At 49.3% G+C, this 72089-nt stretch overlaps 1 protein-coding gene across 1 annotated transcript; it reads right to left on the bottom strand.

Moving 5' to 3' along the window:
* Positions 1–26752: 26752 nt before the first annotated feature.
* LOC146072312 (uncharacterized) lies at positions 26753–63399 on the bottom strand. The gene is made up of 4 exons (XM_083179612.1): positions 63295–63399; positions 32044–32335; positions 29852–29984; positions 26753–27623 (listed from the first exon to the last, which is right to left on the bottom strand). Exons 2-4 carry the CDS (start codon positions 32327–32329, stop codon positions 27464–27466), a joined length of 579 nt encoding a protein of 192 aa, XP_083035738.1. The 5' UTR covers positions 32330–32335; positions 63295–63399; the 3' UTR covers positions 26753–27463.
* Between the last annotated feature and the right edge of the window lie 8690 nt (positions 63400–72089).

Here is a 72089-nt window from a genome sequence, read left to right as displayed (position 1 = left end):
TTCGGGCTCGGTGGCTCGCTACGCTCGCCACAGGTTTATATCCAACTCCATGCCCACTTGGATAGTAGGGGTATGAAAAGGACCCCTTTTTCCCATTGAATTCCATGTTAAAATGGACTCAGTCCATTTTAACATTGATTCCTATGGAAAAATCGGGTCATCGCATCGCATCGCATCCGATGGTCGCATGCGATGCGATGCGATGTGCCCGATCCAACCCGATTTAGAAATCGGGCGCCCGGATAACTCATAAGTACCCTATTTTTTTACAAATTTCCTTTAGTAAATTTCCCCCTTAATCTCCGTTGGAATATCTGTACCTTTGGTCTGGATCAATGCTTCTGGAGCAAAGGGATAAAAAATGGCCCGTTCCAACATAATGTCTGTATAATGTGGATTTATTTAAAATCCAATCACTAATGTATCTGAAGAATACCGCCGAACAATATTTATATAAATCAGGGAGACCAATCGGAAGAAACACTGACGACCAGCTCACGATGTGCATCGTGAGTGGGTCGTCCTGGTGTGTACCCCGCATTAGACCAATCCAAATGAGTCAATGAGATGCAGTAGGGCTGGTATGGAATGTAAGGGGTTTGAGATAAATATCAGAGTATCGTCAGCAAATAATGCTATTTTTAGTTCTTCAGAGTTAATTTTTGGTTAACGTATGAATTAAATCAAAAGATTCAAGTAGTTCCAGTGAAATAAGCAGAGATGTTATTCATCTAACGAACATGTTTATTAAAATCTTCCAAATGTGTGTATAAGATATACTGGATGATCCAACCCAATCAAGGGTATAAAACAGAAGATATCCCTACTGTATATGCAGTATATATATAATGATTGTAATTATTTATATTTCAAATAAAAAAAACAGTTTTGCAAAATTATAATCTGTTTTAAGGCGCATAAACAACGGGCAAATTTAGCCTCATTTCTATGGTCCCCCACACTGTATAATATAATACAACGTAGAAGGGTCATAAGTGCAGGTATAGGGTCTGATTTAGCATACCCAGCCAACAGAGTTTACATAGTTGAGTGATTACTAGCAACAGCACAGGAAATGTTGAAAACCCGTTTTAGTGTATGTCTAACCCAGATGGTATAACACAGGGGAGGGGAAACTTTTTTGTGCCAAGGGCCATTTGTATGGGGAAAAAAGCCTTCGGGGGCCATATGTAAAAATTTCTCTTACAAATTGGAGTTCTCATGAGATTCCTCTTAATCAACAGCAGCCGGAGACAGTCAGTCCTATTCAGCGGCAGCCGCCGGAGCGTGGGGCGGCTGCAGCAGGACAATTTGTAAGAGAAATTCCCCTGTACTTGACTTCCAGCAAAGCCGCTGGGCGGGTGGGAGGGCCAATCAGACCGGCTATGAGGGCCGCATCTGGCCCCCGGGCCTGAGGTTCCCCACCCCTGGTATAACAGATGGGGTGGCAAAGTGATGGGCGTTTATGGGTGGTGGCCTGCAGTGAACACAAAAAAGTTAATCTCCTGTGTGAGTTATAGGGGTTTACTTACTAAGATGGGAGTTCTATTGTAGATGGGACAACCAATTAGATTTATCTATTATCTTTTAGAAAGGTCTAACTAAACAAAAACGTAGTTTCGAATTGATTGCCCATAGCAACATCCTGGGCAGTTGTATCAGTGAAAGCTGCTGCATTCCGAGATGCACAAGCACTTTCAGTGGCCACAGTCAGACTGCACCTGCCATTGGGCTCCAGTGTCCACAGTGCATTCAATAATGCTCCACTGGTGAAGTGTCAAGAATCAGTTGCTGTATTAGAGAGGGTTAGATTTAGGAAATGTCAGTATGAGGGAGAAGTGGAATCAGTGCATGTTATGTGCACTGATACCATTTCTCACCCATGTATGAATGCGGAGAGTTGTGCTCAATGACAAGGGCGATATTCTCCCTTCTCCATATTGGCACTGCTATAAACAAGATAGCACGCTAATCTGTTGGGCACTGCATGAATGGTCAGCAGCTGCTGACTCTGGGATGCACAGGATAACTCACAATAATAGATCTCACACATGTCCAATGGAGCTGATGGGGGTGAGACACAACACATACCTCCCAACTTTTTACGTCCCTAAATCGGGACAAGCTGCACCTTTGGTGTGGCTGGTCCAAAAGGGGGCAGGATTAAGGGGGGGGGTTGATGATTTTTGGTGGAGCGCCCAGCACTCCTTTAGCGACGGGGAAGTCCCTGGCTTCATTCACTCACTCTTTCCCTCATTCCCTCGCTGCACTGAAGAGGTGTTGTGTGTTTGTGCACTGCATCTTTTCAGTGATCACTGCTGCACTGCAGAGCAGAGGTGGTCTCTGGCTTCTCCCAACTGCCCCCACCTCCCCCTCACACACACACACCAGACATTGCCACCTGCAGGAGGGACAGCGGAACAGACTCTAAATAGCATGACCGACCTGCTGTAATTGACAATGGTGAATTTAGGGGCCAGGCCGCCCCAGGCACAACTTTTTTTGCCCCCCTTCCCCCCCATCCCATACACACACACACATATATATATATATATATATATATATATAGTGAGAGCGAGAGAGGTGGAAGTGCCTACTACCTCCCATTTTGCGTGACATCGCTATTGAAGCTACACCATTTATATGACATTATGCTTTGATATCGTTTAAATTGACCATACTGTACCTCTCTTTTTAATCATCTGAAAGAACTAGTTGTTTATCCAATTGATCCTTGGTTACCCCTGAAGAAGTCACTACGGGATGAAACGCGTAGGGTTATTTCAGGCAAATATTGGCCAAAGGTTGGATCAAGTATCAAAATCCTATGTGAAACCACCTATTAGGAAAAATCATTTTTATACTACTGGTCAGAATAAATATATTTTATTTTTTGCAATTGTGTATATTTCTCTGGTGAAACACCTTCTAGTGTAAACCCTTTTTTTACTTTTCATATCTACACTCACTAAATTAACTGATTTTAATAAATAGTGGAGATTTAGTTCATGAATTGATCAATGCATTTAAGCCTGCAGCCCCCTTCACGGGACCCCACTTTTCTGCAGGTCCTAACACTATTGCTCAAAATGGCTACAATACACAAAGCTATCACATTAATGTTTGATTCAAGGCATGCTATCTGGTCTAAAGCTCACAGCAGACTATGGGGCAGATGTATGAAAGATTGTTAGGGGAAGAAGGGGTATCAGCGCTCGTTATGTGCACTGATGCCGCTTCTCCCCCATGTATGATGGAGCCAGTGTGCGCCCCTGTCCATATCGGCGCTGCTATCTAAATGATAGCAGGCCGAATGTATGAACGGTCAGCATCGCTGACCGTTCCGCATGATGTCATTTTTGGCTTTGTCAGCAGCAGGCTGGAGAAGCCCTATCTAAACAGCAGGGACAGCGCAGTCCCTGCTGTTAGCTCTGGGCTGCACTGGGGATCTCACGTGAGTAGCGAGATCCCGCACATGCCCAGTCCGGCCAGCTGGGGGAAAGGAGACAGCACATCAGTGTAAACTGATGTTAATACATCTTGTCAGTCTCCCCTCCTGCTTCGCCTCGCTAATGAGGTGAAACAGGAAGTGTTATAGCGGCGCAATAAGCACCGCTATAATACATCTGCCCCTGTGCTTTTAAAGGTGAGCAGTTAACAACACACCTGTCACTAAACATCTAAGTGGTTAACATAAGCTATGAAGTATAGGTTAAAACAGGTTGCATGAGAGAATGTGACCACAATAAGTCTAATTTAAAAAATGATCTAATAAACAATATATACACTAAACATCGGCACTCACCTTTCCTAGTTTTGGAGTGCCCTATGGCTATGGCTTGTGACCACATAGTTTAAACAGAAATTTCTCTGTACAATTAAATATTACTTGCTGTCATGCCTTCCTTTGGACATGGCGGTCCAGACATCCAGAGGAGATACACACCGGCGGCACTCCAACAGACTTTTTCAGCAAAGTAACAAAACTTTATTCACGGTCCTACGACGTTACGAGGAGTCTTCCTCGTCATCAGGGACACCAATAACGAGGAAGACTTCCCGTAACGGCGTAGGACCGTGAATAAAGTTTTGTTACTTTGCTGAAAAAGTCTGTTGGAGTGCCGCCGGTGTGTATCTTCTCTCTCTCTCTCTCTCTCTCTCTATAGGTCATATAAGACACAGTTTTTCAATAATGGGTAATACAGATGTAACTCTTCAGTTGTGGTGCACGGTCCTGTATTGTAGAAGTATAATCGCACTCACCCTCCTTGCACAAAGATTGAAGAATCGGCACACACTGTAGTAGTCCAACGTAGTTTTATTTAAGGCATAGAAAGGTATACACACACAGCCCAACAGCCGTTTCAAATGTTATTCACAGTTTTCCTCAGGGGCTAAGACTGACTAGCAGTGCCAGATATAAATAGACTTGAGAAATTGTGCCAAAATGGTTTCAAATGACATAAGCAGCACTGATTGGTTAATGTTAATCAGTGTCAACTGTAAAGGAACACGCCCCTAATGGGGTAAATAATTTATGCACTACAGTAGCCTCTGATAGGACAGGGCACCACTCAGTCAGCGTGTTAGTATACATTAAACATCATCTTCAGTAAGATAACACACCACGCAAGTGTACAACAATTATCAATGAAGTAAGGAAAAGTGAGTTTTGGCAACAATGTCTTCATAGAGCATTATCAAATACAATGTAACCACTGTCATGTCAGATTTGCTGTAAGCAAAAGGTTTATATATTCCCCAATAGTGGTACAACGCCAATCAGTTATGTTAGTCCATGTTATCCAAGGTCTTTCAATGAAGCAAATGAGAGGAATCTTCCAAATGCATTTCGTCTAATATATATATTATACACATATATTATGGCCAGGGGGATAGGCTAAACAAACACTCACCACAGAGTATTGGGCTCCGGGATGGCAGACCTGGCACTCTCCCCCAATGCCACGCACCGCACAGCTGCTTGTCTTGAGGAGGCAGGTGAAGGGAGCCGTGAGTGAAGGACCATGGGAGGAGCTGCATGTGCAGCAGCCGTCCCGTGGCCATTTTGGTCTGGGACAAAACGCCACCGACTGTGACGACTGTCGGCGATGTGTGGGGTGAGCCGCCGGGTCCAGCAGCTGCCGCACGTAGCAGGTGCCGCCCCTAGGCCCGTGCCTCACGGAAATCTGTCCCTGGTAATAGGGACAGTTGGGAGGTATGCATCAGCACTAGGCTGATGTGCTGTGGTGACAAAGCAGGGGTCACCAGAGGGCATCCGAGATGATTATACATCTCGGTGCTACTGCTTAATGCTTCACCTTGGCAAATAGGCAAAGCATACCTGTGCAATACCTTCGGCTATACACTTCCCCAAGTGCAGACATGCTGAAAGTAGACACCCCAGTGCTTGCGAGATACAGTCATTGGGTCTACAGCAAGTTGGTCGACAAGCATTGGGTCGACACAGTTAGGTCGACATGGGGATAGTTCAAAATGGCTCTAGGTCAACATGGGTCAAGGTCAACATGGGTTTAGGTCGACAAGTCATTAGGTCGAGGTCGACATGGGTTTTTTTCACAGTTTTTTGAGCCGACATGTGCCGACAGGCGGTATTTCATGCCCTACCATACACTAGGGCGTGGTGGGAGAATAAACTAGTGTGCCCAGTGCACCGTGCCTAAAGCATCGCGAGCGATGTGAGGGGATGCGGTGCACTGGAAACTGTGTCCATGTCGACTGTGCCGACGTTCGGGTAAAAAAAACAGCGAAAAACCCATGTGGACCTTTTGACTGTCGACCTAGACCCTGTCGACCTAATGCTTGTGTCGACTTATTAACCTGTCAACCTAAACCCAAGGTCGACCAATTTGCTGTAGACCCAACGATCCCAACCCGTACTTGCACAGTCAGGTATAGGCATCTATGCTAGAGAGGCTGATACAGGTTGAGTATCCCTTATCCGAAATGCTCGGGACCACCAGCATTCCGGATAAGGGATTTTTCCGGATTTTGGAATACATTTTTTTAGGCATACTACTTACCTGTCAACTGGTGGTGCCCAATGGACCCTCGGCTCCCACGTTGTCCCCCGGCGTCCACAGCAAGCCTTCACCACCATCTCCGGCGTCTCCATAGGTCCCAGGAGTGCAATGCGAGAGTTCTCAGGCGCGCCGGTGACGTCACCGGCGTGCACTCGCGCAATGCACTCCTGGGACCACTGGAGACGCTGGAGAGGATGCTGAAGGCCTGCTGTGGACTCTGGGGGACTTGGTAAGTATAAAAAAAGGGTGGTGGGGGGGGAACAAACAGGCCATGGATATGGGATACTGTACCTGTACTAGCATTTCATATTATTGCTGCCTTGACTGCAGGAACAGATGCATGTAGGGATGCATCTGTTGCATATTTATGTTGTTTTTCTAATTATAAAACAATATATCATACTGAAATGTTGTAACTGCAAATTGGTAAATGTGGTAAATTTGTGAGGATTTTTGTTTTGTTTTTTGCTTCAGTGCACTTAATTACAAGCATCCGACTTGCCTTTGTATTGCTGGGACTGATTACTCAAACATTAGCATAATATCTGTCATAGGCTGCCTGTGCTAATAACTATGCTATTTACATAAATGGAATACAGATGGGGTACACTGAAAAGGAAAACGTCTAAAGCAAGTTCAGTGGAGTCACTCTCCAAACAAAGTGATATCTTCATGTTCCTTGGTACAGGGGTGTCTATAATGTGCAGTCAGTATATAGATGTATATATGGATGGGTGGGCATATGTACAGTATGTATGTGGTAAGCAGTTAATGGACGGATTTATGTATGTATGTATTTATGTATGTATGTTATAGGCAGGGTGGGTATGGGCTTGTGTATGTATTGTAGAGGAAGTGTATGGACATATTTATGTATGTATATGGACGTGTGTATATAAAAGGCAGTGAATGGATGTACAGTATGTATGTATGTATGTATGTATGTATGTATGAGGGAGGGCAGTGTATGGATTTATGTACGTATGTTAGAGGCTACGTATGTATGTGGGAGGCAGTGTATGGATATAGAAATAGATGTATATATGAGTGTAGAGGGGTATGAAAGAGGTTATATATATATATATATATATATATATATATAAATATATATATATGCCGCAGTGTATGGATGTATATACATATTACTGTATGAGAGACATGAGAATGAGTAAGACCGAGAGCGAGGGAGAAAGAAAGAATGCATATATAAGAGAGATTAGATAAATACTTAGTCCTACCCCTCTGCAACTGACAGAAGCACAGTAAGTGAACCATGCAGTCCAGGTGACCCCAATCTCCCCACCCTGCCTGCCACTGTTCAGGACTGATTTCATAAAGAGTATTGTGAAAAAAAGTACTCATGGAGAAGTGGGTTGCTTGCTGGGTCAACGTAAAAACGATAGGCAACACCATACCTCCTATACGGCTCTAGACATGCCAACTCTACAGAAGACATGAGTTGGGGGGGGGGGGGGTGTTAAATTTGTTTTGCTATGGGGCCCACAAAGTTCTTGTTACGCCCCTGTAGAGAAGCACAGGGTTTTAGGGAGAAGATAGCTAGATTCAGTGTGGTATGTAGGGGATATTGAGATGCAGGGTGATAGGGAGGGGGATAGTGAGAGACAGGGTGGTAGGTAGGGGATAGAGAGACTCAAGGCGATAGGGAGGGGGTAGTGAGACAAAGGGCAATAGGGAGGGCATAGTGGTATGCAGAGCAGTAGAGAGGGAGGGCATAGTGAGACGGAGGGCAGTAGGGAGGGCATAGTAAGACGCAGAGCGAGAGGGAGGGCATAGTGAGACACAGAGCAAGAGGGAGGGCATAGTGAGACGCAGAGTGAGTGGGAGGGCATAGTGAGACGCAGAGCGAGAGGGAGGGCATAGTGGTATGCAGGGCAGTAGAAAGGGAGGGCATAGTGAGATGCAGAGCGAGAGGGAGGGCATAGTGAGACGGAGGGCAGTAGGGAGGGCATAGTAAGACGCAGAGCGAGAGGGAGGGCATAGTGAGACGCAGAGCGAGAGGGAGGGGATAGTGAGACGCAGAGCGAGAGGGAGGGCATAGTGAGACGGAGGGCAGTAGGGAGGGCATAGTAAGACGCAGAGCGAGAGGGAGGGCATAGTGAGACGCAGAGCGAGAGGGAGGGGATAGTGAGACGCAGAGCGAGAGGGAGGGCATAGTGAGACGCAGAGCGAGAGGGAGGGCATAGTGAGACGCAGAGCGAGAGGGAGGGCATAGTGAGATGCAGAGCGAGAGGGAGGGCATAGTGAGACGCAGAGTCAGAGGGAGGGCATAGTGAGATGCAGGGCAGTAGGGAGGGCATAGTGAGATCACACAGACACAGGGGCTGAGATCACTGTATAACCTGTACTTGCAGCATCATGTCCATCACAGCCAGACATCCCTTCTGTTTCTGTGCTTCCACCAGTCCAGGTGGTCTGTGATGTCCCACTACCATGAGTAAAGTAATGATAGGGGAGGGATCGATGTCGGTGGTTGGAGGGAAGTGCTGTACTAGGGCGGTGCTTGCGCTCCCCCTGACTGCTCATCTCCTCCCGTGTTGCAGGCGCTGCCATGGTGCAGTGATCCTAACAAAGAAGCATTTTACAGGAGGGATCACTGGCATGCTGCGGTTCCCCTGTGTTCCTGGACATGGGGCCCTATTCAGACCTGTTCAATAGGCAGTGTATGTTCGCAGCCTAGTGAATGTGATTGCCTCCCACTGGCCGAACGCCGGTCGCTGTCTATCCAATGATTTTTCCTTCGTTCCTGGATAAAAGTAAGTCTATACTTTCTTTTATCCTGGCCGGAGATGGCCAAAAATGAGGTGGGCACTGACGTCAGCCGCCCACCCCACGCAGGCAACGACATGCCAGCGATCACAGGGGAACACCCAGCGATTTTATGGGGCCGCCCATAAAATGCTGGGCATTTCCCTGCTACTGCCCTCTGCCCTCCCCAGCCAGTCTGAATGCCTCGGCGAGTGTGATACTCACCGAAGGCATTTGCACAGGGATTTGCAAATGTGCATATTCGCGCATGCGCAGATCCCCATCAGAAACGGGGCCAAATTCGTCCCCATTGGATCAGGTCTGAATCAGGCCCATGCTACAGTAGCATACCTCCCAACAGTCCCGATTTTAGCGGAACAGTCCCGATTATCAGGGCCTGTCCCGCTGTCCCACCCGCGGGCGGCAGTGTCCCGCGGTGTGGGGGGGGGGGCTGTTGGGAGTCCCCCCTGTCAACTGCTAAGCTGCGGGGAATAAACGCTGTGCGCATGCGCACAGCATCTATTCCAGCAGCCAGGGGGCTGGGGGCATGGCTAGAGGCTCACAGAGCCTCTGGGTCATGCCCCCATAGCGGCAAAATGGGGAGCCACGAGTATAGGCCACGCCCACAAATTAGGCCACGCCCCCGAAAATTATGTTGGGAGGTATGCAGTAGTGACGTCTGTAACACCTTCATGGTGGTCCTGGGAGCAGGGGAGCTACAGTCACTTACACACACACACACACACACACACACACACACTGATACATACTGTACACACACATATACACTGACACATACACACACATATACACTGGCACATACACATACGCTGACAATCCTAACCAGTGGCGTAACTATAAATTCTGCTCCCCCCTGCCAAAAAATGTATTGCGCCCCCCCCCCCCCCCACACTGCCCATACACGTCTCGATTCTGGGCTAAAATAGCAGTGCATCGCATTGCGTGTGCATGCAATGCGATGCGATGCGATAAAAAGCAAGTACAAAAAGTATGTGCAGCACATACTTTTTGTACTGTGCAATGAGATGTCGCAGGAGCGCGCATCTCAAAGCACACATCACGGCGCTGGGATCGGGATGTGTATGGGCAGCCATAGATTCATTAGCACTTCTTTAAGCCTCTACTTAGTTCTATGCTAAATTAGTGAATTACAAGAAAAAAAAACCACCAACCCCAAAACAAGCTACTGGAAAATATTAGAATAATCCCAAAAACAAGCAACCCTAAAAAAAATAAGCAACTCACAAAAATAACAAGCACAAATCCGCTTGTTATAAACTGACTATATGGGTGAAGGAGTGAGCGCAGTGTTCCTACCTTTATTCTATCTGGATTCATGTGGAACTAATGCCTGCGTGCTCACTGCTCACCTTCCCAATCCCGGCTCCTCTCCAGCGTGGCCTCTGTTCCCAGCGTGTGACGTCTGACGTGATGACGTCACACGCACGCATAGGCGAATGAAGCAGCCCGTGTAACCAGCAGTCACTGCTACTTTTCTGTCACTACGTGACAGGCCACGCCCACACGCCCGCCCGCTCATTCGACAGCAGCCGCAGCCCGCACGCCTAACCTTCCACCCATTGGTCAGCCGCCCGCCCATCAAGAAGAAATGTGACAGTCTGACAGTGAGTCTGTCAGACTGTCATGGCTGCGCCCATGCCGCTGCCGACTAGCCTGTGCGGTAGCGGCAGGCGGCGCGACAGGCAGCAGCACATAAAGTAATAAGTGCTCATTGCGCCGGGCGGGAGCAGGCGCCCACGCAGCCCCCGCTCCCCCAAGCGGTGGCGGGGGCTGCCTTACGCATTCTACGCCACTGATCCTAACCTTCCACTTCTGGCTGGCATACTTTGCTCCATCTTGATGACTCCCTCCATCATGACAGGGGTCCATGTTATGGCTGCAGAGCCACCTGCAGCAGCCAGTCATAGGGGAGCAGCAGAGGTAGAGCTGCACCAGGTCCAGGCAAAGAGGAGGCGTGGCCTAATCACGGACCCTCGTGGCCACGCCCCCCTTTGGAAAAAACCCTCCCGTGCACCGTACACACATCAAGCCGGCTGGGAGAGGACACTGACAGGGGAAGCAGCGGCGCAGGACCTGACAGGTGCAGACTCAGAGGAGTCAGCGCAAAACTTTCACTCAGTGCCCCTGTCACGGTGAGCCGGCCCTAGGCTAGGTATGTATGCCCCTAGGCATGCCAGATGCCCTAGGCATTTCCCTAGTCTGCATATGCCTAGGGCCGGCTCTGCAGTCTACACTGTGGCTGGTTTCACACACTCCGGCTCCTGCCGGACGGCTAAAACCCCTACGGCCAGGGAGCCGTGCAGCACACACTAGTTTATCATGGAGAAGATGGCCACAGCCCGGCAGCCGTCCCTTCCAGTGGTGGGATCCGGCTGCAGCCGTGCGGCCGGGCTGTGGCCGTCCCGTGTGAATGGACACAATAGTGTCCATTCACAACTAATGTGTGCGGCTCGGCTCCCTGCCCGTGTGGGATTTCACCGTCCGGCAGGAGCCGGAGTATGTGAAACCGGCCAAAGTGGCTGGTTTCACACACTACGGCTCCTGCCGGACGGCGAAAACCCACACGGCCAGGGAGCCGTGCCGCACTCAGCAGATTACAATGGTGGGGATGGCCACAGCCCGGCAGCCGTCCCTTCCAGTGATGGGATCCGGCTGCAGCCGTGCGGCAGGGCCGTGGCCGTCCCGTGTGAATGGACACAATAGTGTCCATTCACAACTAATGTGTGCGGCACGGCTTCCTGGCCGTGCGGGATTTCACCCTCCGGCAGCAGCCGGAGTGTGTGAAACCAGCCTGTGAGTAGACTAGTGCGCCGCTGTCTCAGGTTCTCAGAGGAGAACAGCGGGTGGGAGGAGGCGGGGGCCGGCCACTATGTCTGAGGTGAGCTGCCGGCCGCCTGCTTGTAGTGCAGGCCCACCTCTGCTCAGCTGTATATTTATGCTCTGTGCTGCCCCAGCTGCCTAATTCGGCCTCAGTAGCAGCGGCCTCACGGGAAAGTTCCTGGTAAATAGAATGGCCAATTCGCCCCTGTCCAAGCTTTGAGGATGGCTTGCATAGGCAAATGCAGGGGGGGGGGGGTGTTATGTTTCTGGTATCCCAGAAACCCCCCCTCCACTTTACAAGTGCCTTAAATTAATACAACAATGGCACTGGTATATTATATGATAAATAGAGCTGCCACCACATCACGCAGTGTAAGGGACAGAGCAGAGCTGCTGCACATGCCCAGTGTACCAGCTTCTTCTGCCACATTTACTGTATGTGTGGATCTGAGCCCTCAAACACATGGACCAGAGAGCAGCTGCCAGGAGGAAGAGACAGGAGCCTTAAGGTGCGTACGTCTGATCTATCTGGTGGGAACAAAAATCTGGAACTGTATGGGAGCAACTGACAATCAAAAAAATTTTCCCCAAAAACTTGAAAACAGACATTGATCAGTCAGACAAATTGTATAAATCATTCTGATATAACAGATTTATCAAAGCATATTTTTTTTCTGTTTTCCTGCATTTGGGTGGAAATTTTTTATTGTCATATGCTCAAATACATTTCCAGGTTTTTGTTCCCACCAGATAGATCAGACAGAAAATCTGTACGTGTGTACGCACCTTTACCATGAAGTGGGAGATTGTGAGATTAGAAAGTGCAGTACTGGTTCTATTATGTTTTGTGTATTTATTTATTATGATATGTTTAACCTTTTCCTGACCAATTTAATTGTTTGAAACAGCCTTTAATATAGAGCATCGGTACTGTTAAATACTGTATTCCATGCAGTATCCAGTGTATAAAAATACCAATATTCAGGGCTGTTATCAACATTCCCCCAGACTCCCGTACTTACTCCAATGCCCTGCAGAGTGCTGCAGAGACTCCCCTCTAAAAATCCTGCGTTTGCCACTGGCTTGGTAGAATAAAATAGCATGCCAAGCGTAGCGAGTCACAGTGCCCGAAGCATGGGCACGTCTATTCTGCTTTTTAGCCCGCAGCACTGCCAGGAAACGCACACAAGCCGTCGCAGAAACAGTGATGTCATTATTATCGCTAGGCAGTCTGAGGGGTACAATTACTAAAGAGAAAGGGGCGCATTTATCAAGATCGCATTTTACAATGCGATCTGGGCGGAATATTACCACCCAGGATTGCATTGTAAAATGCGATCATATCGGGGCAATGTATCATTTTTAAGGGCGCAGGGACAGGGCTCCGGTAGGAGCCCGTCCCTGTGAAGCCCTAACCCGGAAGCCGGGGGGGGGGGGGCAGCGCATGTGCGGTTATGCGCTGACCCCCGCCGACCCCTCTTACCGCACTGCCCTGCTCGGGCAGTGCGAAGTGTAGCCATAGGCTACAATGGGCTATCGCCACATTACAATGGTAATAGCCCAGGGCTGCGATGCCGGGCTTCGCATCCCCCATAGAAACCTATGGGGGATGTGGCCGGCGGCGGTGCAGGGGGGATCACAGCAGGGATCGGAGATCCCTGCTGCGGTCCCCCTTTGATACATTTAGGAGATAGTTAATATTTGCGGCTAAACCCCGAAAACGTGCATTTTCGGGGATTTAGCCGCAAATATAGTTTGATAAATGGGCCCCTGAGTCTTTAGATGTGACAGATGTCGCCCCTAGCAACTAATCCGATTATTTTAATCATTAATCTAACGCCTTCTAGGAAATGGTATCCAGTCGACAGTGATTAGGTCGACACCAAAAAAAATAGTCGACATACACTAGGTCAACACAAGCAGTCGACATGAGAATAGTCAACACTATGAACTGAATTGTTCTTACACGATCCATATGTGGGGCATAGAGTTATATTATAATAATGAGGGCGGCGAGCCATGCGAGGGGACGCGGCACACTTATACAGTGTCCCTGTCAACATATGTCGACCATGATCATGTCACCTTTTGTTTGTGTTGACCTTCTGTCATTGTTGACCTAGTGAATGTCGACCATTTTTAGGTGTACAACATAATCACTGTCGAACAATAGTGACCGGCCATATATACCATATATACCATAGCTCAGTGTGTACGCACCAATTGGGAGTTTTGCAAACAGAACGCTTGTACAGCATCGGCGTACTAAGCACTCACCGGTGTCACTGTAGGTGCGTCGGGGGGTCCATCAGGTCCTCTGACAGGAGGGCTCCAGCGTCTGACAAGCTATGATGATCCTGTGCAGGCTTCCCAGCGACGCCTGTGCATACTAGTCTCCAAACTGCAGCACCTGCCTAAGCTGCCCACACAGGTGCACAGAATCCTGATTGCAGCATCTTGTAAGAGCAGTGATTATATGCCTTTAGAATGATACCCCTTTCAGACAGAAAAGTCTGAAAATCCCGGCAAATACACAGCATTTCAAATGCCGTGTCAATTTGCCGGGAGCAGCCTAACCCCCATTCACACAGAACAACAAATTACCGGGTTGAAAATTTCTACCCGGTAATTTGCTGAATAACACGGGTATTTCTTCTGTGTGAAAGGGTCAACACGGGTCATAAATCCCGTGTCCTCGACCCTGGTCAATTCCCTTGTTGGAGACACGGGATTTACGACACGGGTGTGCCCTTTCACACAGAAAAAGGACCCGTGTATTTAATGAAATTCCCGGGTGGAACTGCTTCACCCGGGTATTTCATTTTCTGTGTGAAAGGGGTATCACACTGTCAATAGTGCTGTGTACACACGGGGGAGATATATTGCTCAGCCATATATGGCTGAGCAATATATTGCTCAGTTTCTCCTGTTCATCAGCGACCAGAGATGGTCGCTGATGAAAAAGAAACTGCCGGGGGGAGCCTGGCAGTGGAAATCAGCTGGTTGCAGGAGCATGTTCCTGCGACCAGCGATCACCACAGGGGCAAAAACGGGAGCGCGCACCCGGCGATATATTGCCGGTACACACTCCCATTGCGGGCAATATGGTCGCTCAGCAACCATATTTCCTGCCATTTTGCACTAAATCGCCCCCGTGTGTACCTTAGGTCTATTCAAAGTAAACAAGAAAGGGGTTGAAGATCCGCACAGACTGAAAATCTGTATAGTAGTTTGAAAACCAACATGAAAAACTACACGTCTTGATAAATTCTGGTAGTTTGAGGGGTTGGTGGTGCGCCCAGCGTTTAAATATCAATGATTGGACACTGGGTTTTTATTTGTCAGGACAGAGAAATCCGACAAAAAAAGAAAGAAAAACGCTTTTTGGGCGCACTCTTTTATAATTGAATTAAATTAGATAATTAATACATAACTTTTATTGAGACTTTATTTAAAATAGGATGGCACAAAGGGTTAATTTAGGATTGGAGATATTAAAATGTAGTGTGATCCTTGTACTAGTTTAGTTCAAGGAAAATTCGCAGATTGGTCACACCTTTTAATCTGTCATTTAAGCACTGTTTTTATCAGAGGTACAGTTACCAATGGTAGTAGGCAGTGAAATGATTAGGTTCTCCTCAAATGTACAACACTTGATGCTTAATAGCGTAGGTAATGTACCTAAATTGGTGGTATGAGGAGAAAAAAGTTACACAGCCTCAATATGTAAATCTAAATATAATTTTTAACAATAAACACTCACTCCGGCAGTCATGGTTGCAGGTATTTTATTTGATGCGGCGGCCCCTACCCCTGATTTCGATGGCAACATCGAAATCAGGGGTAGAGGCCGCCGCATCAAATAAAATACCTGCAACCATGACTGCCGGAGTGAGTGTTTATTGTTAAAAATTATATTTAGATTTACATATTGAGGCTGTGTAACTTTTTTCTCCTCATACCACCAATTTAGGTACATTACCTACGCTATTAAGCATCAAGTGTTGTACATTTGAGGAGAACCTAATCATTTCACTGCCTACTACCATTGGTAACTGTACCTCTGATAAAAACAGTGCTTAAATGACAGATTAAAAGGTGTGACCAATCTGCTAATTTTCCTTGAACTAAACTAGTACAAGGATCACACTACATTTTAATATCTCCAATCCTAAATTAACCCTTTGTGCCATCCTATTTTAAATAAAGTCTCAATAAAAGTTATGTATTAATTATCTAATTTAATTCAATTATAAAAGAGTGCGCCCAAAAAGCGTTTTTCTTTCTTTTTTTGTCGGATTTCTCTGTCCTGACAAATAAAAACCCAGTGTCTATTCAAAGTAGCAACTGTGTGTATTACTGTGGTTAACTGTCTGCACAGAGAGACAGCGTGTCCCGCTGTGAAAACACTGGGTTATACATACACGCTGCAAGCTCATTTGAATGTGCAGTACAGGAGTACCAGCGAACTAACAGAGATATACTGACTAAGAAGGAAGGAAATATACTGTCATTCCTTGCCTATTAATGAGTGTGTGTGTATATATCCCAATAACCCAATGCAGGCACATGGTTGCCAGAGCTTTGTGGAAACTTACATAATAAGCACACTGATCTGACATATATAATAAATATTACTTACCTGTCGAAGTGAAATAAAACACACAGACAACGTGCCACTTTTATAGGCATAACTTAGTTCCTCAGTCGATTAACAACTGGAAAATATCAGTGTTATATGCATACTTGCCTACCCTCCCGCATTTTGCGGGAGGCTCCCGACTTTTGCATCTGCCTCCCGCTGTCCCGCAATCCACCTCCTTCCTCCCGTTTTTTTATAATCCTCCATTAAATTTTGGACTGCGCATGCGCGCATACTGAATTGGCGGGGGCGGGGCCTGTACGGGAAGTCACAGTGCAGTGGTCTGCGCACAACCCCGCGGTGGCCGAGCTGCTGTGTGCGCAGACCGGCACTTTGTGTATTGGGAGAAGTTGGGAAGGAGAGCCAGCTGCCGGGGCTTCACTGAGGCTGGCCCCACCCACCAGACTGAGGCTCCGTGTGTCAGATTCAGCCCTGCTCGCTCCTCTGCCTGTGCTGTGCAGTGTGCTGACTTCCTGCAAGTCCTGGCCTGAAATGAAGAACACAGCCAGGTGAGTGCTGCTGTGGGTACTGAGGGAATGGGATCTGTGTATAATGTGTGTATGTCATACCTCCCAACATTTGGCTTGAAGAAATCGGGACACTCGCGCGGCGAAGCCGCGCGAGCGCCCGAAAAGGGGGCGGGGCGTATGCAAATGAGGGCGCGGCTAATGCTAATTAGCCGCAACCTCATTTTCATACGAGAATAGACGCTGTGCGCATGCGCACAGCGTCTATTCTACTAGATTGGGGGGTCTCCCAACTGCCACCCCCCGCAGCGGGACAATGCCTGCCGCGGGTGGGACAGAGGGACAGGACCCGAAAATCGGGACTGTCCCTCTAAAATCGTGACAGTTGGGAGGTATGGTATGTGTGTGTACTTACTGGTTTTAATAATGGGGGGGGGGGGTCTGTGTATAATTTACTATTGTGCTGTGTGTATTGAGTGTAATATAGGGGGGGGGGGCTGTTGTAGTTATGTTGTGTGTGTGTGTGTGTGTGTGTGAATGTACTCAGTGCAATATGGGGGGGTTGTATAATTTACTGTTGTGTGCTGTGTATTATAATGTACTATGGTGTTGTGTAATATGTGGGGCAGACTTGCCTTCCCTCCTGCTTTTAGCCAAAGTCCCCCCCCCCCCCTTGCCTTGCAATTTGAAGCACAGCACCAGTATTCCCCAAGCAGTGTGTCACCCTGCCCCAAGCAGTGTGTCACCCCGCCTCAAGCAGTGTGTCACCCCATCCCAAGTAGTGTGTCACCCCGCCCCAAGTAGTGTGTTGATCACCATGCTTACAGACAGCCCTCTCTTGCTCACATCCCCCTCCCCCATCCAAGGCTTCCCTGACCCCCCTCCCTCACACGTATCCCTCTTCTGCTCACTCTCCTCACATCCCCCCATCCATGGCACACCTGACCACCTCCCCACCCCACACATATACCCCTCTTCTGCTCACTTTCTCCTCACATCCCCCCATCCATGGCACACCTGACCACCTCCCAACCCCACACATATACCCCTCTCCTGCTCACTTTCTCCTCACATCCCCCCATCCATGGCACACCTGACCACCTCCCAACCCCACACATATACCCCTCTCCTGCTCACTTTCTCCTCATATCCCCCCATCCATGGCACACCTGACCACCTCCCCACCCCACACATATACCCCTCTCCTGCTCACTTTCTCCTCACATCCCCCCATCCATGACACCCCTGACCACCTCCCAACCCCACACTTATACCCCTCTCCTGCTCACTTTCTCCTCACATCCCCCCCATCCATGGCACACCTGACCACCTCCCAACCCCACACATATACCCCTCTCCTGCTCACTTTCTCCTCACATCCCCCCATCCATGGCACCCCTGACCACCTCCCAACCCCACACATATACCCCTCTCCTGCTCACATCCCCCCATCCATGGCACCCCTGACCACCTCCCCACCCCACACATATACCCCTCTCCTGCTCACTTTCTCCTCACATCCCCCCATCCATGGCACCCCTGACCACCTCCCAACCCCACACTTATACCCCTCTCCTGCTCACTTTCTCCTCACATCCCCCATCCATGGCACACCTGACCACCTCCCCACCACACACATGTACCCCTCTCCTGCTCACTTTCTCCTCACATCCCCCCATCCATGGCACCCCTGACCACCTCCCCACCACACATATGTACCCCTCTCCTGCTCACTCTCCTCACATCCCCCCATCCATGGCACCCCTGACCACCTCCCTACCCATGTACCCCTCTCCTGCTCACTCTCCTCACATCCCCCTTTTCCAAAGGCACTGAGGTTAGAGCCTGTGGTTGGAGTATTGTAGATGTACATTCTTCATTGCTGTCTCCTCTCCCAGGGCATGAATCCAGCATGAGCTAGACCTGGCTGCTGATATCTGACATCGGCCGGTCCCCCACAGTCACCTGCATGATACCTGGTTAGTGCTCTCTTCTGCAGCTGCTTTCTGATACCTCTCTCTCTCCCTGACACCCTCTCTCTCACCCCTTCTCTATCTTCCCACTATCACTGACACCTTCTGTCTTTCTCACCCCCTTCTCTCTCCCCCTCTCTCAGTGCTTCTCTCTATTGATGACACCCTCTCTCTATATATTGTACCCTTTCTCACTTCCCCCTCTCTATCCCGGACACCATCTCTTTCTTACTGCCTCTCTTTATCCCCGACACCATATCTCTCACCCCCTTTCTCTTTCCTCTCTCTCTATCCCTGGCATCTTTTTTTATCTTCCCTCTCTCTATCCCTGACACCCTCTCTCAGTCCTTTCTGTCTTTTCTCTCTTGCCTCCTACTCTCATCCCTTTTTCATCCCCTCTCTATCCCCATATCCCTTCTCACTCTCACCCCCCTCTCTATCCCTGAGACCCTCTCTCTAGTCCCTTTCTCTCTCTCAATTCCCCCATTTCTCTATCCATGACACCCTCTCTTTCTCACCCCCTTCTCTCTCTCTTACCCCTCTATATGTTACACCTTCTCTCTCACCCACTCTCTATCTGTGACACCTCTCACTCCTCTCTCAATCCCTGACATTATCCCACCCCCTTTCTTTTCTCTCACAGCCCCTCTCTCTATACATAAAATCATCTGTCACCCCCTTTTTCTCATGCCCTCTCTCTGACACCCTCTATCTCCCCATTTCTCTCTTTCCTCTCTATCAGCCCCTCTCTCTATCCATGACATCATCTGTCACCCTCTTTTTCTCATGCCCTCTCTCTCTGACACCCTTTATTTCCCCATTTCTCACTACCCTCTCTCTCTCAGACCCTGTCTGTGACACACTCTCTCTCTTTCACCACATCTATTGCTCATCTCCCGCAACTCTCTCTATCCTGGGCACTCTCTCTCACCCTATCCCTATCCTTGACACTTTCTCCCTCTTTCTGTCATTCTCTCGCTTTTCCTTACATCAACTTTCTTTCTCTATCTCTCACACACCCTGACACTCTCATTCTCCTCCTGCCCCCCCCTGACATTCTCTCACACACATAAACTTTCTCTCTTTCACTGCTCTCTCTTTGTCCCTTTCTCTCATTCTAAAAGGATGGGACCTGCAGAGGAAACCCAGTCACTGGCACATGTGCTAACACACTGCGGGACAGCTGTATTAAGCTTCAAAAAATTATAAAAACACAATGAGATAAAGTACCAGCCAATCAGCTCACTGTCATTTTTCAACTATAAGCATGTAAACCTGTAGCAGAGCAGTTAGGAGCTGATTGGCTGGTACTTTATCACTTTTCATTTTATCACTTTTTTGAAGGCTAGTACATCTGGCCCTGAATGTCATGGAGAGGCTGTTTGTTGGCAGCGGTGGCCTCAAACCCCCCAAGGTGCCCTATTTAAAAAAGAAAATTAAGAACTTTAAAATATATATACTTTAAAGTTGTAGTTCCCACCAGCGCCGGATTCAAGTATGTCAAATGTATAATATGTCACATATACTCTATGTGTATAATGATGTATGTGTCAGTATTATGCTCTGCTGTGTAATGTCAGTACTGTATGTAGCCCTCCTGTGTTATGTAAATGTGTAGCCCTGCTATGTGATGTCATGCTGTGTAATGTAGCTGTGATGTCAGGGAGTAACCCTTCTGTGTAATGTAGCTGAGAAATCAGTGTGTAGCCAGTACTGTGCTTTGTACTTTAGTTTTTACCTGCCACTGCAGGACACACCCCTGAGTGACAGTAGACACGCCCATATGTGGAGATAGACACACCCCTTAGGTAGATTGTGCGGTACTTATGTAGTATCTGGGCTGCCGATTTTGTGATTGTATGCCTTACCTTAAGGCATACAATCAGATGCGATGCGATGCGATTCGATGCGATTTTGCATAGAATTCAATGTTAAGAAGGTCCTGTTCATTTCCCCACTAACCAAGTGGGCATAGAGTTGATTTTATATAGCGTGGCGAGCGCAGCGAGCCACCGAGCCCGAAGCGTGACGAGCGAAGCGAGCCCCGCGAGGGGACGCATATTTTTTAAAAAGTATTCCGTGTCCCCTCGCGGGGCTCGCTACGCTCGCCACGCTTCGGGCTCGGTGGCTCGCTACGCTCGCCACAGGTTTATATCCAACTCCATGCCCACTTGGATAGTGGGGAAAGGAAAAGGACCCCTTTTTCCCATTGAATTCTATGTTAAAATGGACTCAGACCATTTTAACATTGAATCCTATGGAAAAATCTTGACCATCGCATCGCATACGATTTGGTCGCATGCGATGCGATGCAATCCGATCCGATTTCTAAATCGGACGCCCAGATACTACATAAGTACCGATTGTGCTACACCCCCTCAAGAGTGCTCCGCGCGATGCCTTTACGGTGCAATCTATAATCTCCCTGAAACTACTTTTCAAAAGTAGGCAAGTATGGTTATACTAGGTGATTCATCGCGCCCTACGGGCGCTCTTCACACCGTCGTAAGGGGCTGCGCCCCCTTAATTTGTGAACATTTGTATATGAGAAATATGGTTAGAATTGTATGAAAGATGCCCTTTATTGCAACTTAGGTGTCCGCGAATCGCGGGAGGGGGGGTCGCGGAGGGTGCCGCGAATTGCAGGAGGGGGGGTCGCGGGGGGTGCCGCGAATTGCAGAAGGGGGGGTTGTGGGGGGGTGGATGCTGCGAATCGCGGGAGGGGAGGGATTGCAGAGAATCGCGGGAGGGGGTTCGCGGGGTGGGTTGCCGCAAATCGCGGGAGGGGGGTTACGGGGGCGGGGGTTGCGGCGAATCATGGTAGGGGGGGTCGCGGGGGGGTGTGCCATGAATCACGGGAGGGGGGGTCACGGGGTGGGGTGCCGAGAATCGCGGGGGTTTTTTGTGTGCCGTGAATCGCGGGAGTGGGGGTTGCGGGGGGGGTGGGGGGGGGTGTGACGCGAATCGCCACAAGAAAAAATCAACACAGAAAGGTCAACACATGTAAATGTTGACATAAGTGTGGCACTTCATTGGTGTCCATGTCGACACATGAGAATGAATATGAAAACATTCAAAAAATGAAAAAAAAAAACTTCAAAAACTCATGTCAACCTTTTTCATTGTCGACCATAGCCATGTCAGTGTTTTCCATGTGCAATTTAATTCTGGAGCTGCCGCGAATCGTGGGGGGTGCCGCGAATTGCGGGAGAGGGGGTCGCGGGGGTGGGTGCCGCGAATCGCGGGAGGGGGGGTTACGGGGCGGGGGTTGCGGCGTATCATGGGAGGGGGGGTCGCGGGGGTGTGCCATGAATCACGGGAGGGGGGGTCACGGGGTGGGGTGCCGAGAATCGCGGGGGAGGTGTGTGTGTGTGTGTGCGCCGTGAATCACGGGAGTGGGGGTTGTGGGGGGGGGTGTGTGTGACGCAAATCGCCACAAGAAAAAATCAACACAGAAAGGTCAACACATGTAAATGTTGACACAAGTGTGGCACTTCATTGGTGTCCATGTCGACACACATGAGAATGAATATGAAAACATTCAAAAAATGAAAAAAAAAAGCTTCAAAAACTCATGTCAACCTTTTTCATTGTCGACCATAGCCATGTCAGTGTTTTCCATGTGCAAGTTAATACTGGAGCTGCCGCGAATCACGGGGGGTGCCGCGAATGCGGGAGGGGGGGGGTCGCAGGGTTGGGTGCCGCGAATCGCGGGAGGGCGGGGTTCACAGGGGTTCCGGTGGGGGGTTGCCGCGAATTGCGGGAGGTGGGGGGTCACGGGGGGTGCCGCGAATTGCGGGAGGGGGGGTTGCGGGGGGGTGTGACGCGAATCGCCACAAGAAAAAATCAACACAGAAAGGTCAACACATGTAAATGTTGACATAAGTGTGCCACTTCATTGGTGTCCATGTTGACACATGACAATGAATATGAAAACATTCAAAAAATGAAATAAATCTTCAAAAACTCATGTCAACCTTTTTCATTGTCGACCATAGCCGTGCCAGTGTTTTGCATGTGCCATTTAATCCTGGGGCTGCCGCGAATAGCGGGGGGTGCCGCGATTTGCGGGAGGGGGGGGTTGCGGGGGATGGGTGCCGCGAATCGCGGGAGAGCGGGGTTCATGGGGGTTCCGGTGGGGGGTTGTCGCGAATTGCGGGAGGGGGGTCGCGGGGGGTGCCGCGAATCGCCGGAGGGGGGGTTGCGGGGGGTGTGACGCGAATCGCCACAAGAAAAAAATCAACACAGAAAGGTCAACACATGTAAATGTTGACATAAGTGTGCCACTTTATTGGTGTCCATGTCGACACATGACAATGAATATGAAAAAATTTAAAAAATTAAAAATAAATCTTCAAAAACTCATGTCAACCTTTTTCATTGTCGACCATAGCCATGTCAGTGTTTTGCATGTGCCATTTAATCCTGGGGCTGCTGCGAATTGCGGGGGGGGGGTGCCGCGAATCGCGGGAGGGGGGTCGCAGGGGGGGTGCCGCCAATCATGCAAGGGGGGGTCGCGGGGGGGTTCTTTTTGCCGCGAATCGCTGGAGGGAGGTCGCGGGGGTGTGTGTTTTTTCCGCAAAACGGGGGGGGTGTGTGTCACGGGGGAGGGTTTGCCGCGATTCGCGGGAGGGGGGGGGTCGCGGGGTGGTGGTTATGCCGCGAATTGCGGGAGGGGTCGTGGGGGGGTTCTTTTTGCAGCGAATCGCGGGAGGGGGGGTCGCGGGGGTGTTTTTGCAGCGAATCGCGGTAGGGGGGGTCGCGGGGAGCGGGTGTTTTTGCCGCGAATCGCGGGAGGGGCGCGCGGGGGGGGGAGGTTTTGCCGCAAATCGCGGGAGGGGGGCGCTCACCTGGTGGCTGTGGAGTAGCAGTGCTGGGCAACATGGGAAGGCAGTGGGTGTCTGGCACTGTCTGTGGGCTCACTGGGCTGGTTCACTGTCACATACCTCCCAACATGACCCTCTCCAGGAGGGACACAATGCTCTGTTTCTAGACTTCCCCTTAATGTATGATTGCCATCACCTGTTTTAAACAGGTTAATTTCTCAGAAAGGTGTTCAGCACAGATGAAGGCAATCACACATTAAGAGGAAAGTCCAGGAACAGAGCGTTATAGACACAGACACCCACTTTGAGTGACAGATGTAGCCAAATATATAGGAGATGTAGTATATATGTATATGAGAACACACATTAATATTTTCACTGCTAAGGCATATGAATCTCATCACATTATAATTATTTTTGTGTATCCACCATCTTGCCGAGAGGCATACAATTGTGAGATTGAATAAGATTTGGATACCAAAATACCTGGTTGCCCTGCATGCCTCACATACCCGCAGACAGCCAGTGACCCCGGGAGGGATGAGCCTGTGTAGCTGCAGGTGCAGGGACCTGTAAGCAGCAGTACCGGGTCACCGTCACACAGCTCGGAGTCAGAAGCCACTGCTCCACTAAAGGCACAACAGGAGCGCTGCACAGCAGACACGCTGTCGCAGCGCACACACAGCCTGGTTCCCTCACAGAATGGAGTGGGGCTGCTGTACACCTCCCTGCTGCTGCTGCCGGCTGTCCGGGGGGTGGACTCTATTAGCATGACCTTTGCTTTCCTGATATAAGTGTTTCCAGGACAGAGGGTCATTACTCCGGATGGTGGAATAGCTGCCCAGGTGATACACCAGGGTGTGGACTATGGTAGGGACCACTGAAGCATTCTGAAGAGTTTGTACTATGGTGTGACACCTGTATGCTGCAATGCTGTAACCACCCTTGCTTATGCTACCTGCTACATCCTGAAGACCAAAACTTCATCTTATCCAGTGTATGTGATTCCTTGTAACAATGAATCAAACTTTTAGTTGGAATAACTGTATAATGGCAAAAAAAGGATGGTCAGGAATTAGCACAGCCCATCAATACACTAACCAACACCACAATACATTTAGTGTGGATGGAGACTAGCCCATGGGTGCCTTCCACACAACCCAGGGTGTCCAACATACCTTATAACATATATAGTCAGTCTGGTAGGGTGGTGCTGCTGAGAATGGTTCAGATTTTAAATTATGGTGAATAACGAACCCAACAAACTGTGCCCGGCTGATGAACTTGTGTCCCCCAAGGCAAGGTTCTGCTTACAGAACTGTTGCACGGCCACCATACACTCATACACTCATGTAAGACACTTGAGCTAAACACCTAAAATTATTCCCAAAGAATAAACATACAGATGGAGCGCCTCTTGTTCAGCACCAGCTCTCGCCAAGTCTACTCCGCTGGCGCGAGCTGGCAGATAGACGCTCCATCTGACGGGGATGTGCAAGCATCTCACATGCACCCATGTCCCTGTTTCTCAGCGGCGGGGAGCGAAATCCCTGTCTGTCTCCACTTCAGAGAGACGGGCAGGGTTAGGGGTAGTGAGGGTGGATGTGGCACTGATGTGGGAGCGGCGGGTAGGCAGCAGAGGGCGGTGGTGGGCTCCGACAGAACGGGCGTGCAAGCGTCTCATGCGCGCGCCCCCTTCTGTCTAATGGCGGGTCCTGGGAATTGGCAATGGAATCACCAGGACCCGCTTTAATGAGAGGCGCTCCATCTGTAGACCATCCCCTGATAAATGTTGCCATCGGAATAGTACAAATGCTGATCTCTGAAAATATCAATGGGTGTTTAACTACGGCACCCCCATTGGATAGATTACATTTACAACCACAAGGTTACTCTTCTGCCTACCAATGTCCACAGCTGCAAAATCTACATCATTATCCCAAAACGATTGAGGCTAAGGGGGATATTCAATCAACGGTGAGCATCTCCCATCAGGGAAATGCCCGCCGAGCCCTATTCAATGCTGTCTTCCCTGACAGCATTGAGCAGGGTATCTCGGCAAAACGAGCCTGATAGCACAAGCTGTTGTGGCAGCACAGCCTCTCTCCCCAGCTCAGCAAAAGCTGCTCAGTTCCTTGTGCTGGGCTGGGGAGACAGGCAGCTGCAGGGGCAGACTGTCATCTCTCTCCCTCTGCTGGTAGAGTGCGTTCGCACACAGGAGGCCACGCTCCTTCTGCTTACCGGTGCCAGGCTGACCTGTCGGCGTCCCTGTTTGGTAGCCCAGGCGAGCTTGTTCCAACTTCTATGAATACAACAATGTCCCAACCAGAGGTGTAACTACGTATTTTGCGCCCCCCGCCGCAAATTTTTGGGTGCCCCACTCCCCCTCCCCTCGCCGCCCTCCGCTGCTGTCTCTGCCTGTACCTGCCTGCCGTGCCCGGTGCTGTCACAGTCCCGTCTCTCCCAGCGCTGGCTAGTGGCTCCTGCTGCTATAATGAAAAGTCTCTTAGAAAATGGCTGCCCCCATACTGCAGACAGAAAACTGTCTGCAGTATGGGGGCAGCCATTTTCTAAGTGTCCGTTTTCATTATAGCAGCAGGAGCTACTAGCCAGCGCTGGGAGAGACGGGAGTCAGAACCGTGAAGACACCTGGCCTGGCAGGCAGGTACCGACAGAGACAGCAGCGGGTAACTATAGCCCCGCAGACCCCCGGCGCCCAAACTTTCTCTGCGCCTCCCCGCCACCGCGGGGGCTGCGGAGCTATAGTTACGCCACTGGTCCCAACCACCTTATCCTACCGGTTCCAGAAAATAACCCTCCTACCAGTTATAGAAGCCACCTTCACCTCCCCCAAAAAATGTAAATTACCCATAATCGGGACAGATTAAAACCATCTTAAGGGGTGGTAAATGATTAAATAATTCCAAAAAGTGTTTAATCTTAATATAGCCTAGAATGAAAACAAAAGAATTGTTGTGTATGAAAAATGCAGTTATTACATATGTCTCCAGTTTCTAGTTGGCTCCCAACTCCATAAACATGTAAAAATTCTAATAACTTAACACTACAATAATGACACGGAGACATCGGCTGGCATTAAAAAGTCAGAAATTTATTGATCAAATAATAATGCCAAAAAAGTGTTTGGTTTTAGTGTAGACAAGAGCACGGACAAAACAAATGACACATAAGGAATGACTGAGGGAAAGGAGGTGGAAGGGGAGGGAGGGAAAGCCAGGGAAACACAAGATTACTCGGCAAGAGGTAAAACCATAAAACCTGCTGAGGGACTTATTATATCCGAATTGTGTCCAAATTATGTCCGAATTATGTCCAAATTATGTCCGAATTATGTCCATCTAGTCAGGCAAAAAATAGAAAATCCCTCAAGACCCCCACTGTTGAAAGTGGCGAGTGGCCGAAGCCCCGAGTAGGATAGACAGGGGAAGACAAAACAGACTAACAGGGAGAGACAGCATAAAACAATGGCAGCATCAATGCAGCACAAGATTCACCATTTGGCAAATGGTGACACCTTTGTGCGCTCCGCTGCTTGTAAGTACATTCCTCAATTAATTAGCAATATAATATCACTCTCCTAAACGATCAATACCGGCAAGCAGTAAACTGTAAGTTACTATATATAGTAATAAAATGATTAAATGATAACAAATCAAGTTAAATCCCCAAGTAGTAATTTGCTAAGTTTCCCATTTAACAATTCTATTCCCTTTGATCTCAATGTAAATCAACATATTTCGAACAAATAAATCAAGATGTCAAAATCAAACCCTTATTAGGTCATATAAAGGATACTCCTAGAGCCGGATGGAGCGCTCAATGGGCAGCCTGCAGCCAGGAATAACCTGGAGATGTTACCTGGTCACTGAGGTAGAGGGCCGGGGTGCTGTGATGGAGGCTGATGTCCCGTGCCTGCAGGAGGAGGTCTTTCATACACAGGGCAGACTTCCTCGTATGGTGGCGGGTCAGGGTTCCACGCAGATCTTACCCAGGGCGGGAATCTGGGTGTTGTGTCTACAGAACTGAAAATACACAAATACAGGCGTCATAGGTTATCACATGTACACGTCACACTGATATCTCTAGTGTGCTCCTTGTCCTCACAGTGTAAGCAGCATGAGGACAGTGGTCACCGGATAATGGATAGCCTGCAGTTGTGAGATTTGGTTCATCTCCCAGCTGGCGCCTGATTGGATGCATGCAGCAGGGTCACAGCTCTGTGCTAATGTATCTGTCAGCTACACGTGGAAGCCGGCACCTCCCTCTATTTATCTGCGGGTTAGGGTTAGTCTGCCAGGGGGATTACCTCAGTCCAAATGCCACGTTGGTGTTCTGAACGCCGACATACCATCTATATGTATCCCCCCAATGCTGGGCGTAAATGGTGCATTAGATACAAGTGCCCAATTTCTGTATACAAGGAAGTCAGGCTATACCACACAGCATGCCCATCACACAGATCTGTTTCTAGCACCCGCACGGCACCTGCCCAGTTACTGCCCGGAAACACCCATGTCACAGAGATCTGGGAATGCAGAACGCCTCCATCCGTGCCCATATGCCATATCTGCAGTCTGCAAATGTCTGTGCCTCACTTTGGGCCTGATTCAACATGAGTTGTAACTGAGCAAAATAGCAACTCCCAGAGCTAGGCTGCAGGGGAGCGGGTGCTACCCAACACGGAAAGGTGGACGCTGGGACTACGTACGCAAACCTAGTGAAATCGCATAGAATCGCATGCCATTATTGTATGGCATGCAATGCGATTTTAACTATTATAATGGCATTTAATGTACTATACCATTAAATGACATAATGTCATTTATTTATGCTCCCCCAGTATCGGTGTCATTCCGAAGCGTGGTGAGTGCAACATGTCCCGCGAGGGGCGGCGGGGCGCGTCCGGCGGACCTTTTCATATCTACACTATCCACGTCGGCGTGGAGTTGATCTTATATAGTGTGGCGAGCGTAGCGAGCCACCGAGCCCGAAGCGTGGCGAGCGCACGCATATTATGTTACATGTATTACGCGTCCGCTCGCCACTCTTCGGGCTCGGTGGCTCGCTGTGATCGCCACACTATATAGAATCAACTCCACACCAACGTGGATAGTGGGGGGTATGAAAAGGTCGGGCGAACGATTTCCGCCACCGCTCGCCGTGCTTCGGGATGACGTGGATAGTGGGGGTGGGGAGCCTAAATAAATGACATTATATGTCATTTAATTGAATAGCACATTAAATTTCATTATTATATGTGCAATCATAACCGATATCTGATCGCATCGCATGCCATACAATAATGGCATGCGATGTGATCGGATGCGATTTTTTATTACACCCGATTTTTTTTATGTATTCACTGAGAGAGAGCAGTGAATACATTACATAGAAAAATCGCATTTCATCGCATCCCATCTCATCGCATGCTATACCATAATTGCATGCAATGTGATGCGATTTCACTACCCTGAATAGCCCACTAAGCAAATGCCATAGTGGGCGCCGTGATAATACATTTGCCCCTTAGCCATTAGCCCCCTAGCCATTTACCCCATAGCCATTAGCCCCCTAGCCATTTACCCCTTAGCCATTAGCCCCTTAGCCATTAGCCCCCTAACCATTAGCCCCTTAGACATTAGCCCCCTAGCCATTAGCCCCCTAGCCATTAGCCCCCTAGCCATTGTCCCCCTAGCCATTTGCCCCTTAGCCATTTGCCCCTTAGCCATTTGCCCCTTAGCCATTTGCCCCTTAGCCATTTGCCCCCTAGCCATTAGCCCCCTAGCCATTAACCCCTTAGCCATTAGACCCCTAGCCATTTGCCCCTTAGCCATTAGACCCCTAGCCATTTGCTCCTTAGCCATTAGCCCCCTAGCCATTAGCCCCTTAGCCATTGTCTCCCTAGCCATTAGCCCCCTAGCCATTTGCCCCTTAGCCATTTGCCCCTTAGCCATTAGCCCCCTAGCCATTAGCCCCCTAGCCATTAGCCCCCTAGCCATTAGCCCCCTAGCCATTAACCCCTTAGCCATTAGATCCCTAGCCATTTGCCCCTTAGCCATTAGCCCCTAGCCATTTGCCCCTTAGACATTAGCCCCCTAGCCATTTGCCCCCTAGCCATTTGCATCTTCAAAGATTGATACATTAAAATCCAGCAGCAAAATCGACAGAATCTCACAGTTTCCTGCAACACGCAGACTATTACATACAGCCCATAGCCGGATAAGATGGGGACATTCCACATTTGTCCTACCGTCTGCAGAAGAGACTCTCGTACGGCGGTGGTGGATCAATTACGTCTCTTGCATTCCTGACACCGGAGCTGCCTTCTGCTGGGATGTCAAAGTATGATGGCGGAGGTGCTGGAAGGTTGATGGTTTCATTGTCTGCAAAAAATATAGAAATATATGAAATATATGCGTATATATACAGGATAGATAGATAGATATGCAGAGTAGACCGGCACTCAAACTAGGGGTGCTAGGGGTGTGTTACCCCCACAGTGTTTGTTCCCAGATAGCAAGTCCTATGTGTACAAAGTTTGTTGTAAATTGCTCCAGCCATTCCCTAGGGGTGTGTTACCCCAACAGTGTTTGTTCACAGATTGTAACTGATATGTGAAATTGTGTTTTTTTATTAATAAAAAATGAGCTGTAATCAATTCAGATTTGGAATTTTTTTAGTTGCATCGTCCGTGTTTTAATACGCTCGTATATAAAATGTTATAATCTTCCCTTGTACTCTGTGGATTTGTATAGATAGGCAGAAGGGCAGACACATTTTCCCTTTTATATATTAGATAGATAGATAGATAGATAGATAGATAGATAGATAGATAGTTTTGTAAAGCACACCGGAATATGCTGCGCTATATAAGAAACTGGTAATAAATAAATGGTACGTGTTTTCTAGCAGGGCGCCACCGATTTTAATTGTATGCAATCGGGTTGCAAAAATCGTGTCAATCGCATCTCATGCAACCAAATTGCATGCAATGCGATTGACCCGACCCCATTTTTTTACCCCCCCCAATGCTAATTGGTCCCTGAGACCCGATTTTACATTGGCCCCAATGTTAAATGCCCCCCAGACCCCATTTTTCATTGTATGCCCCCCCCCCCATTGTTAACGCCACATCAACGTGAACCCGAAGCGTGTGGAGCACAGCGACCCTGCAAGGGGCAGCGGTACGCGTCCTCCGACCTTTTCATACCCCCACTATCCACGTCGGCGTGGAGTTGATATTATATAGTGTGGCGAGCACAGTGAGCCACCGAGCCCGAAGCGTGGCGATTACAGCGAGACCCGCGAGGGGACGCGCATTACTTCAGACGTATTAGGCATCCCCTCACGGGGCTTGCTGCGCTCGCCACACTATATGAAATCCACTCCACGCCGACGTGGATAGTGGGGGTATGAAAAGGTCGGAGGACGCGTACCGCCGCCCCTCGCGGGCTCACTGCGCTCGCCACGCTTCGGGTTGGCGTTCATCGTGGGGTGGCGTTAACAATGGGGGGGGGGGGGGCATTTGACATAGAAATGACCCATTAGGGTGGGTATACAATCAAAAATTGGGTATGGGGGGAAATTAAACATAAGTTCCTATGTAAAATCGGGTCGGTCGCGTCGGTCGGTTCGCATGCCATTATAATGGCATGCGATGGACCCGATTTTACATTTGTTGGGAAACCTCAAAAAAAGCCCGAAAATTGGGTCCGTTGGGTCCCATCGCATACCTTAAGTTAAGGTATGCGATGGGACCCGATGGGCGCCGTGCTAGGAAACAAGTAACAAATAAATAAATGACATATATGAGACAGATAGATAGATAGATGACATATATTAGATACATACATACATACATACATAGAATGATATAAGATAGATAGATACATACATACATACATACATACATACATATATACATACATACATAGAATGATATAAGATAGATAGATAGATAGATAGATAGATAGATAGATAGATAGATAGATAGATAGATAGATAGATAGATAGATAGATAGATAGGAGATACATACATACATAGAATGATATGAGATAGATAGATAGATAGATAGATAGATAGATAGATAGATAGATAGATAGATAGATAGATAGATAGATAGATAGATAGATAGATAGAGCTATCACCATCAATCCAATAGTAAAGCGATGTGCACTAGAGTATACATGACTGGAGCAGATCACTTTGCATTACACCGTATTACATAATGACATGTGTCAGCACTGGCTTAGCCCACATAACTGCCGCCTTCTCTGGGTGTCAGTCATCCTCTGTCCCTGTATATCACCAATAACACTGTTACCCTATATAACACCTGTCCCTACTGACTAATATTTCCTATAGACCAGCAGTCCTACAGCTATTGGCTTAGTTACACACCATCAGCCTATGACAGCAACATAACCGTAGTAAGTACTCACCCACAGTGATGCTGTAGGCCTGGTATACTGGTGGTGGTGACTCTACAGCAACTGGGTCCCCTTCTGGATCTGTGGTGATGTCCACTGTGGAGACAGCTCTGCACCTCATCAGCAGAAAGGAGCCGATGCCCAAAACAGCAAAGACTGGTCCCAGGATCTTCAGTACAGTGCTGCAGCCATCCTCTGGGTCACTCCGGCAGGACTCATAGGTGATCATGGTGATGAGCGACCCTGCAATTGTTAGTGTCCCTCCAATCACAATGGGTAAGAGTCTAAGATTTGCCATTTTAACCTGTTAGAAACAGAGAAAGTTAATTTTCCAGATCATATACTCACCATATACTCACCATGCGTCTTCTCTGGCTGGTTGGCAAACTGTTATGGCAGGTGCACAGGTCAGGTGACTCATCACCAACTGCCACATTTTCAAAGATGCACATTAGTAGCTGAGGGCAGCTCAGGGGTCCTGAGGGCCGACTGTGCAGGATATTTATCACAGCTTGTACAGACAGATAAAATACCAACCAATCACCTCCTCACTGCCATGCTACAGGCTGTGTTCGATTAATGGCAAGTTAGGAGCTGATTGGTTGGTACAATTTCTTACTCCAAAGTTTGATATCTCTGCTCAAATACAGATGTCTCATGTAACATACAATATAACTGCTCCGCAGTGTAACATATAATGCATGGAATAATATATGGGGACTAGCTGGCCAGATTATCAATGGGCCGGATGGAGCTGCAGCTCCAGGCCCACCATTACAATAGTCCCACAGGGTCTACTGTGCTGCTGCAGATAGGAATTTTTTATTTCCTGTTACAGCCTGCAGCCTGCGAGTAGCCATCCGTACCTCCTCCTGGCCAGGACCTGTGACACCCCCACCCCACACTTGCGGCTGTGGCGCCAGTGGAACGGATCACACCAGCACTTTTCCTGTTACAGCTACACTATAGCGTTCCTGCCAGCTCATGCTTGCCTACCTGACCCTCTCCATGAGGGAGAAAATGCTCTGTTCCTGGGCTTCCCTGGTAATGTATGATTGCCATCACCTGTGGGGAGCTAGGCAATTGATAAGAAAGATGTTTCACCACAGGTGCTGGCAATCCTACATTACCAGGGAAGCCCAGGAACAGAGCATTTTCTCCCTCATGGAGCAGGTCAGGTAAGCAAGTATGTGCCAGCTGCCACCCGAGGCCCCACCCACCTAAATTCCAGCAGCAGCAGCAGCAGCTCTGTTTCAAACAACACAAGGCGCACTACATGGTACAGCAGCACTAAGGACCAGATTCTCTAAGCTTCAAAATAGATAAAATGGAGAATAATAAACAGCCAGCCAATCAGCTCCTACCTGCCATGTCACAGACTGTGTTTGAAAAATGTCAGATAGGAGCTGATTGGTTGGCTGTTTATCACTCTCCATTTTATCACTTTTGAAGCTTGGAGAATCTGTCACTCAGCACTGTAGGCTGCACTAGACCTCCTGCGCCGCAGAGCATCTCTGCGCCGTCCCTGCTCTGCATGACAGCAGGCTACATGTGCTCCGCCTCCCATAGTGGCTAAACCTAAAGTTATCTCCATGAGGGCTGTCCCGCAGGGCCGGTGCTACCAATAGGCAGCTTCAGGAAGCTGCCTAGGGAACCGGCCTCTGTAGGGTGCCCCTTGTTCATTTAACATTTATATAAAGCTGAGTCACGTGACCTATGTGCGGGCGCCACTTTCCTCCCAACAAGCTTTGCGCAGTTTTCGCGGTTTACGGACGGTACTGTAGAAGGCGGGGGAGAATTGAGCAGCAGTGTCTTAATCATGGAGCAGCCGCCCGCCCACCTGTACCACACCAGCCTACCCCTCGCTCCTCAATAGTGTCACCTGCAGAACCAGCGTGACATCCCGGCATGGGCTGAAAGCAGCAAGTGTTGTACAGCAAGTACTGTAGTGTGGGATATATGTAAATATGTATGAGAGCGTGTATGGATAGATATATATATATATATTATATATATATATAGATAGATATAATGCCCTTTGTCCTGGGAGCAGCATGGGCTGCAATTATATGTAACATAGTAACATAGGTTGTTATTTCAGTCTCAAGCACTTAAAAGGGGATACCCTGATTTCAGGGTATCACATTTACTCAGCGCCCCACTAAGGGGGCATGTCATGATCCACCCAAAGGGTGTGTCTATATGGAGAGATTGTGAAAAGAGATTGTGAATGTGGCACCCAGAAGTGTGGGTGTGTACTGCTACATCTGAGAGGAATCTTTTAAAATGACTTATATCCAAATGTAGATGAGCCCCAAAGAGGTTAGTAAGAGATACTATACTTGCTAAAGTGCTGGGAAATGGTGCTGATGATTTAATGTAAATGTATCTGTCTCTCATTCCTCTTTTCCCCAAAAAAGTAATATTGTAATGTGGTCTAGGTGAAATGAGAGAGATTGCTAGACTAATGAGGGAGAGAGGGAGAGAGGGAGATTGCTGCTATTTCAGGGAGTCACCTGCAGAACAGTGGTCAAAGTGGGCCGGTATACAGCGGTACTGTATGTCATACCGGCACTTCTTCGACCACTGACACGGAAGTGACTTTTATTTAATAAAAAAGTGTGCAGCAGGAGGCAGTGGAAGTGGCCAGCCTGCTGCACTGCTGCCGACAGATGTATGGAGGCTGCCTGCTGAAGATTTCATCCGCCAGCACCCTCCCCCTGCAAGTGGTGCCGCCAGTGGTGTAAGTACTGACGATGCATGTGGTGCAGCTGTTGTGGGACTGGAGCCATCTCTAGGGCCCGCTGCTCCCCAGCACCCAGTTTACACTGCACTACAGAAAGGGCTCCGGCGAACTGAGCGGCTCTCTCCACCCCAGACGCCGGAAATCTGAGGCGCTCTCTCCCCCTGGGCGCTGCTGGAGAGTGGAGACCGGAGCTGCTCTAACACACCCACCCCAGACACCGGAGATGATCTGCGCAGCCCGATCCCTGCCCAGCAGCCTTGACACCTCCATCCTCCAGCAGCTGCACCATGTGTGAAGGGAAGCAGTGCTTGGCCTGCCTTCTGCTTCTGCAGAGGGGAGACTACCCTGTGCTTCCAATCTGGCGGGCATCCTTAACTCCCATTCAGGATTTCTCTGCTGCCAGTCTCCCCTTCACCCTATACCTGGGTCCATCCATGGGCCTTATTCATTCACACCCTGCAGCTCATTACCCCACAGATATGTAAGTGCCTGGTGAGCCCTATACCCACATACACCCCCCAGTGTGTGACACCCTGTGTATGTAAAACTTTTGTACCCCCTACCCTGTTCCTCTGTGTATGACCGCCTCAAACCTCCATCATCTCTGGTGTATGTCCCCATGTGTGTGACACCTTGCCCCCCCCCCCCCCTACCACCCTAACCCCTGGTGTGTCCACACAACCACTGTTTTTGTGTAACACCTTGTTCCCCCTACCACCCTAAAGAAAGTCTGGCAGCTGAGGCAGATATGGCCTGGAGGATTTGTTGTACCTCCATTACTACACCCGCAGTATATATATATATATATATATATACACACATTATTTATAGAAATTGAGCTGTTTGTAGAAATTTATTTTGCCGATACCCACACGCATCCGTACCCATTCTACAGCTGAACATCTGGTATGTAACCTTTATAGTGCAGTAATTAGAGATATATATTTCGGTGATACATATCCATATATATGATACAACATACTTGTGGCCCACTTTTTAGATACTGTGAATCAGACTTGGTGGATCAGGCCATCTTTATTGCACAGATCTCGCCGACAGATCTTTATTAATGGGATGATCCCTTTAATTCGGGATTTCATGTGCCTGCACCCTAAATAAGGGCATAAAGAAGGTTTTGGATATATCGTGTACTTTTTGACCCCAATTGGGGAAGCTTTGGGTACGTAACGAATTTATTGTATATTTTCTATTTTTTTATTTTTTACAATATTAAGGCAAAACGAGGGCTGCATAGGCCAGAGTGTAGTTAAGAGCCCGGGGATTTAGGGGTTAAACGCAGATACAGTACACATGCAGCACAGAGCAGTGTGTAATTCTTAGGCAGGTTAGCATGTGGTGCTTATGGGCCAATCAGCACCCAGAGGGGAGGTAGCTTAAGTGGGGTATATAGGGTCCAGCTTAGGGGGAGGAACTTCCTCTTGGAATCCGGATTCACACAGTGCAGCACGCGAAGCTAAGTACCTTTTTACCTTGTTTTTAGGCCTGTTTCATCGCGCAGCTGCTAGTATGTCCGGCCGCCCCAAGAGATCTGCCCCACCACCTCGGTGGTTAGCAGACGCAGCCCGCCCGCTGGTGACTGTACCAGCGCGCGGAGGAGGCAGGGGAGGCAGCAGGACGTCCGCGACCGCGTCATCGCGGGTGCGCGCGCCGTCTCCTGCACAGTCTACCTCTGGGGGACATGTTTCCCCAGCGCAGGGAAGCGTCTCCCCGGCTCAGCAGGGCTCTGCTGTGAGCGGGGAGCGCGCTGCGCCATTAGCACATGGTGGGCACCCAGCAGCGAGTAGCGCTGCTGGGGACAGTGCTTTGGCGCCATCTGCTGGCGTTTTAACGCCAGCGCAGGTTATTCATACCCCCATGGGCACCCCGCGCGCTTCAGGCAGCGGGGTGAGCGGTGGGGGGGTTTCACTGAGCGGGGGAGATGGGGGGGTGCCCCCCAGGACTAGTACCCCTTTAGCGCAGGGTCCAGGGAGTCCTCTGCAGGTCATAACAGGGGGCCCCACGTGGAGCCCTCTGCGGATGACGGCAGGTGGGCGGCGCGGTGCGGGTCAGCCCCCTTTGGCCTCCCTGACTAACATCTTGGCCCCGGGGAGGGGGTCGCTCATACCCTTGGGCTGGGACGGTGGCCGTGGGGACGCTTTCGTCGGCGGCCAGATGGATGGCGGTGCCCCCCCCTTCCAGGGTTGGCAGGCACCACAGCAGCAATGGCATCAGGGCCAGCAGCCATTCCCTGCGGCCCCTCAGGGCTTCGCCGGGGCCCCGGCGGGGCAGGGGGGGCACCAGGGGTTTGGCCACACGGGTTTCGGGGCGGGTCAGCAGGCATTCATGCAACCCCCCGTGCAACAGCAGCAGCAGTGGGCCGTTCCTGGTCAGAATGCAGGGGGGTACCCAGGGTACCCCATGCCCCACCCACAATACGGGCCCTACCCAGGGACCCATCAGCCCCCTTTCCCGTACTTCCCCCAAACAGCGGGGGTAGGTGGAGGTTTTCCCGGGGGGGGGGTTTCGGGGGAGCATGGCAGGGTGCTGGGGCACCACAACAGCAGGGCCCGGGGGGGCCGCAGCAGGCTTTTCAGGGGGCGGCTTACACTCACCCCAACATGTATGCCCAGGCTCAACAGGTCAACCAGGTTTATGCGACTGGGGGCCTGGGGAGCTCTGGTACAGCAGCGGGAGGGTCAGTGAGGGTGACGGGCTCAGGATATGGTCCTAACACTGCACCTTTGTCTCCCGAGGTATCCTCTGTCGGTGGCAGGAGCGGCATTTTCGGGGGATCGTCCCAGGAAGAGGACGCAGAGAGGTCCAGGAGGGTCCCGGAATCAAGGCCAGCAACACCGGTGGCGACTCTAGCCACACCCAGGGTCCCGGCACCAGCTCCCAGGTCGACTGAGACCCCGGCGTCCACTTCAAGGGCGGAAGCATCCACGTGAGCAGGGACGGGGGCCACAGCACGGGTGGATCCCGTGGTCCAAGGCGAAGCTTCTGGAGATGGTGAGAATGATAATACATCAGAGTGTGCATCCTCTTCCTCCCACTCCTCAGCTAGTAGTGATGAGTCTGGGTCCCCCAAGCGCCCGCGCAAGTTTGCGAAAATGGTTGCGCGAGCGGTGGCGAAAAAAGTGGGTGGCGCTAAGCGGGCGAGGAAGGAGGCGGAGCCAGAGGTAGCTACCAAGGCAGGCGACATGGTCCATTGCACTAACACCGCCATGGCCAGGGGCCTGCGTAAGGGTATAAAGGATAAGATAAAAAGGGGAAAGTTTGTCGACTTCTTCACATTGACAGTCGACATGAAAAAAGATTTTGAGGCAGCCAAGAAGGCGGGAAGTGGTAGCGAGGCGGCCTTTAAAGGCTTCCACAATTGGCTGAAGGGCTTTTTAATCTTCTCCTCTTGTTATCTGAGCACAAGGCCTGGGGAGCACGTGAACGTCTTACGCTACCTGTTCCTCGTGAACGAGACGTACACGGATTATAAGGGGCTGGCGTGGCGGAACTACGATGAGAAGTTCCGCCTCGCCCACGCCGGGTCAAGGGTCATGCCCATGGGCTGCAAGCACGTGGAAATTTGGCTCGAGGTCATAGGCAAGGGGCAGCATAGCTCAGACACATCGGGCAGGAAGCCATTTCCTGTGGCCAAACCCGGTTCCAAAGCCGGCAGCAAAGGGAAGTGCTTTGCATACAACGAAGGCAAATGTGACAGGGGCGCCAAGTGCCGCTTCCGTCACGACTGCAGTAACTGCGGGGGGGCGGGGCACCCCTCTAAATCCTGCAGGTCAGCGGCCAAGGGCGGGGATCACGGGGACGCCGGCACTGGCGGAAAGTAAGGCCCCTTCCCCAATTGTGGTAGACGCCCTGGCCCGTAGGTTAATGGCGTACCCTAACAGGGCTGACGCATGGTTTTTGTTAGACGGGTTTAGTTTTGGTTTCCCCCTTCCCATCCCTGATGGAATAAGGGTGTCCTGCATTAGGAACCTCAAGTCAGCCAGGGATTTTCCGGAGGTGGTCCGCCAGAAGGTCCAGGCTGAAGTGGCCCTGGGCAGGATGGCGGGCCCTTTCCAAGGTGACCCCCTCCCTGACATGTGTTTTTCCCCTCTCGGGGTGGTCCCTAAGAAGACCCCGGGTAAATACAGGTTGATACAGCACCTGTCACACCCCCATGGCGCGTCCATAAACGACGCCATTCCGGATGAGTTCTGTAGTGTGCAGTACCAGCTATTTGACGAGGTGCTGGGCATAGTCCGGGGTTTCGGCCAGGGAGCACTTATGGCCAAGCTGGATATTGAATCCGCGTTTAGGCTCCTCCCATTACACCCTAAGTCCTTCAGGTTCATGGGCTTTAGGCTAGATGGGGGCTGTTACATAGACAAGTGCTTACCGATGGGCTGTTCTGTCTCCTGCTCCTACTTCGAGAAATTCAGCACGTTCTTGCACTGGTGCATACAGAGCAGTACAGGGTGTGCGGGCGTAGCCCACTACCTGGATGACTTTCTCTTTGTGGGACCAGGAGACGACGGCACATGCGCCCATATATTGTCCCGGGCGGTTTCCCTGCTAGAGGAGCTGGGGGTCCCTATAGCTGCGGATAAGACGGAGGGACCCACCAGGGTCCTGTCTTACCTGGGCATAGAAATAGACTCGGCTGTGGGGTGCTGCCGCTTGCCCGAGGATAAGGTGACAAAGCTGCAGGGGTTAATAGTTGAGTGCTTGCAGAAGAAGAGGATACAGCTGAGACTATTGCAGTCCCTGCTGGGGTCCTTTAATTTTGCTTGCCGCATCATTCCCATGGGGAGGGTATTCTGCCGCAAGCTCGAGAGGGCCACGGCGGGGGTTCGGGACCCCCACCACACGGTCAGGCTGTCACGGGAAATGCGAGACGACATGGCAGTGTGGTCCACATTCCTGGGGCAATTTAATAGAGAGCTTATATGGCCCACGGAGCCCGAATCCAGCAAGGAACTGCAGCTCTTCACAGATGCTGCTGGCTCCACGGGATTTGGGGCTTATTTCCAAGGGGAATGGTGCGTCTCACTGTGGCCACAGTCTTGGATTGACAGGGGTTTCACGGTCAATCTTTTGCTGCTGGAACTGTTCCCCATCATAGTATCAGTGCAGCTGTGGGCAGCGGAATTGTCAAATCGGAACATAGTGTTCTGGTGTGACAACCTGGGGGTGGTACACGCAATTAACAATCAGAGGGCGGCTTCCCCGGAGGCCCTCAGGTTACTGCGTTACCTTGTGCTTCATTGTCTGAAGAACAATATACATTTTAGGGCTAGACATGTCCCAGGCATAGAGAACACTATCGCTGACGCCCTGTCTAGGTTTCAGTTTACAAAGTTTCGGGAGCTAGCTCCTGAAGCGTCACCCCTGGGGCTTAGGTGTCCAAATCTTGTATGGCAGATCATAGAATCGGCATGAAGGGTTTGGCACTGCTGTCACTGGCGCCCTCAACTCGCAGGGCTTACGAGGCGGCCTGGAGGGATTGGGAAGAGTTTCAGTCTGCGCCTGACGCTAGCGGTAAGTCGGTCGAGGACCGGTTACTCGCATTCGTATGGGGCCATTATGTAAGAGGCAGATCAAAGTCGGCTATGACGGCGGCTTTGGCTGGTATAGCCTTCCACAGCAGGCTGAGAGGGGAGCAGGATCCCACAGCCTCTTTTGTATTGAGTAAGGCTTTGAGGGGCTGGGCTAAGCAGCGGCCAGTGCCTCCTGACACTCGGCAGCCTATAGATGAGCGCATGCTAGGTGGGCTAGTAGCAAGTCTGGATAGGGTGGCCGATACCCCCTATGAGGCTGCGCTCCTGAAGGTGGCCTTTTCATTCGCCTTCTTCGGAGCATTCAGGATTGGGGAGCTGGTAGCTGCGAGCAAGAAGGCCCAGTCTGGTCTTAGGTCGGAGGACGTGGTTCTCCATGAGGACCACGTCCTGTGTAGGATACAGAGATCCAAAACAGACCAGCTGGGGAAGGGTAGTTGGGCCACCCTGCGATCCAGTGTGAACCAAGCCATTTGTCCTGTAGCATTATGCAGGGACTACATGTCTCTTAGGCCGGTTGGAGCCATGCAGTTTTTGGTGCACACAGATGGTGTGCCCCTCACCCGTTTTCAGTTCGGGGCTGTGTTTAGACGGTGCTTGACCGGCATAGGCTTGAGGGCTCAGGATTATGGGACACACTCCTTTCGCATAGGGGCCGCAACATGCGCAGCGGCGGCGGGGCTTCCACCCTCTGCCATACAGAAGGTAGGGAGGTGGAAGTCATCGGCTTATAAGAAATATATAAGATTAGATAAGATAGATAAGGTAGATAAGTTGTAGAATGCGCCTGTTGCGCTAGCCCAAAAACGTAAGTTTACAATCGGTTCTGGAACGGCTAGCGTTCTGGAATCGACGGTGTGGAGTGAATTTTTTACTTTTTCCTCCGAGATAGAACTAATTCAATTCGGCTGTCACCAAAGTTCACCGGAGGTTTTTTAAGTTTTTCACCTTCACTTGGGCTGTTTACTGTATTCTGGTTGTGTTACAGTGTATAATATATTGATGTTAACGTTAGGTTTTTTCTTTTTCAGCCTTTTCCCTTTCCTCATCACATCAGGGGAGAGTCTGGGTAGTGGGCCACTCATATTTTTTGGGCGGCCAGGCATCCCATGGCCTCCAAAGCTTTAGGCTTGCTACGAGCTGACTCAGTGCAGTGGTTTGGGGTTAGGGGACTTCAGTGGGGTGGGCTTTATAGCCTACTAGTTTCCAAGGCCCGCAGTTCAGGTCCCCCCAACACATTAATAATACATCTAGGGGGCAATGACCTGGTCAAATATACGGGGCTCTCACTCATGTGTAGCATAACGGCTGACCTGGAGCGCATTGCGGCCCTTTGGCCAGGGGTGCGGTTAGTGTGGTCTGATATTGTCCCCCGGCTTCAGTGGCGGGGCTGCAGGAATGCAGTTGCCATAGACAGGGCAAGGCGAAAGGTGAACCACGCTGTTTCCAGGAGGGTAAGCGCCATGGGGGGTAGGGCAGTGCGGCACCCCACGATAGTTAGGGAGTCGGCCCACCTCTATAGGTCAGACGGGGTCCACCTGTCTGACGCGGGCATGGAAATTTTCCTGGGCGACATCTTTTCTGGCGTGACTCGGCAATAGGAAGGCATTAGGTCTAGTTGAGGGGTGGCGGGCCTGGTCCCGGGCGACCTTGTTAGGTCTGGGGAGCCTTGGCAGTGGCGAGAAGGCGCTCTCGACCAGCAGTCGGGTGAGGTGTCAGGTGGTCACCGTGCGGTATTACCCCCCCCTTGCCAGGACGGTGGGCGAGTCCCGAAATGAGCGGGGACGGTGGTCACTTCCTTGAGGTGTCCGCGCCTTACCTTAGAGGGGGCGGGGAGCCGTCACGGTGCAGGCTGTACCTTACGTAAGGGGTGTGTTTGTTAGATTGGAGCGAGGCAGTCGCTGCCATTGACATACACCTCTGACTGGTGCTGGTCTCAAGTGCTGTCTTGGCCATCCCTTTGATAGACTAACAAGGGTCATACCACCTAAATAAATAACTTGACCATTTTAAACTTATGCCATGGTTGTCTGAGTCTTATTTTTAGATAAGGTGTCCGCGTGAATTATTTCTAGGAAGTTATTGTAAGGGTAACAACAAAGGGTAACCAATATAATCCCTTGGGCGCCTTAGGCAAAACGAGGGCTGCATAGGCCAGAGTGTAGTTAAGAGCCCGGGGATTTAGGGGTTAAACGCAGATACACATGCAGCACAGAGCAGTGTGTAATTCTTAGGCAGGTTAGCATGTGGTGCTTATGGGCCAATCAGCACCCAGAGGGGAGGTAGCTTAAGTGGGGTATATAGGGTCCAGCTTAGGGGGAGGAACTTCCTCTTGGAATCCGGATTCCCACCCTCCCATCCCTTCTTTTCTTTCCTCTCTCTGGTGCTCATTGCCTTTGGGCTGTCCAAACAATTCGGTTAAATTTAATTTAGTTTAAAAATCGGCGAGAAGGCGCTCTCGACCAGCAGTCGGGTGAGGTGTCAGGTGGTCACCGTGCGGTATTACCCCCCCCTTGCCAGGACGGTGGGCGAGTCCCGAAATGAGCGGGGACGGTGGGCACTTCCTTGAGGTGTCCGCGCCTTACCTTAGAGGGGGCGGGGAGCCGTCACGGTGCAGGCTGTACCTTACGTAAGGGGTGTGTTTGTTAGATTGGAACGAGGCAGTCGCTGCCATTGACATACACCTCTGACTGGTGCTGGTCTCAAGTGCTGTCTTGGCCATCCCTTTGATAGACTAACAAGGGTCATACCACCTAAATAAATAACTTGACCATTTTAAACTTATGCCATGGTTGTCTGAGTCTTATTTTTAGATAAGGTGTCCGCGTGAATTATTTCTAGGAAGTTATTGTAAGGGTAACAACAAAGGGTAACCAATATAATCCCTTGGGCGCCTTAAAGGATCATATATATCACGTGGTTCCTCTATAGATATTTGGAATCTGCCCCACTGAGGGGAAGGTTATTACAGCCTGCAAACCCTGAAGGTGTTACACGAAAGTTCAAGCGTTTCACACCTAGGTATGTGTCGTATACTCCTCTGGCTATGGACAATTGTTGTAACCAAGTCTTTCTACAATGTTTTTGTATGCTACTGTATAATATCATTCATGATATTATATGATACTGTATAATATCATTCATGTAAAAAAAAATTTTCGTCCATGCATTTTCTGCATTTCTTTTTCTTCTGTGCTCATCCTCTTTTCCTTTGTATGGACAAACATGTCCGACTGCCAACAATGGTTTTTAGAACAAATTACCTTTTTTATAAAATATTATAGGTTTTTTAATTCTATGTACTTTTAAAAAAAAGATATGTCAATATCAGTATGTAATATGCTATTATTGTCTTTACCACCAACAGTGTAAAACCCCTGATGAAGTCTTTTTCAAGACGAAACGTGTCGGGTTATTGATTTCGTTTTTCCGAAAAGGATACAATGTCCAGATGTGGTCTTTGAAACATAAATAAAGCATTCTGGTTTTAAGATTATACATTGTATTGGGTTATTGTACTGTATAAGATTACAAACTGGTGGAAGTTCCATTTGGTGGTAGAAGCGCTCTCTATATTTTCTGTTTTCTATGTTCATTGTTGCCTCCCACTAACAGGGGGGGGGGGTCTTAGAGTAGCTGCTACACTATTGGGGCGCACGTGGGGTCATTCTGTGGATATATATATATATATATATATATATATATATATATAAAACGATATGCCGGCACACTCCACCTCCAATTCCCATCAGCCCGGGTGCAGGTCAGTGAAGTACAAATATATATATATATATATATATATATATATATATATATAAGCAGGCAGTCAGACCGCACACATGGGACTTGTCTCTCAGCAAAAGAAGTCAGGCATCAGCCAATTACAATGCAAGCTTTCGGGAAATTTTATTATCACGTCTTTTAGCCTGAGGACGGGATAATAAAAATTCCCGAAAGCTTGCATTGTAATTGGCTGATGCCTGACTTCTTTTGCTGAGAGACAAGTCCCATGTGTGCGGTCTGACTGCATATATATATATATATATATATATATATATATCCAAAAGGTGTGCAGCAGATAGTGTACGGACCCTGCAGATTTCAGAAAGCACAAACCTGAGGCATCCCCTGAGTCCAGCGCAGGGTCAGGAAGCAGAGCCCAGCGTATGCAGGAGTAGGTCAGCCCAGGCACTTCAGACTAGGAGCCAGGAGGGCAAGATGGCACCAGCGCCTCCGTGCGGCCGAGCTGCGTGCCCTGGAAGAGACGTCTCCTGCTCTCTCCGCCAAGCTTCCAGAGGTTCACCAGGCACCTCCACCCACCAAGACACCCGCCGGAGCACCAGCGCAGTCAAGTCACAGGGCCGCACTTCCGTTCAGTCAGAGCCGCCCGAAGATCCCAGATGGCTGCCGCACATGGAGAGGACGCACAAGCTTCAGCAGACAGCCAGCCCGACCTCCGAGCACAACACAGAAGATTCACAGAAGGCGCAGCGGACACAGGAGCAGCTCCAGAGCAATTGGAGGTGAGTATACGGTGTCCAGGGGTCCCGGGGAAGGATGTGTATGTAGGATGGTGTTGGAGCTCTCACTCCCCGCACCCGCTCACGTTGCCGGCCAAGCCACGCCCACATAAAAATAATACTGAAAGCCGAAACTTCGTAGACAACATTTACAAACTGGTGGAAGTTCCATTTGGTGGTAGAAGCGCTCTCTATATTTTCTGTTTTCTATGTTCATTGTTGCCTCCCACTAACAGGGGGGGGGGGTGTCTTAGAGTAGCTGCTACACTATTGGGGCGCACGTGGGGTCATTCTGTGGATATATATATATATAAAATAATACTGAAAGCCGAAACTTCGTAGACAACATTTACAAACTGGTGGAAGTTCCATTTGGTGGTAAAAGCGCTCTCTATATTTTCTGTTTTCTATGTTCATTGTTGCCTCCCACTAACAGGGGGGGGGGGGGGTCTTAGAGTAGCTGCTACACTATTGGGGCGCACGTGGGGTCATTCTGTGGATATATATATATATATATATATATATATATATATACACTGTATATATATATATATATCCAAAAGGTGTGCAGCAGATAGTGTACGGACCCTGCAGATTTCAGAAAGCACAAACCTGAGGCATCCCCTGAGTCCAGCGCAGGGTCAGGAAGCGGAGCCCAGCGTATGCAGGAGTAGGTCAGCCCAGGCACTTCAGACTAGGAGCCAGGAGGGCAAGATGGCACCAGCGCATCCGTGCGGCCGAGCAGCGCGCCCTGGAAGAGACGTCTCCTGCACTCCTTGCCAAGCTTCCAGAGGTTCACCAGGCACCTCCACCCACCAAGACACCCGCCGGAGCACCAGCTCAGTCAAGTCACAGGGCCGCACTTCCGTTCAGTCAGAGCCGCCCGAAGATCCCAGATGGCGGCCGCACATGGAGAGGACGCACAAGCTTCAGCAGACAGCCAGCCCGACCTCCGAGCACAACACAGAAGATTCACAGAAGGCGCAGCGGACACAGGAGCAGCTCCAAAGCAATTGGAGGTGAGTATACGGCGTCCAGGGGTCCCGGGGAAGGATGTGTATGTAGGATGGTGTTGGAGCTCTCACTCCCCGCACCCGCTCACGTTGCCGGCCAAGCCACGCCCACATAAAAATAATACTGAAAGCCAAAACTTCGTAGACAACATTTCAGCACCTTTTATGTGGTCACCTAAGTTTACCACAACACAAAGGCGTAACTACCATTGGTGCAAGGGGTGCAACTGCTATGGGGCCCAGAGGTGAAGGGGGCCCATCTTTACAGTCTAAGGTATATGTGCTATATTCATTTATTACCAACAGTTGCTAAATAGGGGGCCCATACAAACTTTTGCTATGGGGCCTATGAATGTCTAGTTACGCCTCTGCCACAACATATACCTCTTATACAAATCATGTAACACAATAGTAACCCCCTTATACTGTACTTGCCTCTTACACATTATGCCACATGGAATGAACCAAAAGTCACACCGACTGAGCCAAAATTCACACTATGGCACAAAGATTGAGTCAAAATTCACGTTATGCCACTCAGATTAAGGCAAAATTCACACTATGGCACACAGATTGAGTCAAAATTCAGGTTAGGTCATACAGATTAAGCCAAAATACAGACTATACCAAACAGATTGAGCAATATTGCACAATATGCTTCATAAACAGGGGCATTGCGCGCCAAAGGCGAGCATTTAAAATTTACACCATAATGCCCATTACATGTTAAGCCACACACCATAATGTCCATTATGTATTATGCCAAACACCATAATGCCTATTAAGTATGATGCTACATGAGTGCTTTTTACCTACATGCTCATTGCCAGGGGTCCCATGCTCATTGCCTGGGGTTCCATTCTTGTTGCCATGTTGGATTACATGCTCATTGCCGAGGGGAAATACATGCTCACGGTAACTGGGGGACAGCCGCCACCAGGCAGAAATAACAGCCATTGACAGCCGGGCAGAGAGCAGGGGCCTGTCTGGCTGTATTCAGAGCACTGCAGGTCCAGGCTATTTGAAATAATACCCCTTTCACACCAGAAAATGCAGGGACCTACCCGTGAATATGGTCCCAGGATCATGCAGGGACATTCCCAGGCTGGCCCCTTTTACACCAGCCTAGTCCCTGCATTTTCTGGTGTGAGGGGGAGAGAAAACCAACCAGCTATATCTTCGGAACCAACTGACCCATTTACATGTGGGCTTCGATTGATTTTGGTCACTTGAAACTGGTCCATTTGGTTCCAGAGAAATCTGTCCTCAAACAACATTAACAGCCATAAAATTACATTTCAGAAATGAAAAAAATTGGTTTACCCACAATATCTCTAGAACCAATTAAACCATATGGACCAGGTATCAAATTAAAGGCCCAGTGATTTGGGTTCGACTGAGATCAACCTCGAGCTTCTGTGATGCTGGAGGGGGAACTGGCAGCCTTTGCAACTGGGTAGGGGTCAGATTTAGCGGCATCCATGTTATCCTATTGGGAAAAAGTTGCCTGGCTGTATCTCTGGTTCCCGGGGGGCTAGCGACATGGGGCTGGGCTTGTTGGAAAGCCCTCACCCTCAGCTACAAAATACAGCTGTAGCTCCCTCAGGCCCATTGTTAATCCGGTCCTGATCTCCGCAGTCCCTGTCCCTGCATCTCTGCGGTCCCTGTCCCTGCCTCCCCGTGGTCCCTGTCCCCCCCCCCCCCGAATTTTGGCTCAATCTGTGTCGCATTATGTCGTTTTGCTCAATCTGTGTGGCAAAATGTGATAGTTTTTTCCCAATCAATGTGACATAACATGAATTTTGGCCCAATCCAGGTGGCATGACGTGATTTTTGGCTCAATCCGGGTGGCATGACGTGAATTTTGGCTCAATTTGTGTTGCATAATGTGACATTTTGCTCTGTCAGTGTGGCTTGATGTGAATTGTGGCTCAATCTGGGTGTTATAATTAGAGATGAGCGGCAGGCACTTTTTCGGGTTTTGGTTTTGGATCTGGATCTCCCTTCGTGTTTTGGATCTGGATTGGTTTTGGCAAAAGCACCCTTGCGGGATTTGGTTTTGGATCTGGATTTTTTTTGGAAAAAAATTGCTAAAATAACAGATTTTAGGCCTGTTTTTGCCCCTTAAGCAGTGTTTCCCAAACCTTTTTGAACCATGGTGCCCTAGAATATCAGAATATTTTTAAGGGCACCCCTAGTTCAAAAGTAGATAACTTTAGAAATAATATAAAATTAAGTAAATTGTGTCATCCTTAAAGTTATCCGATTTCAAAATATGTTTTCAAATTCACCAGCTGATTCCCACTCCGCCGCCTGGCAAATGCCACTACTAGCTCCCAGCTGCCGCTCTGACCCCGCTAACCACCACCCCCACCCCCGACCGATCCCCGCTGATGGCAGGACCCCACTTCCCCCCCCCCCCCCCCCTGCTGCTGCCAAATTGTAAGTGAGCCTCCTGGGGGGCTGCCGGAGGAGCTGAAGGGCATATTGGTCAGACAAGTCAGGCTAATGCATGGCCTTTAGGATGCAAGGCCTTTAGGATCAATTATGGAGTGAGGAACCAGATTTGAGTTTGTTTGCCCGCATATTCCATGATTGGCAGCCATCAACTCTTGTTTAACCTATTGCTTTACCCGTAACTATTATGAATTTTTCCAATCCAAGGAACCATGCCCTAGTGCAGAGGTTCCCAATCTTTTTTGATTCACGGCACCCTAGAGAATCAGAATTTTTTTCACGGCACCCCTAGGTCCAAAAAAATGTATTAGATTTGGTTTATATGCGATTCTTAGCGGCAGTTATGTGCTAAAAGGGCAGGATTTGCTTCTGTTTGTACACATTCTACCTACATTCTCGACAGCCACCAGCACTGGTTTTGCTCCTAAATAATTAACCATTAATAATTTGAGTTGGTCCTGGACCACCAAGCCGCGGCACCCCTGCATGTGTCCCGAGGCACCCCAGGGAGCCACGGCACACAGTTTGGGAACCACTGCTCTAAAGTATTATTAAGCTCAACAACATTAATTTCCACTCATTTCTAGTCAATTTTGATCACTTCACAACTCACAAAATTGTTTTCATTGATTGTAGTTGGGCCAAAAGGTTATACCGAGGTAACTGGATGACTAAGCTAGGCGACAGCAGTGGGCATCACATACATGTGGACCTAACAGTTCCAACCTGGCACATCTTGGAAGCAGGGCAGCACTGCAGGGGCAGACAGGGTAGCATTTTAATAAACTACCCCCCACTGGACAGCCCGTTACACTGGACACTAGATATATATGCCGTCACACTGGACACTAGATATATGCTGTCACACTGGACATAGGCCGTTACACTGGACACTGGATATAGTTCGTCACACTGGACACTGGATATATGCCGTCACACTGGACAATGGGTATATGCCGTCACACTGGACAATGGATATATGCCATCACACTGGACAGTGGATATAGGCCGTCACACTGGACACTGGATATAGTCCGTCACACTGGACACTGGATATAGTCCGTCACACTGGACACTAGGTATATGCCGTCACACTGGACACTAGATATATGCCGTCAAACTGGACAATGGATATATGCCGTCACACTGGACACTGGATATAGTCCATCACACCGGACACTAGATATATGCCGTCACACTGGACACTAGATATATGCCGTCACACTGGACAATGGATATAGGCCGTCACACTGGACACTGGACACAGCCCGTTACACTGGACACTGGATATAGTCCGTCAAACTGGACACTAGATATATGCCGTCACACTGGACACAGCACGTTACACTGGACACTGGATACAGTCCGTCACCTTGGACACACCCCCTGGACAATGAACACAGCCCCTGGACAATGGACACAGCCCCTGGACAATGGACACAGCCCCTGGACAGTGGACACAGCCCCTGGACAGTGGACACAGCCCCTGGACAGTGGACACAGCCCCTGGACAGTGGTCACAGCCCCTGACACTGTCACGACTGAAGGGCTGGATGAAGTCGTGTGGTGTGTAGCAACCGGAGACGGACCAGAGGAGGAAGGATTAAATCGTGCAGGTTTAATAATAGAATTCATAAATGGAACAATACACACTTGAATACTTTCTTTAAGTGGCAGTTAATGGTAAATAATAATTGAGCCAGCACGGCACTTTGAAAGAAGAAAAGTTCATTTAAATAATGACAGTTCAAGGCACTGAGGACGGCAGGCTAGGGTCTTGAAGAATGAGAGGATCCGGAAAGAGAATGTACTTGATGGTTTGAAGGATCCTTGAAGACTGAAAGAAGATGGATGATGACTGAAGAATGAAGAATTTGCTTGGAAGCAGAAGACTTGAAGAGCGAGGCCAGGGAGCTCAGGGATGCAGGCAGGAACCAGACTGTGGAGAGAACTGGCAGCGATGGGGTTAAGCAGGACCTGGATCAACCACAGAGCACTGGAAGCAAGGCACCAAGTCAGGAGAGGTGAGTCAGAGAGCCGGAGTCAGCTGGGAGCTGTGAACGCCTCTGGAGACTCTTTGTACTGACACTGAACAGGCCTAGGCAGATCCCCTATATCCCCAGAGGGCGGCTGCCATTGGCTGTCAGGTCAGTATGGGTGGAAACCTCAGACATGAGCCAATCTGCTATTTGCCCTTAACCAAGATGGCGGCGCCGGCCTCCCGGCACCCCTACAGCACACACCGCTACACTTGCCGGCGTCCCACGCTGCCTGCTGCCCACCAGACTGCCGCTGCCTGCTGCCGCTGACCTGGAGACCACTACACGCTAGCCGACGGCGGGCGCGGACGGGTGAGTAGTATGCCCGCCGCGCACCACCGCGGCTGCGTGTGACAGTACCCCCCCCTTTCTGGGTGACCCCAGGGCACCTACGCACCTTGTGTGGATTCCTTTGAAAGAATTGTCTCACCAGACGGGGAGCATGGAGGTCTGCAGCATCAACCCAGGAATTCTCTTCAGGACCGAATCCAAGCCACTCTACCAGATACTGAAGATGGGTATTGCGACAACGTGAGTCGATAATGCGCCTCACCTCGAACTCTGTCTCTCTCTCTGAGCCAATCTTGGGCGGCTTAGGCACCTTCTTCTGATATAAGTTCAATCTCAAAGGCTTCAGAAGAGACACATGGAAAGAATTCGATATCTTCAAGGAAGAAGGGAGCTGTAGTCTGTAGGCCACCGGATTAATCACTTGAGTGATTGGGTATGGCCCGATGAACCGGGGAGCCAGCTTCATGGAGGGTAACCGAAGGCGTATATGGCGGGTAGACAGCCATACTCGATCTCCAACCTTCAATCTAGGAGCCGCTCTTCTTTTTCTGTCCGCCATCCTTTTATATCGAGCGGATGCTTTGAGGAGAGCGGTATGAACGTCTGACCAGATTTTTGCAAACCGTTGTAGAGAAGAAGCAGCTGCAGGGACATCGGAAAACGATAAATCTGAGAACTCTGGAGATCGAGGATGTTTGCCAAAGACAGTAAAAAAGGGAGTGGTGCCGGAGGATGAATGATAGGAATTGTTGTGCGCAAATTCCGCCCAAGGCAGAAGGTCTACCCAGTCGTCTTGAGAGGAAGAGACAAACAAACGAATGAAGGCTTCCAAGTCCTGGTTGACACGTTCTGTCTGTCCGTTGGTTTGTGGGTGGAAAGCAGTGGAGAACTTGAGCTTGACTTGTACAGCGGAACAGAGGGCCCTCCAAAACTTTGCGACGAACTGTACTCCACGGTCGGATATAATCTCTTTGGGCAACCCATGGAGTTTGAAGATGGTGGAAATGAAGAGCTGAGCCAAAACTGGAGCGGATGGAAGGCCTTTCAATGGGAAGAAGTGCACCATTTTAGAAAACCGGTCAACTACCACCCAGATTACCGTATGCCCTTTGGAGGGAGGAAGTTCGCAGATAAAGTCCATAGACAGGTGGGACCATGGTTCTGTTGGTATGGCTAGAGGTAGAAGAGGACCGGCAGGGGACGTTCTGGAGGACTTATGCTGAGCGCATTTTACACAGGAGGCAACAAAGCTGGTTACATCGCGACGAATGGTAGGCCACCAGTATGAACGCAACAGGAACATTAAAGTCTTCTGTGCCCCCGTATGCCCTGCAAAACGGGAAGCGTGTGCCCAGGACAGCACTCTCTTGCGGAGATTGAGAGGAACGAAGGTCTTGCCTGGTGGGGGTGAAGGCTGGACTGTTACTTGAGCAAAGACCAGCGGATCAAGGATTGGTCGAGGCGGAGTCTCAAGGTCTGCTGGGGTTTTGAAAGAGCGTGAAAGAGCATCGGCCTTGGCATTCATCGTCCCGGGTCTGAATCTGATTTGAAAATTGAAACGTTCGAAGAACATGGCCCAGCGGGCTTGACGAGCTGTAAGACATTGGGCGTGCTTGAGGAATGAGAGATTCTTATGGTCTGAATATACAGTGGTTTTATGTCGTGCCCCCTCCAGGAGGTACCGCCACTCCTCCAATGCTGATTTGACTGCCAGTAACTCCTGCTCCCCAATGGGGTAATTCTTTTCCGCTGGAAGAAACTTCTTGGAGAAGAAGGCACATGGGTGAAGTTCCTGGTCCTCCCCTCTCTGCGACAAGATTGCCCCTACCCCTTCTGAGGATGCGTCCACCTCGAGAATGAAGGGTTTGTCTAGGTTTGGCTGGAGAAGGATTGGGGCGGAGATAAAAGCATTCTTTAGTTGCTGGAAGGCTTGAGAGGCCTCAGGTGACCACTGACTTGGATCTGACCCCTTACGGGTTAGAGCAGTAAGAGGTGCAGCAAGGGTGGAGAAGTTCCGGATGAAGCGACGATAATAATTTGAAAAGCCCAGGAACCTCTGGATGCCTTTGAGCGTGGTGGGGGCTGTCCAGTCTAAGATGGCTTTTACTTTTTCTGGATCCATCTCTATCCCAGTGCTGGAGAGGATGTGGCCGAGGAATGGAATGGAGGTGACCTCAAAGACGCACTTGTCTAGCTTGCAGTATAGTTTATTTTGGCGAAGACGCCGCAGGACTTCAGATACTGTTTGACGATGGAGATGGAGGTTAGACGAGAAGATGAGGATGTCATCGAGATACACCACAATGGAATGATACAGCAAATCTCGAAATATGTCGTTTACAAATTGTTGGAAGACGGCTGGAGCATTGCAAAGACCAAATGGCATCACCAGGTATTCGTAGTGGCCGTCTCGGGTGTTGAAAGCCGTCTTCCACTCATCTCCAGAACGGATCCGGATCAAGTTGTACGCCCCTCTTAGATCCAGTTTAGTAAAAATAGAAGCCCCTCGGATCTTGTCAAAAAGTTCGGTGATAAGGGGTAAAGGATAGCGGTTCTTGATCGTGATATCGTTCAGACCCCTGTAGTCGATACACGGCCGGAGAGTTCCATCTTTTTTCTTTACGAAGAAAAACCCCGCTCCGGCTGGCGAAGTAGATGGGCGAATGAACCCTTTATTCAAGTTCTCACGAATGTAGTCAGACATAACCTTGGTCTCAGGTAGAGACAAGGGGTAGATGCGGCCCCGAGGTGGAAACTTCCCAGGCATCAACTCAATCGGACAGTCCCAGGGACGATGAGGCGGCAGGGTATCGGCACCTCCCTTGCTGAAGACGTCAGAAAAAGAAGAATATGGTGTGGGTATCGACAAGGGTGAAGCTGGTGAAGACGAAAGACTGGGGCCTCCCTCTTCTTGAGGATTAGTTTGATGGAGTGGAATGACACGAGGCATGCAAGTAGTTAGGCAGTTCGTACCCCAGGCTTTGATCTCCATACTGGACCAATCAATATGAGGATTGTGTTTAGCAAGCCATGGTAGGCCCAGGACTACCTGGTGTGACGACTGAGGAAGGACCAAAAACTCTAGAGTCTCTTGATGTAAAGCACCCACGAGAACCGTCACAGGATTGGTTTGAAGAGTGATTTGCCCACTGCTGATGCGACTCCCATCTACTGCAGTGAGGACCAAGGGATGGGCCAAAGGTTGCACCGCCAAGGAATGTTGAAGGACGAAAGAAGAAGAAAGGAAGTTTCCAGCCGCTCCGGAATCTAGTAAGGCCTGAATCTTGATTTTCCCCTGAGGGCACACAAGGGTAACCGGAATGGTGGAAACAGTTGAGGAGGGAGATGAAAGCAGGACTCCTAACCTGACCTCCCTCGGGGAGGTTAGGAGCGGTCGTTTCCCGGACGCAGTGGACAGGAAGACAGCAGATGAGCGGAAGAACCGCAGTACATGCAAAGATTCTCTCGACGTCTACGGGATTTTTCTTCTAAGGAGAGCCGGGAGCGGTTGATCTGCATGGGTTCATCTGGGGGTGTAGTTGTGGAGGAACCTGGTCTAGGAACAGGAACGGCGTTGGTGGTGAAACGAGAGCGGAGACGATCGGAGCGATTTCTCTCTAGTTGACGCTCCTGCATCCGTAGATCTACTTTGTTGCACAAGGAGATGAGTTCAACCAAAGTAGCAGGAGAGTCACGGGTAGTTAATTCGTCCTTGATACGACCTGCCAGCCCATTCCAGAAGGCGGAGACGAGAGCCTCTTCGTTCCATTTTAATTCCGAAGCCAGAGTCTGGAACTGCACAACATATTGTCCCACTGATCGACTACCCTGGCGAATCCTCAGGATCTCAGTAGCGGCAGAAGAAACTCTGCCAGGTTCGTCGAAGATGCGACGGAAAGAGGTAATGAAAGCTTCATAGTCATTGAGCAGGGGATCAGCGCGTTCCCAGAGAGGAGACACCCAGTCCAGAGCTGACCCTGCCAGGAGAGACACAATATATGCCACTTTTGCCTTGGAGGTAGGGAAGTGAGATGACTGTAAGGTGAAATGAACATCGCATTGGTTCAGAAACCCACGGCATCCCTTCGGTGAACCATCATATTTGCTGGGGGTTGGTAATTGCATATGATGAGGAACTACGGGTCCAGGTATAGGAACAGGAACTGGAACCTCTGGTGCTGCAGTCACAGAAACTGAGGGAGCCGCCTGGGGCGGAGACAAGGCCTGAAGAAATTGAGCCACTTGGCGTTGGGTAGCCTCTACTTGCTCCAGACGAGCCACGATGCTGTGAAATGCGTCCGCCATGGAAGCCTGTTCTTCACCCGACTCCATCGGGTCAGTACAAACTGTCACGACTGAAGGGCTGGATGAAGTCGTGTGGTGTGTAGCAACCGGAGACGGACCAGAGGAGGAAGGATTAAATCGTGCAGGTTTAATAATAGAATTCATAAATGGAACAATACACACTTGAATACTTTCTTTAAGTGGCAGTTAATGGTAAATAATAATTGAGCCAGCACGGCACTTTGAAAGAAGAAAAGTTCATTTAAATAATGACAGTTCAAGGCACTGAGGACGGCAGGCTAGGGTCTTGAAGAATGAGAGGATCCGGAAAGAGAATGTACTTGATGGTTTGAAGGATCCTTGAAGACTGAAAGAAGATGGATGATGACTGAAGAATGAAGAATTTGCTTGGAAGCAGAAGACTTGAAGAGCGAGGCCAGGGAGCTCAGGGATGCAGGCAGGAACCAGACTGTGGAGAGAACTGGCAGCGATGGGGTTAAGCAGGACCTGGATCAACCACAGAGCACTGGAAGCAAGGCACCAAGTCAGGAGAGGTGAGTCAGAGAGCCGGAGTCAGCTGGGAGCTGTGAACGCCTCTGGAGACTCTTTGTACTGACACTGAACAGGCCTAGGCAGATCCCCTATATCCCCAGAGGGCGGCTGCCATTGGCTGTCAGGTCAGTATGGGTGGAAACCTCAGACATGAGCCAATCTGCTATTTGCCCTTAACCAAGATGGCGGCGCCGGCCTCCCGGCACCCCTACAGCACACACCGCTACACTTGCCGGCGTCCCACGCTGCCTGCTGCCCACCAGACTGCCGCTGCCTGCTGCCGCTGACCTGGAGACCACTACACGCTAGCCGACGGCGGGCGCGGACGGGTGAGTAGTATGCCCGCCGCGCACCACCGCGGCTGCGTGTGACAGACACACTGGACACAGCCCCTGACACACTGGACACAGCCCCTGACACACTGGACACAGCCCCTGACACACTGGACACAGCCCCTGACACACTGGACACAGCCCCTGACACACTGGACACAGCCCCTGACACACTGGACACAGCCCCTGACACACTGGACACAGCCCCTTGTATTATGGACACTGCAGCCCCTGTACACTGAGGGTACAGTCAGCAGCACTGCAGCCCCTGCGTGTGAGCACTGCAGCACCTAGTTTACAACAAAATAAAAAATCAGTCACTAAATAAATCACAGCACAGGGCACAGAGCACAGGGCATGGAGCACAGAGCACGGGGCACGGGGCACAGATCCCAACCACCCTCACCTATAATGGAGTGAAGAATGCGGGGCGTTCGTGCGTCTTATATAGAATCCACATCCCGGAGAATCCGACAGCGCGATGATGACGTTTTTCCTCGTTTTCGGTCCGGAATTCAGTCGGGAACTCCCGAGCCGGCTCGGATCACAATATTCGGATCTGTTGGATCCCGGAGATCCGGAGCCGCTCATCTCTAGTTATAATCTAATTTTTTGGGGGCTTATTCCATTTGATTTTTTTACTCATTACAGGTAAATTTTGGCTCTGTCTGTGTGGCATAATTTTTATAGTTAAGCGGGTCTCCTATTGTGTTGCACAATGTATATAAGAGGTATATAGTGTGGCACACTACAAAGGACAATGCCACTTTAAAGTGACCACCCCCCCTTTAAAGTGGCCACGCCCCCTTTCCCTTCACTTTTCCATACCCCCACTTTAAAATTCCCACTTTGACCACTGCTGCAGAATGCAGGAGGGTAGGCAACTATGCCCTGCACAGAAACAAAATAACTCACCCAAATCTAACTCTCTCATGTTACATCTGCCCCCCCCCCCCCCGCAGTGCAGCATGGTTTTGTCCAGTTTGAGAACAAATATGTCCTGCGATCAGGTCTGAATTAGGCCCATAGCTCATGCCCTATGATGTACTTTACCACAGTGCAATACTGCACAGGGCTGCCTACTATAAAGACTGGATAATAAATACTAGTGGTCTATTTTGTAAAATTGGTATAAATAAATATGTCTATCAAGACTTTTAGGTATCAATGGAATGAGATTGTTATTATACGGCCGACAAGGCGGGGGTGTGACCCTAATGGACCTATAGTTGAAACAGTGGTCAAAATGCACCTGGAAGATACAAATACGTATATGAAAGTCTAACTGGAAAGCATAGTCATTGACAAACGGCCAACACAAGCAAACTGTCTACATGAGTTTTTCATGATATTTTTCTTTTTGGTCTTTTTCATGCTTTGCAATCCATGTAGACTACAATTGGGAATGGTAAAGCATGAGTTTTGAAGAGAGACGTGTGAGGGAATGCGCTATAATAATTAGGGGTCCATGTTGACAATGACAACAAAAACCATGAAAAAACTCATATTGACCTTTTATGCGTCAAACTTTTGCCATTGTCGACTTTTCCCATGTCGACCTTTTGGCGATGTCGACCTTGAGCCTGTGGGTATAGGTCATTGGGTTGACCAATCCAAGGTTGACATGCATTGGGTGGACCACTGAAGGTTGACAAGGCTGAGGTCAACACCTGAAATAGGTCAACATGGCTAAGGTCGACATTGGCTAGGTCGATAGTCAAAAGGTCGACAAGGTTTTTTTTTACCTTTTTACCCCGGATGTCGACATGGGACACTATATCTGTGCACCGCGTCCCCTCTCATGGCTCGCTACTCTCGGCACTCTATTATTTTCTCCCTCCACGCCCTAGTGGATGGTAGGGCAAGAGATACTGCCTGTCGTCGGCACATGTCAGTTAAAAAAAAAACCCATGTCAACCTTCCATCCATATTGACATTCGGCGTGTCGACCTCTTTCAGGTGTTGACCTAAGCCATGTCGACAGTCATTGATCGACCCAATGCATGTCAACCTTAGATGTGTCAAGCTAACGACCTTATACCGTGCCAGGCGAGTGATCAGTTTGGTGTGTGAAATTGATGCACTGCAGGTGGGGCAGATATAACAATTGCAGTGTAAAAATCAGTCTAACATTTGTGGGCTACATACAAAAGCTGCCAGTATTTACCCTGCATAGAAAAAATATCACCCACCCAAAATGAAGGCCTTTATTCTGGTTGACTCCATTCTGAGTCCCCCAGACTCCGCCCGCCGACTGCCGGTCCGGCTGCTGCCGATCGCACGCTGTATCTGTTCGCATGGGCTCTCTCTCAGGTCACTTAGATCTGCGTGCACACTCGAGAGGAGCTGGGCGGGCAGATGACATCCGATGATGTTAGCTACCCGCCCCCACGTCATGGGAGCGCCCAGCATTTTCATAGGAACGCCCATGAATCACTGGCCAATCCCAAGGGCGTGACTATCCACCGCCACCCCACGCCCCCGCCTGCAGTCTTGTGTGCGTGCGCAGAAATGCATTGGTGCCTGCACATATGCACAACATGGTCCCCCGTGCGAACGCATGAGGGAAGCTAATTAATTAGAATAACCCCCTAAATCTCCCTGCGGAGGTTGCATCTGCCCCGCCTGCAGTGCAGCACTGTTATGCCCAGTGACTCGTGATTCACTCTGTCTGCGATGCTAGCAAAATGTAAAGAAAAATACAGCACTCTACACCTCTCGTAGCGTCTCAGTCGTGTTGGTGTTTTGCGTCATATGACATAGATACTATATGTGCAGTACAAGGACACATCTGTAAACAGATCACAATGTGAGTGCTATTTAAGGTTCCGCCGAAGGATGAGCAGAATACCTAAATAGAGAAAATGAAACATTAAAAAAATTAAAAATAATCAGAGCTGCAGACAAAATGAGGCAGAGCGAGCGCTGTAAGGACGACGAGTTGTCAGCTGATTCCCATGTAAAGCAGAATAAGATGGGTATAAATATGCAGGTGCGCAGCCAGCCATACAAGGAGGTAGATACAGGAATTTCCATCACAGTAAATCTTCCTGCACCATATTTACACAGCATAGGGGGCTATTCAGACCTGATCGCATGCGCAAGGCCTTCTTGCGATGGAATCCAGCAAATTTTTTAATCACTGGGCGTGAGCAAGTTGGTTGACAGAAAGCCGGATTTTGGGGGTGGTAACCGACTGTTTTCTGGGAGTGTCATGGAAAAGTTGGAGTGACCAGGTGGAAGTCATGTAATGGGGGGGCTCGCGGTGTATGTAATGCGGGGGGGGGGGCTCGCGGTGTATGTAATGCAGGGGGGGAGGGGGTGGTGGTGGTGTATGTATTGAGTGCTCTCCCCTCACCTGCTGCTTTCTGCTCAGTGTCTGTGGGAAGGACCGTGGCTCCAGATGAAGAGCAGAGGGGGGCGGAGCTTCTCCAGCTGGGTGGAGGGGGAACAGGAGCTGGGGGGGGGGGGGGGAACGCGGCCGGCCCGTTTTAATGAATTTTGTGCCGGCCCACCAGGAAATGGCCTGGTTTCCCGGCGGGCCAATCCGCCCCCTGCTGGGGCTATTTTCCCTCACGAACCCCCATAGAGGCTGAATAGACCCTTCCCCACAAGGGGCACCGATTTTCTTTCCCCCCTGTTGGAGAAATTACAGTTGAAACACCCCAGTGCAACACCCCATGAAAAGGAGGGGTAATACTTAGCAAGAAATAGATACATAGTTACCCCGAGCACACTGAACAACACCAGTAACCAGTCTTGTACAGGGCAGCAGAGGGGGGCCCAGCACACACCTACAGTATGTGCTGTGCCCACAGCAGGCTCAGCATGAGTGTCTCACTGACAGCGTGATAGCTCATGCTGAGCCTGCTGTCAGCACAGCACATGCTATAGGTATGTGCTGCTGCTGAGGGTGGGGGATGACAATAAACCCCCCCCCCCGACTTTAAAGTGGGGGTGGCCTAATTGTGGGAGGTGGCCACACCTCCTGTGATTAGGCCACACCCAAAATGTTTACCGGGACCCGGCATACCTCTCGGCTGCCCTGGTCTTGTACACTACATGATGCAGAGATCTTGGTTACATATATATGCGCAAATAAATGAATAAGTCCCCCAAGCTGTCGTCAAGGTTTCTCTGTGTATCAGGGGTCCCTATTGCTATATCTAGGTGCAGGGTGCGGCACCCTAAAAAAAAAAAACAGCATTAGCCAGAAAGCCCAGAGCAGCACATAAGTGCAAAAACTAGTGTTGGAAGCTGAAGCTATATACAAATATTGATACAATAACAAAACCCCATAATGCTCCATGTGGCATATAAGGGAAGCCTTGAGGATGGCTTGCATAGGCAAATGCAGGGGGGGAGGGGGTGTTTCTGGTATCCCAGAAACCCCCCTCCACTTTACAAGTGCCTTAAATTAATACAACAATAGTACTGGTAAATTATATGATCAATAGAGCTGCCACCACATCACGCAGTGTAAGGGACAGAGCAGAGCTGCTGCACATGCCCAGTGTACCAGCTTCTTCTGCCACATTTACTGCATGTGTGGATCTGAGCCCTCAAACATGTGGACCAGAGAGCAGCTGCCAGGAGGAAGAGACAGGAGCCTTACCATGAAGTGGGAGATTGTGAGCTTAGATATGCAGTACTGGTTCTATTATGTTTGTGTATTTATTTATTATGATATGTTTAAACTTTTCCTGACCAATTTAATTGTTTGAAACAGCCTATAATATAGACCATCGGTACTGTTAAATACTGTATTCCATACAGAATCCGGTGTATAAAAATACCAATATTCAGGGCTGTTACCAACGCTCCCCCAGACTCCCGTACTTAGTCCAATGCCCTGCAGAGTGCTGCAGAGACTCCTTTCTAAAAATCCTGCGTTTGCCACTGGCTTGGTAGAATATAATAGCATGCCAAGTGTAGCAAAACACAGTGCCCGAAGCATGGTGAGCAAAGCGAGGGGACGTGATACAGTTGTCCATGTAAGACCACAAAAAAAACTTGAAAAACTCCATGTCAACTTATTGATTGTGTCCACATTTTAATCGTGTAAACCTTTTCCATGTGTTGACATATGGCCCGTCGACCTTAATTGGGTTAACTCCATGACCCATATCCGTAAAGCCCCGTACACACAGGGGGATTTATCGCTAAGCGATATATCGCTCGCGATGAATGATAATATCGCTCAGTGTCCCGTTTGAATCAACGACCAGAGATGGTCGCTGATGAAAAAGGGAAACTGCCGAGGGCAGTGGAAATCAGCTGGTGTCATTATTACCGTGTTTCCCCGATAATAAGACACTGTCTTATTTTATTTTTCAGTCCAAAAACACCAAAGGGCTTATTTTTGGGGTAGGGCTTATTTTAGCTCCTCAGTCCTTCTTTTTAGCTACATCATGCCCCTCAATCTCCTTATACTTTAAGCACACCTGCCGATTTCCTTTCCTTCTGCATATTTCAGCCACTCAGCCTTTCCTCCGCCGCCGCTCTGTCACTCCGCTCCCGTCTGTGAACAGACGCCACTCAGTCCTTGAAGTGCGCAGTGACGTCACATGCACAATGCATCCCTGGGACCGCTGATGCCAGCAGAGGCTTCAGCGGTACCAGGGCTGCTACCGTAGAGGCAGCATCCATTTCATGCGGGTGGGGGGGGGGGGGTTAGCGGAGCTGGGAGCTTAGCACAGGGACTGGGCAAAATGGGGATTAAGCTAGGGCTTATTTTTGGGGTAGGGCTTATTTTGGACCGTTGTCCAGAAATAAGGGTAGGGCTTATTATTGGGGTAGGTCTTATTATCAGGGAAACAGGGTATGTCGCTGGGCAGTCTGAGGGGTACAATTACTAAAGAGTGAGACTTTAGACGTGACAGATGTCGCCCCTAGCATTTATCTAACGCCTTCTAAGGAATGGTATCCGGTCGAAAGTGATTAGGTCGACACCAAAAAATAGTCAACATACACTAGGTCAACACAAGCAGTCGACATGAGAATAGTCAACACACGTTTTTCGTGATTTTTTAGCTTGTAACTGAATTGTTCTTACACGATCCATATGTGGGGCATAGAGTTATATTTTAATAATGAGCGCGGCGAGCCATGCGAGGGGACGCGGCACACTTATACAGTGTCCCTGTCAACATACTGTATGTCGATCATGATCATGTCAACCTTTTGGTTGTGTTGACCTTCTGTCATTGTTGACCTAGTGCAGGGCTTGACAAATTTGTTTGAAAACTAGGAGCCAAGATGAAAAAGTAGGAGCCAGACAAACTAAAAATCAGGACAGTGCGTGCCAAAGCCGTACACCGTAAATTTACACTGTAATGCCTATTACACATGTCACACCCATTACGTATTATACTACATGCTAGAATACCTATGACCTATTAAGCCACACACCGTAATACCTATGACAACACACGCCATAATGCCCATTAAATATACAACACGCCATAATGCCCATTAAATATACCACACGCCATAATGCCCATTAAATATACAACACGCCATAATGCCCATTAAATATACCACACGCCATAATGCCCATTACATATACCAAACACTGTAATGCTTATTACACCACACGCTGTAATGCCCATCACATATAATACCACATAAGTTCAGCTTACTTACATACTCGTTGCCAGGAGTTATCCTGTTATCCTGCAGTAGTAGCGCATGACATACTGAGAATGCAGGAACTATTGCCCACTATATCTGCATGTGACTAGTAGTTCCAGGCATATCACTGCTAGCACTATCCTGGGATAAATCCGCTGCCCATACCCTGCCATAGTATCTTGGGCTTATCTGAGCTCTGTGTGTCCATATAAATACAGGAATACTTTACAGCAGTGGGGGAGCCTGTGTCCGCGGCACTGGGGGAAGCCTGTGTCCGCGGCACTGGGGGAGCCTGTGACTGCGGCAGGCACGATGGGCAAACACTGGGGCAGGCTACAACATTATTTACCCCACCTGCCGACATGACTATTTCGAAACTTGCGCCAGACCAGAGCTCACGGCGATCCGACAGACCATCAGGAGCTGCCGCTCCTGATTGGCTGCTGAACCGCAAACTGCGATTGGCTCCCGGTGCCACAGCAGACCAGCAGCTCTTTAGGGATGGACATTGGAATTAGCTCTGTCTCATACCACTAGGTAGATTGACGGCTAGATCAAGTGCACCCGGCGATGACCAGATTCTGCTTCCTCCCCAAGAAAATCTGGTCGCCAGGAAGCAGAATCTGGTCGCCATGGCGACCTGGCCCCCGGGGTTTGTCGAGCCCTGACCTAGTGAATGTCGACCATTTTTAGGTGTACAACATAATCACTGTCGAACAATAGTGACCGACCATATATTCGATATATACCATAGCTCAGTGTGTACGCACCAATTGGGAGTTTTGCAAACAAGCTAAGTGTTCAGTGTCAGAACACTCGTACAGAGATTGGCGTACTAAGCACTCACCAGTGTCACTGTAGGTGCGTCGGGGGGTCCGTAGGGTCCATCTGACAAGCTACGATGATCCTGTGCAGGCTTCCCAGGGACTCCTGTGCATACTAGTCTCCAAACTGCAGCACCTGCCTAAGCTGCCCACACAGGTGCACTGAATTGCAGCATCTTCTCACACCAGTGGTTAACCATTTGTGTGCCTGGGGTTACCCAAGCCACAGTGTGCAGTCTGTGATGTTTTCTGACATTGCAGCATTCCATGTTTTCCAGCTGAGCTCAACTTCATCAACCTAGGCTCAGTCAAGCCTGCCAGTTACCCTGTAGCCAATCACAGCAAGTAGTTTAAAGGAGGCCTACATGTAGGGTGACCAACTCATCCCTTTAATCCGGGACACATATTAATTACATAGGTTCTGTGGCAGTTTAAAACCAGGTGAAATGGAGTCTTGAGGTGTGGCAGTTTAAAACCAGGTGAAAGCCAGCCACAGAACCTGTGTAATTAACATGTGTCCCGGATTAAAGGGATGAGTTGGTCACCCTACCTACATGATACCTCCCAACTGTCCCGATTTCCACGGGAACGTCAGTTTTCGGGGACGTTCCCGCATCAATCTTGCGGCCGGCAGAGCCGGCCTTAGGCATAGGCAAACTAGGCAATTGCCTAGGGCATTTGGAATGCCCAGGGGCATCAGCAGCTTCTGCTGATTAAAATGATATGCAGCATGCCTATATTCTGTGTGTGTGAGGCTGTATCTGCATATGAAATAGTGTATTCATGGAAATCACTGTAACATAGCATTCCGTATGCAGGTACAGCCACAGTCGCTCACAGAATATAGGCATGTAGCATATCATTTTTATCATTGGAAGCTCCTTGTGTGTGCTGGTCATAACAATGCAAATATGACGAATTTTCAGCAAAAAAGGCACCCAACGTTAGCAGAACTGGCCAGGAGCTGCATGGCCTATTGAGTCAAGATGTATGAGGAAACATCTGTATCCAAGCAGAGGCAGAGGTCACAGTGTTAGCGGCTGTGCGAGTGCTGTCTGCGGGTGGGTTGGTTGTGCCATAGTGTTCCGCATATGTGTAAGGGGCATTATGTGTGTCATGTATAAACGCATTATTAATGTGCGACATATGTGTAACAGGCATTATGTGTGTCATGTGTATAAGGGCATTAATAATGTGCAACATTTTTTTTTGGATATGTGCAACATATGTGTAAGGGGCATTATGTGTGTCATTATGTGTAGAAGGGCATTAATAAAGGTTGGCATAATGTGTAAGGGGCATTATGGTTATAAGGGCATTAATAATGTGTGTCATGTGTAAGGGGCATTACTGTGTGGTATTATCAGGGGTGCCGAGAGAAAAGGGTAGGGGGTACAAATTACCAAGGCCAAAGTCTGATGGAAGGGCCCAGTGGGGGCCCCGGGCCCCCTCCCCTTAAGTGACAGCAGCAGCTGCATCTCTTCTCCTCTGCCCAGCACACACTGCTTTGTGCTGGGTTGCAGTGTGGCCATGGAGGTGCTTAAAATACAATATTTTCTCAGGATTTTTTTCTAAGAGTATAATGTGAATAATGTGAGGAGTAATGTACATAAGGTAAAGTGGTACTACTGTGTGATGTAACGTGAATAAGAGACACCATCGCATGATATAATGTGAATAAAGTTGCACTACTGTGTGGCATAATTTGAATTGGGCGTACTATTGTGTGGCCATGCCCCTTCCCAGCAAGAACACACCCCTGTTTGGGCTGCGCACCGATTGTGTGCACTGTTTCTATTTAAAATATTGCGGGTAGGGACACCAAAATGATGACTGCTATGATGAGGGTTGATGGTGCTGGGAAAGCGGAGCAGGGTCAGAGGCGGAACTAGTTGCGGTGCTAGGGGGCACCAGCCAAAATCTTGCCTAGGGCGTCATTTAGGCTAGGGCCGGCTCTGGCGGCCGGGGGCAGTTGGGAGTCCCCCCTGTCAGTTCCTGACCAGAGCTAAATAGACGCTATGAGCACAGTGTCTATTCCCGTAGCCAGAGGGGCTGGGGGCATGGCTAGAGGCTCATAGAGCCTCTGGACCATGCCCCCACAGTGAGGCAGGGACGTGGCCTCACGATGCAATTGTAGGCCATTCCCCATTTCCCAAAAAGCCCCACCCCCTCATTTCGGTCTTGTGCCGAATATCCTTCCTGGAGAAACCCAAAAGTTGGGAGGTATGCCTACATGCAGCAATGTGGGTCCTGTTCAACTGTCCTAATTACAGCGGGAGAGTCTCATTGATTGGAGACTGTCCCGCTGTAGAAATGTTCTGTGGGTGCTCTGCAGAGCATCTATCACTAAGCATTGCCATTGCAGTCTGGATACACCGCCATGTTCATTACATATATTATTATGTATTATGGCTCTGTCATGTACTGATCACGCTCCTTAGCTTGGGAGTACTTTATTAACTAGTAATGGGCTTACCTTATACCATTTAGAAGTTGTTTGTTGTTACATAGGGTAAATCCTAAAGCATGGCATTTTTAATGTGATATATTCCGCCACTGATTGCATCCATAGCGGCGTTTAGTAACACTATAAGCATGCAGATTTGTGGATAGAATCACAAAGGACCTTTCTTCTGATAATAGCTGTGCCTCGCGGTTTTAGGGCTATCACATTTATGGCCCATAAGTCCTGTGCATGCACTGGGCAACTGCAGAGGGGGACACCGGGAATTCTGCAGTGAGAAACCCAGAGGGATGACTCCACAGTGACAACTCCTACTCAGTGATAGGAGCTGGGTGTTTCACTGCAACATTAAGTGCAGCACTTGGCTCCCGTCCCTGTGTAGGAGCCAATACTGCAGCAAAGGAACTCTCCGAGGGCAGCCCACACAAAACGGGGGTTTGGTCCAAGAAGCCACACCCCAACCTGTGAGCCAACACCTATGAGGCCACACCCCTTTCCCCAGCAAGCAGCTTTTCCACACGGGCTGCAGGCACTGCTGCTCCTGGTGTCCAAAGAGGTAGGGACGGGCGCCACTGTCTCAGGGTCGGATGTAACAGCCTGCAATTTCTGTTGCAATTTCAAAAGGTTGGCTGCTAAATGTAAAGTGGCGACATCTTTACTGTAAGTCTTATGGCTAAATGGCCACAGTCTCAACTTTTTGAATGCCGACCTGATTACTGCAACTCTTTATTACCGTTATGCTATAAAATATCTTGGTACTCTTTACTTAGAAGGGCGCCCATCATGGCCATCTCGGGCATTGAATGCACTAAAAAATCGGGTGCGATGCGACCGACGAGATGCCCGAGATTTCCCATAGGGAACAATGTTAAATGTCTCAATTGACCCGATTTTCCTGTTCAATGCCTCAATTGACCCAATTTTTCCATAGGAAACAATGTTAAATGGGCCACAGAGGCCAAATAGGCACCCTGAAGTGTATAAAAGCCACCCGAATTGTTAACGCCACCCCACGATCAACGTGAACCCGAAGCGTGGCGAGCGCAGCGAGCCCCGCGAGGGGACGCGGATACCTTCACAGGTATCCGCGTCCCCTCGCGGGCTTCACAGCTGTCCGCGTCCCCTCGCGGGGCTCGCTGCGCTCGCCACGCTTCGGGCTCGGTGGCTCGCTGCGCTCGCCACACTTTCTATTCTCAACTCCACGCCGACGTGGATAGTGGGGGTATGAAAAGGTCGTAGGACGCGTACCGCCGCCCCTCGCGGGCTCGCTGCGCTCGCCACGCTTCGGGTTGACGTTGATCGTGGGGTGGCGTTAACAATTCGGGTGGCCATTATACACTTCAGGGTGCCTATTTGGCCTCTGTGGCCCATTTAACATTGTTTCCTATGGAAAAATCGGGTGAATTGAGGCATTGAACAGGAAAATTGGGTCAATTGAGACATTTAACATTGTTCCCTATGGGAAATCTCGGGCATCTCGTCGGTCGCATCGCACCCGATTTTTTAGTGCATTCAATGCCCGAGATTTTTTACTAACGATGCCCACGATCAAAATCGTGGGCGCCGTTCTAAGTAAAGAGTACCAATATCTTTATACTGTTTCATTCGTCTGTTAACAAAAGTATTATTACTATTATTATTATTTGGGTTATTTTTTGCTATTTTATGTAATAACATTGTTAGCTCAAACACATATTCCCCTTTGTCTACAATGAATCATTGAATTGTAGCTGTGCATTTAATGTTCTAGCAACTATGTGACACCCTTTAAACAACATACTGTAATTACAGGGCCATTTGCATTGAAAGAGACCTGTGCATTGAAGCCATATTAGCTGTTGCATAAGCAGAATGTAATTAATTGGAGACCTTTTTGGTTGACGCATTGGGGGTAATTCAGACTTTCTCGCTAGGCTTGGTTTATTCAGAGCCTAACAAGCAGGTTAACGCCGCCATGCTGACAATGAGGGACAGACTGGGGCAGGATCAGACTATCAGCATGATATATGACCACAAGTTGAAGGTCTCTTAATATTTCATCATTTAAGCTTGGTATAACTCGTGTGGCATTACACAGACCAAAGGTCATTACTACGAACTTATAATGCCCATCTCGTGTGCTGAAGACGGCCTTCCGCTCATCGTCAGACTTTATCTGAATCAAGTTCTTAGCCCCCCTGAGAGCAGAGTCCATTTCCAGTTGGATCCCAGCTCCATGAAGATGCATTCCCTATTGTAAGTTAGCAGTACAATGATGACTCGGAGACATAGGATGGCATTAAAAATATGTTATTTATTGTGTGGCACAGACAGCATCTTTACTTATGAAAGTAATGTGGAATTTTCCGGTCCAGGGTTAGAGCAGCAGCAGGGAAACTGATATGATCAGGGTTCGGCTGATTAGCATGACCTGTGCTCTCCTGATATAAGTGTTTCCAGGACAGAGGGTCATTACTCTGGGTGGTGGAATAGCTGCCCAGGTGATACACCAGGGTGTGGGCTATGGTAGGGACCACTGAAGCATTCTGAAGAGTTTGTACTATGGTGTGACACCTGTATGCTGCAATGCTGTAACCACCCTTGCTTATGCTACCTGCTACATCATGAAGACCAAAACTTCATCTTATCCAGTGTATGTGATTCCTTGTAACAATGAATCAAACTTTTAGTTGGAATAACTGTATAATTGCAAAAAAAGGATGGTCAGGAATTAGCACAGCCCATCAATACACTAACCAACACCACAATACATTTAGTGTGGATGGAGACTAGCCCATGGGTGCCTTCCACACAACCCAGGGTGTCCAACATACCTTATAACATATATAGTCAGTCTGGTAGGGTGGTGCTGCTGAGAATGGTTCAGATTTGAAATTATGGTGAATAACGAACCCAACAAACTGTGCCCGGCTGATGATCTTGTTTCCCCCCAAGGCAAGGTTCTGCTTACAGAACTGTTGCACGGCCACCATACACTCATACACTCATGTAAGACACTTGAGCTAAACACCTAAAATTATTCCCAAAGAATAAACATACAGATGGAGCGCCTCTTGTTCAGCACCAGCTCTCGCCAAGTCTACTCCGCTGGCGCGAGCTGGCAGATAGGCGCTCCATCTGACGGGGATGTGCAAGCATCTCACATGCACCCGTGTCCCTGTTTCTCAGCGGCGGGGAGCGAAATCCCTGTCTGTCTCCACTTCAGAGAGACGGGCAGGGTTAGGGGTAGTGAGGGTGGATGTGGCACTGATGTGGGAGCGGCGGGTAGGCAGCAGAGGGCGGTGGTGGGCTCCGACAGAACGGGCGTGCAAGCGTCTCATGCGCGCGCCCCCTTCTGTCTAATGGCGGGTCCTGGGAATTGGCAATGGAATCACCAGGACCCGCTTTAATGAGAGGCGCTCCATCTGTAGACCATCCCCTGATAAATGTTGCCATCAGAATAGTACAAATGCTGATCTCTGAAAATAACAATGGGTGTTTAACTACGGCACCCCCATTGGATAGATTACATTTACAACCACAAGGTTACTCTTCTGCCTACCAATGTCCACAGCTGCAAAATCTACATCATTATCCCAAAACGATTGAGGCTAAGGGGGATATTCAATCACCGGTGAGCATCTCCGTCAGGGAGATGGCCACCGAGCCCTATTCAATGCTGTCTTCCCTGACAGCAATGAGCAGGGTATCTCGGCAGAACGAGCATGACAGCACAAGCTGTTGTGGCAGCACAGCCTCTCTCCCCAGCTCAGCAAAAGCTGCTCAGTTCCTTGTGCTGGGCTGGGGAGACAGGCAGCTGCAGGGGCAGACTGCCATCTCTCTCCCTCTGCTGGTAGTGTGCATTCCCACACAGGAGGCAACGCTCCTTCTGCTTACTGGTGCCAGGCTGACGTGTCGGCGTCCCTGTGTGGTAGCACAGGCGAGCTTGTTCCACAGCAGCTAAGTGTCCTTCCGCAAACTTCTATGAGGACAACAATGGCCCAACCACCTAATCCTACCGGTTCCAGAAAATAACCGTCCTACCAGTTATAGAAGCCGCCTTCACCTCCCCCCAAAAAATATAAATTACCCATAATCGGGACAGAATAAAAACATACCATCTTAAGGGGTGGTAAATGATTAAATAATTCCATTAGTAATTCTAAAAAGTGTTTAATTTTAATATAGCCAAGAATGAAAACAAAAGAATTGCAGCTTTTGTGTATGAAAAATGCAGTTATTACATATTTCTCCAGTTTCTAGTTGGTTCCCAACTCCATAAACATGTAACACTTCTACTAACTTAACACTACAATAATGACACGGAGACATCGGCTGGCATTAAAAAGTCAGAAATTTATTGATCAAATAATAATGCCAAAAAAGTGTTTGGTTTTAGTGTAGGCAAGAGCACGGACAAAACAAATGACACATAAGGAATGACTGAGGGAAAGGAGGTGGAAGGGGAGGGAGGGAAAGCCAGGGAAACACAAGATTACTCGGCAAGAGGTAAAACCATAAAACCTGCTGAGGGACTTATTATATCCAAATTGTGTCCGAATTATGTCCAAATTATGTCTGAATTATGTCCGAATTATGTCCATCAAGTCAGGCAAAAAATTGAAAATCCCTCAAGACCCCCACTGTTGAAAGTGGCGAGTGGCCGAAGCCCCGAGTAGGATAGACAGGGGAAGACAAAACAGACTAACAGGGAGAGACAGCATAAAACAATGGCAGCATCAATGCAGCACAAGATTCACCATTTGGCAAATGGTGACACCTTTGTGCGCTCCGCTGCTTGTAAGTACATTCCTCAATTAATTAGCAATATAATATCACTCTCCTAAACGATCAATACCGGCAAGCAGTAAACTGTAAGTTACTATATATAGTAATAAAATGATTAAATGATAACAAATCAAGTTAAATCCCCAAGTAGTAATTTGCTAAGTTTCCCATTTAACAATTCTATTCCCTTTGATCTCAATGTAAATCAACATATTTCGAACAAATAAATCAAGATGTCAAAATCAAACCCTTATTAGGTCATATAAAGGATACTCCTAGAGCCGGATGGAGCGCTCAATGGGCAGCCTGCAGCCAGGAATAACCTGGAGATGTTACCTGGTCGCTGAGGTAGAGGGCCGGGGTGCTGTGATGGAGGCTGATGTCCCGTGCCTGCAGGAGGAGGTCTTTCATACACAGGGCAGACATCCTCGTATGGTGGCGGGTCAGGGTTCCACGCAGATCTTACCCAGGGCGGGAATCTGGGTGTTGTGTCTACAGAACTGAAAATACACAAATACAGGCGTCATAGGTTATCACATGTACACGTCACACTGATATCTCTAGTGTGCTCCTTGTCCTCACAGTGTAAGCAGCATGAGGACAGTGGTCACCGGATAATGGATAGCCTGCAGTTATGAGATTTGGTTCATCTCCCAGCTGGAGCCTGATTGGATGCATGCAGCAGGGTCACAGCTCTGTGCTAATGTATCTGTCAGCTACACGTGGAAGCCGGCACCTCCCTCTATTTATCTGCGGGTTAGGGTTAGTCTGCCAGGGGGATTACCTCAGTCCAAATGCCACGTTGGTGTTCTGAACGCCGACATACCATCTATATGTATCCCCCCAATGCTGGGCGTAAATGGTGCATTAGATACAAGTGCCCAATTTCTGTATACAAGGAAGTCAGGCTATACCACACAGCATGCCCATCACACAGATCTGTTTCTAGCACCCGCACGGCACCTGCCCAGTTACTGCCCGGAAACACCCATGTCACAGAGATCTGGGAATGCAGAACGCCTCCATCCGTGCCCATATGCCATATCTGCAGTCTGCAAATGTCTGTGCCTCACTTTGGGCCTGATTCAACATGAGTTGTAACTGAGCAAAATAGCAACTCCCAGAGCTAGGCTGCAGGGGAGCGGGTGCTACCCAACACGGAAAGGTGGACGCTAGGACTACGTACGCAAACCTAGTGAAATCGCATAGAATCGCATGCCATTATTGTATGGCATGCAATGCGATTTTAACTATTATAATGGCATTTAATGTACTATACCATTAAATGACATATAATGTCATTTATTTATGCTCCCCCAGTATCGGTGTCATTCCGAAGCGTGGTGAGTGCAACATGTCCCGCGAGGGGCGGCGGGGCGCGTCCGGCGGACCTTTTCATATCTACACTATCCACGTCGGCGTGGAGTTGATCTTATATAGTGTGGCGAGCGTAGCGAGCCACCGAGCCCGAAGCGTGGCGAGCGCACGCATATTATGTTACATGTATTACGCGTCCGCTCGCCACTCTTCGGGCTCGGTGGCTCGCCACACTATATAGAATCAACTCCACACCGTGGATAGTGGGGG

Source organism: Crinia signifera, chromosome 4 (genome assembly GCF_055691185.1).
Source record: "Crinia signifera chromosome 4, ASM5569118v1, whole genome shotgun sequence".
In the NCBI taxonomy this organism is placed as follows: domain Eukaryota; kingdom Metazoa; phylum Chordata; class Amphibia; order Anura; family Myobatrachidae; genus Crinia; species Crinia signifera.
Note: the sequence above shows the minus strand (reverse complement) of the source record. Positions and strands in the feature narration are given on the sequence as shown.

What these genes read in the sequence shown, in the direction of transcription:
- LOC146072312 (XM_083179612.1), bottom strand. Translation starts at nt 32,329, where the DNA reads ATGGCAAATCTTAGACTCTTACCCATTGTGATTGGAGGGACACTAACA. An exon ending in GGCCTACAGCATCACTGTGG is followed by an intron (nt 29,985 to 32,043) that starts GTGAGTACTTAC and finishes TATTTTTTGCAG; the next exon opens with ACAATGAAACCATCAACCTT. An exon ending in GAGAGTCTCTTCTGCAGACG is followed by an intron (nt 27,624 to 29,851) that starts GTAGGACAAATG and finishes GTGTATTTTCAG; the next exon opens with TTCTGTAGACACAACACCCA.